Genomic DNA, 70,753 nt, shown 5'->3' on the forward strand with positions numbered 1-70,753 from the left:
TCAAGCTCTTTATTCATGTACTCCATAAAGCTTTTTTGTTCCTTAAGCTCGTTTCTAAAGAAATTATTATGCTCAAATTGTAAAGCCATAAAGCTTCTAACGTTGATTTTGATCTCTTCCAACTTTCTAAGGTGAAGATCGGCGCTTTTAGGCAAGGCCATAAGGGAAAATAGGCGCACAAGAGGTAAGAGAAAAAAAGAGAGGCGAACGGAAAAGAGAAGGCGAATAAAACGACAAGGGTGAAGTGGGGGAGAGGAAAGCGAGAGGAAAATGGCAAATAATATAATGCGAGGGAGATGAGTTTGTGATGGGTACTTGGTATGTCTTGACTTGTGATAATACCTCCCCGGCAACGGCGCCAGAAATGGCTCGTTGTCGGGAGATCAAATCTTGACTTGACTTGGTGCACACCTCCCCGGCAACGGCGCCAGAAATCCTTCTTGCTACCTCTTGAGCACTGCGTTGGTTTTCTCTTGAAGAGGAAAGGGTGATGCAGCAAATTAGCGTAAGTATTTCCCTCGGTTTTATAAGAACCAAGGTATCAATCCAGTAGGAGGCTCCACACAAGTCCCTCGTACCTACACAAACAATCAAGAACCTCGCAACCAACGCGATAAAGGGGTTGCCAATCCCTTCACGGTAACTTGCAAAAGTGAGATCTGATAGAGATAATAAGATAAGATAAATATTGCGGGTATTTTTATGATATAGATTGAAAAGTAAAGATTGCAAATGAAGATAGATCGGAAACTTATATGATAAAAGATAGACCAGGGGGGCATAGGTTTCACTAGTGGCTTCTCTCAAGATAGCATAAGTATTACGGTGGGTGAACAAATTACTGTCGAGCAATTGATAGAAAAGTGCATAGTTATGAGAATATCTAGGCATGATCATTTATATAGGCATCACGCCCGCAACAAGTAGACCGACTCCTGACTGCATCTACTACTATTACTCCACACATTGACCGCTATCCAGCATGCATCTAGAGTATTAAGTTCATAAGAATAGAGTAACGCATTAAGAAAGATGACATGATGTAGAGGGATAAACTCAAGCAATATGATATAAACCCCATCTTTTTATCCTCGATGGCAACAATACAATACGTGCCTTGCTGCCCCTGCTGTCACTGGGAAAGGATACCGCAAGATTGAACCCAAAGCTAAGCACTTCTCCCATTGCAAGAAAGATCAATCTAGTAGGCCAAACCAAACTAATAATTCGAAGAGACTTGCAAAGATAACCAATCATACATAAAAGAATTCAGAGGAGATTCAAATATTTCTCATAGATAAACTTGATCATAAACCCACAATTCATCGGATCTCGACAAACACACCGCAAAAAGAGCTACATCGAATAGATCTCCAAGAAGGTCGAGGAGAACATTTTATTGAGATTCAAAGAGAGAGAAGAAGCCATCTAGCTAATAACTATGGACCCGAAGGTCTGTGGTAAACTAATCACAACTCATCAGAGGGGCTATGGTGTTGATGTAGAAGCCCTCCGTGGTTGATTCCCCCTCCGGCGGAGCACCGACAAAGCTCCAAGATGGGATCTCGCGGATACAGAAGGTTGCGACGGTGGAAATAGGGTTTCGTGGTGCTCATGGATGTTTTCGGGGTACGTAGATATATATAGGCGAAGGAGGTCGGTTAGGGGAGCCACAAGGGGCCCACAAGGGTGGGGGCGCACCTACCCGCCTCGGCTGCTTCTTGACGTCCACTCCAAGTCTCCGGGATTGCTTTTGTACCAAAAAGATCACTCCTGAAGGTTTCATTCCGGTTGGACTCCGTTTGATATTCCTTTTTTTCGAAACACTGAAATAGGCAAAAAAATAACAATTTGGGCTGGGCCTCCGGTTAGTAGGTTAGTCCCAAAAATGATATAAAAGTGTAAAGTAAAGCCCATAAACATCCAAAACAGGTAATATAATAGCATGGAACAATCAAAAATTATAGATACATTGGAGAAGTATCAGCCCTCCCCACGTATATAAAGGAGGGAGTGGGAGGGAGGCAGCCTAGGGTGCGCCCAAGTAGGAGGAATCCTACTTGGGCCCCTAGTCCAATTCGGGACCCCTTACCATATTTGGACAAGGGGGAAAGGAAGGACGGGGGAGGGGAAGGAAGTAGGAGTCCTACTTCATACTTTCCTTTTCCTCCTCTCCTTTCCCTTTCTCCCCACGTGGTTGGCCCTATAGGGGGCGCACTAGCCCCTTGTGGGCTGCTGTGTTCCCTTACTTGGCCCATTAAGCCCATATCTTTGACGGGGGTTGCCCAGAATCCCTTCCGGTGACCCGGTATCACCCAGAATACTTCCGGTATCCAAATACCATTGTCCTATATATGAATCTTTACCTCTCGACCATTTCGAGACTCCACGTCATGTCCATGATCTCATCCGGGACTATGAACAAACTTTGATCATCAAATCATGTAACTCATAATACAAATTGTCATCGAACGTTAAGCGTGCGGACCCTACGGGTTCGAGAACTATGTAGACATGACCGGGACACATCTTCGGTCAATAACCAATAGCGGAACCTGGATGCTCATATTGGCTCCTACATATTCTACGAAGATCTTTATCGATCAAACCGCATAACAACATACGTCATTCCCTTTGTCATCGGTATGTTACTTTCCTGAGATTCGATCATCGGTATCACCATACCTAGTTTAATCTCGTTACCGACAAGTCTCTTTACTCGTTCCGTAATGCATCATCCCGCAACTAACACATTAGTCACATTGCTTGCAAGGCTTATAGTGATGAGCATTACTGAGAGAGCCCAGAGATACCTCTCCGATATATGGAGTGACAAATCCTAATCTTGATCTATGCCAACTCAACAAACACCATCGGAGACACCTGTAGAGCATATTTATAATCACCCAGTTATGTTGTGACATTTGATAGCACACAAAGTGTTCCTCTGGTATTAGGGAGTTGCATAATCTCATAGTCACAGGAATATGTATAAGTCATGAAGAAAGCAATAGCAATAAAACTATACGATCATTATGCTAAGCTAACGGGTGGGTCTTGTCCATCACATCATTCTCTAATGATGTGATCGCGTTTATCAAATGACAGCACATGTCTATGGTTAGGAAACTTAACCATCTTTGATTAACGAGCTAGTCAAGTAGAGTCATACTAGGGACACTCTGTTTGTCTATGTATTCACACATATACTAAGTTTCCGGTTAATACAATTCTAGCATGAATAATAAACATTTATCATGATATAAGGAAATATAAATAACAACTTTATTATTGCCTCTAGGGCATATTTCCTTCAGTGGCAGCGCGGTGTGCTTAGAGGTCGCATCTTCTAGGGTTTGGAGAGAAACAGTTTGGGAGTAGAGGCATCATTGACGTTAATTTGATGTTACAAAGCTTATCTCAAGCACTACGCTAGAAAACTCAACTATTCCTCATTGAAGCAACTCTACCATATTCCCTCAAAATTCCAGCCTTTAAAATGAGTGCCTTTTTAATTTTTAGAAGTTTCACCTTTATGGATAGGATTCAAATCTATTATAAAAGTTCACCAGAATTACAAAGCACCCCAAACATAATAGAAATTACATGGGGGGGTCCCTGGACAACCAAACAACCACTACCGCCGACAGAACAAGACAACAATGCACTATTGTCCCCCCTCCCCCATACCGAAGTCGGTCTAACCTTGTCGATGACAGCCGAGAAGTTTTTGTGTGTTGTCCCTAAAGACTAGTGCCACAGAACCACAATTGTTGCCATTGAACTCTTGAATCAATCTGAAGAACCTAACACTAAATCTCGTCGTCGCGTACGCACAATGAGAAATCCTAACCTCGGTGCCCCAAGGAACTGTCATTAATATATGTCGGGCTTCGTCTAATTCATATAATTCGTCCCTCTACCGCCGAACTTGAGGAGGATCGCAGCCCGAAAGACTGGTACAAAGAATAAGCGTTGCCCTAGTGAGGACTTAAACCCCAACCTATCTACTAGTCGAAGATGAGGCACCATGATTCCCCTCTCTGCCACTAGGCACTAGTGCGGGGCGGGGCGCATCCACTAGCTTGCCGATGGTGATCATGGGGAGTGACAATTTGGAAAAATGCCAGTACCCTCGATAGGGTGGCGAACGCAGCCAAAAGTACTAGAGAGGAGTTCGCACAAGGTGGCTACCCAGGTTCGAACCCCCGTGATGAGGTAATACCCTACATCATGCTTTGTGATTTGTATTCATGGTGCTTAAGAGTACTTTCTGTTCAGTAAATCATCGTTAGAAAAGCACTTAACTCTCAATATAGTGGCACATAGAGAGTCTGGATTCTCGAGGAGACACCAAGCCTGTTTGCTAGCATTGCCACATTGAAATAGTGAAAGCCCATCCCTCCTTGATTCGTTGGACATTCATTTTCCACCAAGCCACCCAATCTATCCTCCTCTGGTTGTCCTCGCCCCCCACCAAAAATGTGACATCACATCAATAATTCCTTTGCAAATCATTTTTATAAATTTTAAAGACGACACAACATAGGTAGAGATAGCTTGAACAACATACTTAAGAAGAATTTCCTTCCCTCCAACAAATAATAATTTTTCCGTCCTACCATTGATTTTCGTAATAATATGATCAATAAAATACTAGAAAACAATTAGTTTTATCCAACCCAATATTAAGTATCTGTCACCAAGGACCAGGGTCAAGATATTCGGAGTGGTACAAATTTGTTCTCTAACCTCAGCGCTTGTATTGGACTAAAAGAGATACTAAGGCTCTGTTTGGAAGCAATGTCTTATTCAAACCTCAGTATTTTGATACTACTATCTTTTATACCAATGATAATGAATGTGGTAGTTTATGAAACCAACAATCTTTTTAAGTATTACAGAAACAGTGGTATGTTTGGCAATCAAAAGTATACAGTGTCGCAATAGGCCAACACTACACAAGGCCTTTGTTGCATTTCTCAGTTTTTAGAAAAGAGGTCCCAACCTCTTTATTTAGTACTGCAAAAGAACTACAGTTCCGTGGGTACTATAGTTTATAATACTACAATTTTTATTAGAGCCAAACATCTGAAAGTATTTAAAACCATATTTTTTAATAAAATATAGTATTCTTGAAATACTTTGAGAATACTTTGCAACCAAACACACCCTGAGCCATTTGCCCCAAAGCGACATAATATAAATCCAAAGTTGACATCAAAGTGTTAGCATTGTGCTTATTAGCCCTCATGAATCATTAGCGAAGAGAAGATTGGTGATTGTGGGGCATTTGCACACACGAAAAAAAAAATCATTCTCCTCTGCGTGCATCAATAGAGTAGTCAGATGCTTTGTACATAATAGAAACAAAAAAAATAGATAGGGATCTCCCTGTCATAAACCTCGTAGGCTTGAAACTCTCGCTTTCTTTCATATTAAACCAAGTCCAATATTCAATAGTGGATACACATTGCATAATTTACCCATTTATCAGGAAACTCAGTTTAGCATAATATCCTTCAGAAAAAGGTCACTCAACCCTATCATAAGCTTTATGCATATCGAGGTTGATAGCGCACAAACCCTCCCTTTCCTCTTTTTTTAACATAGTACAATACACTCACCTTTATAAACGAACACATGCATATCCTATCCCTATAAGCACCTCCGAGACTGAGCCGGCACATCATCTTGAGATTGACGAAGTCGATACGTTGTAAACACTCATAAGACACTAAATCATTGTCGGACTTTAAACAATTATTGTCGCTAATCATTCTTCCAGAGACACATTTTTTAAAATGAGAGACACACAGTCCTAATACTCCCTTTGTAAAATAATATAAAAGCGTTTAGATCACTTTTAACGAAGACGCGCTGATAGTGACCTAATCCTACGGTTCGGGAGGGGACCGTTCCAGCGCTCTGGCCGGTCGACCGGCGCAGAGTAGCGCTCCTGCGCCCACCGAAATATGAACCGTCTCGGTCCAGACTCCAGAAGCAGACCAGACAGATCAGCGGTGAGCCCTAGCTCCCCCCTCCACCCCTACCCGCCGCCGACTTGCCGAAGGGCGAGCGTGACACGTGATAAGCGACGCCCAGCCCTGCCCGGCTCCGGGGCTGACAGCGGACGCGTCCCGGCACCTAGGTGCGTCTCTCTCTCTCTCCCTCTCTCTCTAGCAAAATGGGCTATGATTGCGGCGGAAAGGATTAGCCCTATGCGTAGCCGCTGTTTTGATCCACCAAGACGACGCAAACCCTAATTTGGTCACGGTTTAGCCGTCAGGGGGATTTGATGTTATCATCAATTATTCCCTTTCTCTGTCCCAAAATTCTTGTCTTAGATTTATCTAAATACGGATGTATCTAGTTACTCCCTTCGTCCGGAAATACTTGTCATCAAAATGAATAAAAGGGGATGTATCTAGATGTATTTTAGTTCTAGATACATCCTTTTTTGTCCATTTTGATGACAAGTATTTTCGGACGGAGGGAGTACATTTTAGTGTTAGATACATCCTTATCTAGACAAACGTAAGACACAAATTTTGGGACGGAGGGAGGGAGTAGTACGTTTGTTCCGAATTGGTAGAGTGTTTCACCTGCTGTTTGCTCACACGGCTGAGCTGAACTCGCAGGTATGTCTACTTCCCGATCTGCAGAAGAAACCTCCCAGGTGGCAATTGCTTTTTTGGACAGTGATGATGATGAGGGCAAGGCCCCATTATCCTTCAAGAGGGCAAATACGACTGTCAGTACTATGAAAGACATACCTTCCATTGCGAATCCTGATATTTTCGGCAACATTGGTGACGATGCCCCATTATCCTTTAGGAGGGCTGGTGAAGAACATGGGCCCCAGTTATCCTTCAAGAGGGCAAGTATCTCCGTACTGAAGAACAGGCGCTCATTTGTGAATCCTGATACTTTCAGCAACATTGGTGACAATGCCCCATTATCCGTCAGGAGGGCTGGCGAAGAACATGGGCCCTGGTTATCCTTCAAGAGGGCAAGTACCTCTGTACTGAAGAACAAGCGCTCATTTGTGAATCCTGATATTTTCGGCAACATTGGTGACAATGCCCCATTATCCTTTAGGAGGGATGGTGAAGAACACGGGCCCCGGTTATCCTTCAAGAGGGCAATTACCTCTGTCAAGAACAGGCACTCATTTGTGAATCCTGATATTTGTGCCCCTTTATCCTTCAGGAGTGCTGGTGAAGAACATGGGCCCTTGTTATCCTTCGAGAGGGCAAGTATCTCTGTGCAGGACCGGCCCTCGGTTGCGAATCCTACTTTGTTTGACAATGATGATGTCAAGGCCCCATTATCGTTCAGGAGGGCAACTACCTCTGTGAAGAACACGCCCTCGGTTACAAATCCTGTTATTGACAATGATGATGACGAGGCCCCAGTACTTTCCTTCGAGCAAAAAAGTGAAGATCATGCCAAATCAGGGAGTGGAAATGGTGGATCACAATGTGGAAGACCCAATAAGAAATATAAGGGAACCACATCGATACCAAGCACTGAAGAAACCATGGAACAGAAAGCGTCAAATAAAGGACAACAATACTCAATCTCAAGGTGCATGGAGGTGTTGCATGGCATGGATGATGTATCCGACGAGATCAAGGTCCTTGCCTCCGATGTTTTGAAGGATGCATCAAGTCGAGAGTTTTTTCTATGCTATGAATCAAGACTCCGTGGTTTGTGGTTGAAGAAGGAAGTGGCTAAACTTGGCACTCAATTGCCTCCATGTATGTGATGCTGTCTTTGCCTTCAACTCTATTTCTTCTTGCTAGCCAATGGCTATGTGTGTATGCTTGACTGAATCTGGATATTAATTTGTACCAATATATCAAATACCATCTTATATATATGCACAACTTGGTGAAAATAGAGGTTTTATGAATATGTAGTATATACATGCTTGTTTTATGTGGATGTGCTACGATTAATGTTGTTGTGTTTCCTTTAACAATTGGAAGCTTCCATCATACGTGCTAGTCCTATTAATTAATTTATCTGTCAGAGTTCTGCTAGGGTATCTGATCAGATCATTGTGTATGATAACGTTGTACAGTTTCTAAGTTCAGTTACCGATGAGACATCCAGATTTTCTGTTGTTGGTATTCGTCGAAATATAGTTCCATTTTCTGTAACACATAGGCGAGCAAATATCATGACATCTTCATTTTCAATTGATTTGTGCCACGGTCCATTTTAAATATTTTTATAGATGTGCATCAGGGCAATCCTTCCATTATTATGTGATATGACTGTTGAGGTGTTGATGCTGCTCATAACTGTATGGTTTTCCATTGGAAAGTTCCACACACTGGATTCACAATCTTATTTTTTTCACACATGTAGTAGCCAAGGTGTGAATCTGACATGCTCCTGTGGATGCCAGCGCATGTAGTACACAGTGTAATTTTTCCTTTTTCTCGTATTCCTAAGATAAAAGCAACACTATTCACTCTTCCCCGAGTTTCATTTTTCCTGATGTGGTGCCAAGGTTTGGTAAAGGGGATGCAATCTGCCAACCTATATATGTTGATGGCGAATGGCAGCTTCCTTCAAATTTGAAGGCCTACAATCGTACAAAACTAGATTTATTAACTTGAGAACTGACACTTGTGCAAAGAAGTTGCATTTATGATGTTTTTTTTTTTGCTTAACTGAGCTTAATGAGTGTATCATATGTTCATACTGCAGGATAGAGTGCAGGAGCATGCTGTCAATCTCAAGCGCTTTGTGGCTCATGAGTTAAAGTCTTCGTGTGAATGTGGAACTGATTAGAAGATATGTTCTGTAGATTTATCAGCATGGTTATTTTCAACAAAAAAGTGGATTATGTTACTTCCGTTCGTGGATATGATTGCCTTTGCTTGCTGGCTATGGTTTGGTATGCGCTGTTGTTATTTGCATGGAGTATGTGTTCTAATTGTTGCGTCATACAAGCCTTATCTCGTAAGTACGGAGTAAGTACTTTATTGTGTGCTCGGTTCACTAGCTCGCTTCAAAGTTAAGTACTCTGCTCGTATCAGAGATGAACTAGCACCCTTCTCTCTATCATCCCAAATTTTAACCAAGGGAAGAACTAGGACCGTTCTAGAAAACTATATTCAGTTCAGACCATTCAGTACTCGGTTGGTACCAAAGATGCTAAGCTAGACCAATGGTATGTTTGGTTCAATTGAGCTATACACTCCAACGGAAAACGTCTAATTCACACGCATACACTTTTTTATTTTTTGCGGGAACACACCCATAAACTCTCACTTGCCTCCACCTCTTAATTTACTTTTTTTTTGGCCCCACACACTCTTAATTTGCATGGAACGAAAACAAATTCATGTGCCGAAAACCTATAAGTGGGTGAAAACTGGGTTCAATTGTCCTTCACTATCTGTTCGTTTTTAGAAACCTCTTGGATAAGATCAATGGAGAGTGTCACCCTATTTTTTGAACAATGTCGGCCTCTTAACCAGCTCGATTTATAAATATGTATATTTCAGCTGTTGTTTACTACAAACTAAGAGAGCAAGCAATGGGATCCACTGCAAATTCTGTTCATATGATATATACTAGTGGCCCGAGTTAATTTCGTTGGATTTGTGAAATGGTCGTGGAGGTTGCCCATCTTTAGTGTAGAGGAAGAAGCTAGCCATATTGGTTGGCAATCACACGTTGTGGTGATATCTCAAGAAAAAGAAAGCGAGCCTTTGTGGTGTTGGTGTGCCTTCGTGATAACACTTGAACTCCACGTAGAGCGAAGAGTAGTTACTAGAAGAGACGGACATCGCTCCCGTGCGGCTCCTGCGGCCGCACCAGGGCGCCCAGATCCAATCGCCGGCAGACCTTCCCTACCTCCCCACCTCCCTTCGCCGCCGCCGGAGGGCATCCCCGGGCAAAGCCCGGGCGGCGCGGCGGCGGTGCGGCTGTTTCAGCGGCATGGTCGCGTCGGATTCCGTGAGCTCGGCTGTGATTCTTCCCCGAGGCGGATGTGGGTTGGCGTCGGCGGCTGCTGCCGGCGGTGGGTATGGGCAAGGCATGGGCGTGCGGTGTGAAGGCTCTGGGCGGCGCGCGGCGTGGAGGCCCAGGGGTGGTGCGCCGCGGGCGAGGTGCGAGGCGGCCCGGGGCGGCTCGGATCTGGCCGTTGGGCGACGCGACGAGGCGTCCGCCATGTGGAGCTGCACGGCAGCAGAGGGGTGGCTGGGCGCGGACGCGAGGGCCGCGTTTTCACGTCTGGCGCTTGGAGGTGCATCGCTGGGCGCGCATTGGCGCAGGTGTGGGCTACGGCGCGGCTGGATCTTCGGGCGGCGCTCCACTATAGCCTACATCCGCATGGTGCTGGCAGGCCGCGGTGGCTCAGTCTGCGATGGGAGGCCTTGGATCTGGCCAGCTGTGGTCGGATCAGGCTTGGCGGCTGGATTTGATGGCTGGACGCTTGCTGCGGCGGCTCCTAGCCGTTCTTCATCGACAAGCTGATCTGTGGGTGGTGATGCATTGCTGGAGGTTCAGCTGGTTTGGTCAGGGCATTGTGCTACTACACCGAGCGAAAGCTTTGACTCTGGTTTTGGCCGGAGCCGGCAGACGGCGGCGCTCGTGGGCGTCGTGACCTTCTTGAAGACGTTGTCGTGATGCAGTGCTCATCTCTGATGTGACCTCATGTGTTATCGCCAAAAGTATGGTCAATAACACCAACCAGAGAAGGACAAAAAAGTATGTAATTCCTGCCAAGCGCAATGAAAAAAAGAAACCGAAAGAAGCTACTGTTGGGCATGAAGGCAATCAAGAAATTGAATTGAGAGACAACTTTGTACGTTGTGGCAAGATGGCAACACGTATTTCTATTGGGCATGTTGAGCTTGTTGCAGCAGAGGACGTCGATCCACAATTTAGAACTCCATGCATGCAAACCCATCTACGTGTGCGTGTAAGGGAGTAGTACTAGTTGTTTTGGCCTTTTGTGATCAGTGTGCCATATTTTTAAATTATTTAATTAGTGATTATTTAGGAGAGTTGGATTAGTACTACTAGCAGACCGTGGCCATGGTTAGGTTGGAGTCCAATTAGTATTCGGCCCGTATAAAAGGAGTCCAGGTCGGTTGTACCTTGTGCATGCGTGCACTATTAAAAGGGCCAGCCGGCCGTGTATCAGGAGGAGGTTTTTGGAGTTAATTAAACCAGAAAATCGCCGAGATGTGGCGGCGGCCAATTCTGTGGTATTGCTTCTGTTGAGAACCCATCGTGGTTTGTTCTTGTGCGTGTGGATTGGAGAGCTGCTCCAATTGCTACACGTGATCTGCTAAAGATCGTCCAGGTGATTCCGGCCTTCGTGGGGTTCGCTTGTTGTTTGGTTGGGTTTGCATCTTAGTAAACCTAATTCTAGATCGTTGTCTGGCTGCTATATATAAACTGATTTGTACTGTGAAAGATTGAGAAATTGTTCGCACCGTCGTTTTTCTGTCGACGTTCGCATCAAGTGGTATCAGAGCAAGGTTGATCACAGTACAATTTTTTTTCTTGGCTATTTGATTCAATTGTTTGAAAGATGGTGAACTCGCAGCATGAGAAATCTGATCATGAGGAGGGCGATGAACTTCCGGAGGATCTGAATATAAGTGATGATTTACGTATCCATCTGATGTCGATCAAGGGAGCGAACAAGAAGCTTGGGACAAGGGTTGAGGAATTGTCTGCAAATATTGTTGGCGTCGAGGACAGGTTGAACGAGCGTTTGACTGCCAGCGACCGACAACGCACTGATAGTCTACAGGTGGTGACTGCGAGTCTTAATCGGCTCACCGCAGCAGTTCAGCGCCTTCGGGCGAGAGATGTGGCACCCCGACAGTCCCGCTCACGACGACGACGTCGTGACCGCAACAATGACGATGATGGTGATTTTTCTGAGGATTCCGATGCCCGTGGAGGCTTACCTCACCGACCACGGCATGATGCTGGGGCTCATCGCCATGCTGGGCGGGGCCGTGACTATGGCCGCAATGGTGCCCACGAGGATGATGGTTTGGGTCGAATCAAGATAACCATACCTGAATTCTCGGGACGTTGTGCTGACCCGGAGAAATATTTGGAGTGGGAGATGCGCGTAAATCAGATTTTTGACGGTCACAACTACTCCGAAGAGAAGAAGGTTCGTGTTGCATCTATGGAATTTACAGAGTATGCTCTTGTATGGTGGGATAATAAGAATCGTACTAATGAGCGACCAGCGACATGGGTTGACATGAAGCGAATCATGAGGGAACGTTTTGTGCCTGCTTACTACACTCGCCAGCTTCATAGTAGACTGCATCATCTAGTGCAAGGTACGAAAACAGTTGATGAGTACTATAAGGAGATGCAAGTTTTGATGATCCGTACAGCTGTGCGTGAGTCTGCGGAGGCGACCATGGTACGTTTCTTTGAGGGGTTAGAAGAAAAGATTCACGACCGTGTTGATTTAATGCAATATAATGATATTCATGAGTTGCTTCATCAAGCGGAGCGTGCTGAACGTTGGGTATTGGAGAAGCAAGCTTCAGAGACTCGTCCAACTTACAGTGGGCGACGTGGTTCTTCTCCTATTGATGGTGGGTTTAGTGCTAAACTGACTCCTTCTTATAAGTCGGGAGGCATTGAACAGAGCAAAGTGGCGGCTGCGCCAAAGGAGGTTTCTCAGGTTTCATCTAATGCGTCATCATCTCATCATCGTAATATTATTTGCCACAAGTGTGGAGGACGTGGACACATGAAGCATGAATGTTCCAATCAATGAAGGGTTCTACTTGTTGATGCGGAATATATTTCAGAATCTGAAGATGAGACGCCTAAGTTAGAGGATGGAATTGAAAGAGGTCATGGTGATACCATACTATGTTATCCTCAAGATGATCCTGATATGGAGAGTTTGCTAGCACATAAGGTCCAGCGAGATGACAAGACCATTGTTGAACAAGGACAACGGCGGAGTATTTTTCAAACTGCATGTATCATCAAGGGTGAGGTTTGCAAACTGATAATTGATGGCGGCAGTGCTAGCCACATGATTAGCAAGGGTGTGGTGGAGTCTCTTTCTTTGTCAACATGGGAGCACCCAAAACCATACTATATGAAGTGGATAAATGATGTGGGCAAAGTGAAGGTAACACATAGGGTGAAGGTGCATTTTTCTGTTGATGGCTATGTTGATAAGGTGGAATGCGACGTTATACCACTACATGTTTGTCACCTTATTTTGGGGCGTCCATGGCAGCATGATGTTAACGCTCTTCATCATGGGCGAACAAACAAGTATACTTTTATGCATAAGGGTGAGTTCTATGCTATTCTTCCCAAGGATGCAAACAATATAAAGTGTACTGTTGAAGTGTTCAAGAAAAAATCAGCAAAGTATAGGTCCAAACCGAGGATAGTTTTCTTTCAAGGAAGGGAGGATGATGTGACCTCATGTGTTATCGCCAAAAGTATGGTCAATAACACCAACCAGAGAAGGACAGAAAAGTATGTAATTCCTGCCAAGCGCAATGAGAAAAAGAAACCGAAAGAAGCTACTGTTGGGCATGAAGGCAATCAACAAATTGAATCGAGAGACAACTTTGTACGTTGTGGCAAGATGGCAACACGTATTTCTAATGGGCATGTTGAGCTTGTTGCAGCAGAGGACGTCGATCCACAATTTAGAACTCCATGCATGCAAACCCATCTACGTGAGCGTGTAAGGGAGTAGTACTAGTTGTTTTGGCCTTTTGTGATCAGTGTGCCGTATTTTTAAATTATTTAATTAGTGATTATTTAGGAGAGTTGGATTAGTACTACTAGCAGACCGTGGCCATGGTTAGGTTGGAGTCCAATTAGTATTCGGCCCGTATAACAGGAGTTCAGGTCGGTTGTACCTTGTGCCTGCGTGCACTATTAAAAGGGCCAGCTGGCCGTGTATCAGGAGGAGGTTTTTGGAGTTAATTAAACCATAAAATCGCCGAGATGTGGCGGCGGCCAATTCTGTGGTATTGCTTCTGTTGAGAACCCATCGTGGTTTGTTCTTGTGCGTGTGGATTGGAGAGTTGCTCCAATTGCTACACGTGATCTACTAAAGATCGTCCAGATGATTCCGGCCTTCGTGGGGTTCGCTTGTTGTTTGGTTGGGTTTGCATCTTGGTAAAACCTAATTCTAGATTGTTGTCTGGCTGCTATATATAAACTGATTTGTACTGTGAAAGATTGAGAAATTGTTCTCACCGTCGTTTTTCTGTCGACGTTCGCATCAATCTCCCTACCGACCCTTACTCCGAGGGAAACCTCAGATCCGTGCATTCATGGATCGGACGATGGCGGCGTCATGCGTCGTGCCCCTCTTGAGGGCTTCGTCTTTGGAGGTGGGGATCAGTTGGAGGGACTAGTGGCGGGTGTGCCAGAGTGGTGAGTTTGTGGCGAGGCTTCTGTGGCAACGATGGCGGTGGTGAGCGAGGTCGGAGGCACGGCAGTGGTTGTGTTAGTCGGCTCTTCTTCGGCGTGTTCGTGGGATTGCCTTAGCCCGTTTGTTACTGTGAAGTCAGAACTGAGGAGGCGGGGCCCCTGTGGCAATGATGACGAGTAGCAGGTGGTCTGTTCGGCGGTCTTTCATGGCGCCAACCTTGCATATTTCTTCTTCGTAGCTCTCTGTCAGAGTCGGAGTTGCGCTGTCCTCGACGCGGGTGGCTGAGTTTTGGTGCGGAGCTTCATTTGTCTTCACATGACCTCTATGGTGTGGGTTGTGTTGATGCTCGTCTACGGTGAAGTCGGAGTCGTTTGCTCGGGGATTAGGGATGGCGATGACGCCGCTAGAGGAGAAGTGATGACGATGACACGTGTGTGCTAGCTCGACGAGGCCCTCTTCAGAGAGGGGTGTATGGGGTATTCTATGTGTGCCGCTCAGCGGATTGTGACGATTTTCGACCGGTTTTCCGTTAATGGATGAGGCAAATCTTTTGCCTCCGTTTCAAAAAAAAAAAGATAACATGCGTTCGTTACGGAGCGTCCTCGGTCTCCAGTGTGGTTTTCTTTTCTTTCAGGTTTTTCTTGCTTGCACATATATAAAAAAACATGGCCATTTTTAGGAAAAAAAATCTTGAATTATATTTGAAAATGGCAAACATTTTTCTAAAACTTTCATGAACATTTTTAAAACTTAGTGGACATTTTTTGAGTTAAGAACATACAATTTTTCAAAATAAAAGAAAAAATATGAAAAAACCAGAAAAATGATAATGAGCAAAATATAAATGATAAAACACAAAAAGCACAATATAAGAAGTAAAGCAGTAGATAAGCAACATGAAAGAAAGGAAAACAAATGACCTATTTAGGACCTTCAAGAACCTATCGAAACCAGGAAAACATTTGTCGGTTTGACTGGCTGACCAACGCTCCCCTTGTTGCGATTGCCACATTTAGCGGGAATGAGTGACCAATTTTACTCTGGATTGGAGGATTTTTGTGGAATTTCGGATTTGTATCCTAAGGAAGACCTTTGAATCCTATATTGGAGTTCCTAAATTCCTATGGAATCCATTCCTATGCCTCTCATTCCATAGGTATATCAACATGAGCTCAAACCTCTTTTAATTTTTCTTTGGAGAAGCCTAATGCATCTTCACGCACTACCTCTTTATTCTCTCTTCTCAATCCTCTAAAGCTCCTGTGTTTTTTTCTCGTGCACTATCCATTGACACTCATTGTGTGTTTCGGCATCCCACAGGATTTCACGATATGTGACATCTCAATCATCCGGTTTTTTTCACCTAAAAAAATTACAATTTTTTTTTGGAGGGGTATGGCGGTAGGTCCAGTTGGCCCATCTACAACGGCCGAGGTCAGGGTCCAGGGGCGTGCGCACTCCGGACTCCCGAGCCGGATCGGAGACAGAGAACGTAGCGGAATTCAAAGACATGCGATCCCGGCCGACTCCGTACCAGGATGAGAGGCTATAAATAACCCCGCACCCGCTCTATGTTCACCACAATCCAACAGCCGCGGCCACACATCCATCTCAAGGAGGCGATGGACTTCAGCAAGTCGGATCTCGCGAAATCGAAGGCTGCGGTGACGGGAGCCGAGAAGGCGCCGGAGGCTGGAGCGAGCGACAAGGGGAGAGTGTTCGTCTTCAAGAACGGGAGGAAGATGGAGCTGGTCAGCCAGGAGTGCATCGACTCGCTCCTGACGCTCCCGCCCCGCAAGCCCATCCGCCCGGTTGACCACGAGCTTAACGACAGCTTGACCACACTCGACCCTGAGTTCCGCGAGGCTTATCGCCGTTCTGCTGTCTCCCTCTTCAAGTCCCTGCAGGCGGCGCGGGACTGCGAGGAGGACATCCTTCGGCAGTATGAAGCCACGGGACAGGCCTTTGTTGAGTATGACGATGACGACGACGACGATATAGCCGCGGGACAGGCCTTTGTCGAGTATGACGACGATGGCGATGACGAGGAGCTCTAGATCTAGTTACTGATGTTATCGTTACCTGCTGTAGTTGTTGATGGGACTCTGTTGTAGTTGTTTAAAAAAGATTATGAAATATATTTTGAACTGCTTAAACGTCATATATTTGGTGTCCACAGGCTCGTGCAAGACTGAACTGGGCCCAACAGCGCTTAAGCTTGAAATGTGCATGAACTAGCTTGCATACAGATCGAACATAAAATACACCATGATCGCCTCAAAGACTTGTTGCGAGTATACCACAGGTTAAAAGAGAACACATATAGCAACATTGCCGATAGTTTGTTTTTTAGAAAAGGAGGACCTACCCCGCATCTGGGCGATGCATGTGCTCACCTTATTAATTATTTATAAAGACTTTACAAAGTAGTAACATTGCCGATAGTTGAACATTGATTGCTGTTGTCAATTCAACACCGGTTCGCTGACATCAGGTGCCCACAAGAACCAACGAAAAGAGAACTAGAAATGTGCCCACGGATGGAGCTTTGATAGCATTATTTGTGCAACTAAAAAAGACGTCATGGGCTCATACAACCTTGGAACAACAAAATCCTTCAAAGAACCGCTCATGTCAAAGTACGGAGCCAACAACAAAGCCACTGACGGTCGCTGCTTTTTCCCGATTCCGTGAGACATGTTGTAGACACCATGACCATGTTCACACAACAAGATACAGGTCACTGGCTAAACGAAGACAAGAACAGGAAAAACAGTTACAATCATGATTTTTTTTGCGGGGGAGTTACAATCATGATCATGAACAGACAAAGCTCCAAACTTACAATCATGAATAGGCTCGATGCAGCGAGTGCAAGGGGGATGCCGACGGAGGTGATCGCATCGTAGTGCCCTTTCAGGTGAGTGTGCTTGCTCAAGCTCTGGAAATACTACTGCTGCTTAAAAAGCCTCTCACGTGGCAAAAACGGCTATTCTGTGATCTACATTAGTGCATCACAAGAAAAGAAACTAAGACTACATGTGGCAAGGTGGAAAAAAAAGAGTAGCAAATCTTCAGAAAGAACTGAGAAGTGTAACGGGTTATATATAATCATTGATATGAAGGGCGGGCTGTAAGGTGTAAACATAAGAAATGTAATCAGGAATTAGCACTGTTGGCCTCTGGCCATAAATTGCTCTACAAACTTAACTTTGAAGTTTTAAAAAACCTTCTATTAGTTCCTAACCGCTCTACTTGGCACACAATAGAAACACTACCCTACCTCACCACCTCCCCACAACCACACCCCAACATTTTTTGAATGTTGCTAATCTTGTTCAAATGTCCACTTTTGGCACATAAGCGCATCATCTCCAGGTGGATCAAATTTGATAATTTGTATGGCATCAACAGTGTGCCCTTGAATGAAGTAACTTATTGCAAAAGTATCACCGAGACAGTAAACATGCGACCTACATAAAGTAGAGCAAGCAAAACAAGGTAATGGGTCTATATTAACAGAGAGATGGTAGTCTTACAAGCTGAATCACAGAGCACAACCATAGATTGAAATCAAAGTCTAACATTCTCAAAAAGGCGTGTGATCTCCAAAAGAGAGGCAGAGTCCGTCGGATCATGATGGATCATATGTATAGGCGGTAGCTGCGACTAGCGGTGTCGCGTCTACAGACGATGGACAATGAAAGAGAGGCGGCGCCTTGCCTTAAAATGGAAGGCGTGGATGGCACCTTCGTGGATGTTCATTTGGTTGCGAAACCATGAATAGTTCATCGTGATGGAGGCCCTCTTGTCGGTTCCAAGCATGAAGCGACTGCCGCAGCCCACGGTGCCGTCTCCAAGCTTGACTGAGAAGGTATCATCATCTTGGTGGATGCATGTATTTCTTGCTTTGTATTTGTTGAATTGGTTTTAGCTCATCGTGTCAATTTGTTCGAGTGTGAGCTCGTGAGCTTGTTACTCTTGGAGCCACCGCTCCTAGACAATTTGGTGGATTGTTGTCGGTGACCCATTTGTGGAGATTGTGAAGAGGCCCGAGTTAATTTCGTTGGGTTTGTGAAGTGGTTTTGGAGCTTGCCATCTTTAGAGTGGAGGAAGAAGCTAGCCATATCACACGTTGTGGTGATATCTCAAGGAGATGAAAGTGAGACTGTGTGGTGTTGGTGTGCCTTCGTGGTAGCAACCACCCGACCAACGGAGACTATTGTATCGGTGGATACTTGAACTTCGCGAACATATCCATTGTGTCTTGTCCCTTTACTTTTCTTAATTCATACTTTCTACTATTGATATAGATTGCTAGCTTGTATCATTCATTATCATATCTTTTGATATAACTTGTGTAAGCTTGTATTGCTTACTTGTGCTTGCTTTTATCATTAATTTCCATATCACTATAAACTTGTATTGCCTACTTTTGATTCCTAGTTTCCGTAACTGCATATATCTTTTTTAGAATAAGTTGTTGATGTACTTAGTTGAGCTAGTCTATTTAGGATTTGTGCTTGAAAAGTATCCGCCTAGTTTAATTTTCGGATTAGGATAAAGCCAAATCCGTAAAATTTTATAAAACGCCTATTCACCCCCTTTAGGTGACATCAGAGTACTTTCAGCATTTCAGCGCATGCGTTCCTTAGGGAGCGTCCTCGGTCTCCGGTGTGGTTTTCTTTTCTTTCAGGTTTTTCTTGCTTGCACATATATAGAAAACCATAGCCATTTTTTAGGAAAAAAATCTTGAATTATATTTGAAATGGCGAAACTTAGTGGACATTTTTTAGTGAAGAACATAAACTTTTTTAAAATAAAAGAAAACCCCGAAAGAAAAAATATGAAAAAGAAAATCAGAAAAATAATAATGAGCAAAATGTAAATAGTAAAACAAAAAAACCCATAATATAAGAAGTAAACCAGTAGATAAGAAACATTAAAGAAAGGAAAACAAATGACCTGTTTAGGACCTTCTAGAACCTATATAAACCAGGAAAACATTTTGTCGGGTTGACTGGCTGACCAACATTCCGTTGGTCCGATGGCAACATTTAGTGGGAATGAGTGACAAATTTTACTGATGTACACTACCACTTAAAGTATAACCGGTTAAGGTCCCTTTGGATTGAAGAATTTTTGTGGAATTTTGGATTTGAATCCTAAGGAAGACCTTTGAATCATAGGATTGTAGTTCTTAAATTCCTATGGAATCCATTTGCATGCCCCTCATTCCATAGGTATATCAACATGAGCTCAAACCCCTTTTTAATTTTTCTTTGGAGAAGCCCAATGCATCTTCACACACTATCTCCCTATTCTCTCTTCTCGATCCTCTAAAGCTCCTGTGTTTTTTCCCGTGCACCATCCATTGATAATCATTGTACGATTCTGCGTTTTGGCATCCCACGGAATTTTATGTGGAAGGAGACCTTCCTGTCGACTACGACAACGTCTGTGGCGACTTCGTCGATCTCAAGATGATGTCATGGCTTAGTCTTTCAGGTGTGCTCATAGAGGTAGGGTGTGCATGCGCGCATTCATGGGGTGCTTATATGTACGTATGTATGAGCGCCTGCGTCTATACCATGTTCAAAAAAATCCTGCGTTTTTTAGCGAAAATCCTGCGTTTTTCTATCTGTATATCTTCATATTACTTTTTTTTCCGAAGGGGTATGGGGGTAGGCCCAGTTGGCCCATCTACAAGGCCGAGGTCAGGGCCCAGGGCTGGTTATCACCGGGCATGCGCACTCCCGACTTGAAAAACATAAAGTACACCATGATCGCCTGAAAGACTTGTACGAGTATACCACAGGTTAAAAGAGAACACATAGCAACATTGCCGATAATTGGACCTTGTTGCTGTCAATTCAGTATCGGTTCGCTGACACCAGGTGCCCACAAGAACCAACGAAAGGAGAACTAGAAATGTGCCCACAGATGGAGCTTTGATGGCATTATTTGTGCAACTAAAAAAGACGTCACGGGCTCATAACCTTCGAACAGCAAAATCCTTTCAAATTAAGAACCGCTCCCATGTCAAAGTACTGACCCAGCAGCGAAGCCACAGACGGTCACTCCTTTTTCCCAATTCCGTGAGACATGTTGTAGACACCACGGCCCTGTTTGCACAAGATACAGATCACTGGCCAGACGGAAACAAGAACAGAGATTGCAATCATGAACAGACAAAACTCTTACAATCATGAATAGGCTCGATGCAGCAAGCGCAAGGGGGATGCCGACGGAGGTGATCGCATCGTAACGCCCTTTCAGGTGAGTGTGCTTGCTCAAGCTCTGGAAATACTGCTGCTGCTTAAAAAGCCTCTCACGTGGCAAAAATGGTGGTTCCGTCATCTGCATCAGTGCATCACACGAAACGGAGCTATGACATCTTGTAGCAAAATGTTTCAAACGATAATGTCTTATGCAAATATTGAGATAGAACTAATAAGTAATAAGCATATAACAGGAAATTGGAGTATAATCCATGATATCAAGGGCTGGTGTCATGACTGAACCTTATATCGTCAGATCGGAAAGAAAAAGGAGTGCTAAGTATGAAATGAACCAGTCACACATTACAAAATGAAATTCAGTCCAGCAAAATGCCAACATATATTCAAAGATTACGCTTCTGCGACTTGGACACAAACAATTGCACACCCCGCATCCACCATTTGCTCTGTCAGCGTGTCGTCATGTAACCAATAACAGACTGACAACGCCATTCCAAATCAAAATGTGTCGGCCCGTTCTAATCTCCAAGGAGCTGAGATCGCACCACGGATGCATGGCACCTCTAATCCCATGCGTGTCCAGACGGTCAGAAATCACGCACGGACGAAACGTACCAGCGGCCCAGCGGCTAAGCTCCTACAGGCCGGCGCCGGGGGTCGTCGAACCAATGTCGATTAGATCCCAGACGCAGGCGGCGATCCACGTATCACGCGATAGGTTAGGTCACGCGTCGCCTATGAACCAACAAGGTACAAACCGCGCGCGCGGACGGCATGCATGCGCATCGCATCACGTCGCCGCGGTTTCGAGTCACACGAGCAGATCGTCAAACATCCGATCGAGAACGTGGCGAGGCGGGTGGAGGGGGAGGAGGAGAGCGCGCACCTTGGCGAGGAGGAGAAGGACGACGACGATCCTGGCCACGGTTTGGGGAATGGAATGGTGGAGGAACTGGGGGTAGGGAGCGAGACGGGACAAAAGGACGAGAGCAGCACGGCTTATATGGGCCTAAATAGTAGTGCATGTGAGATGCGACCCATTCAACGGGCGAGGTGGGCCCATTAGATTGCTCCTCCTCCGGGAGAATCCTGTTCATGGGCCAGCCCAGATAGCGGCCACTCAAGTAAAACAGTAGTAATGGACATCCACAACGGCACCATGGGCCCCTATTGCATCGATTGTGAAGGAGATAGACGAAACTGGCATTTCCTATTCGGCGCTTCAGGCGCCCGTTAACGTGCATTCCGCAAACGGGCTCCTGAAGCGCTCCTGCGCTGGGCCGGCCCATCTATGCTGTTTCAAACAGCAAAAATGGCGCCCGATTTAGTGGGACAATTAAGATCGCAAGCTGAATTCTTGGAAGTATGAGGATTTGACTTAGCCAGGGGATATTGATAGGAGATGGTTGACATTATGATAATGACTTTGGGAAGCATGTAGGAATTCTCGTTGGACATGAGATTTGGATTTAAATAGGTAATTCTAGTTGAGTATAGATGATGAGTGAGTCTACATGGTTCGGAGTAAATTGGATTTAGATTGATGATCTCGATCATGATACCATGTTTCTTGGAGGACAATAAACTAGGAGATTGGGTTAATTGTTGGAGTTGATTTAGGGATCTTTATGAGCTTGACCTTGGAGTATTACTAGATCACAATAACGGAAATTGGTGGACTGACTATAGTAAGGCAGCCCTTTCAAGTATTGGGGATTATAGGGACTTTAGGAGATCATGTGGAACACTAGCATAGGCGTTGGATTTGTAGAATTAATGGATTATGTAGTGATTAATGGAAGTTAACAGGTTGTTGGAGTTGATTCATAGAAAAGGAAACAAGACTTTGGAGTGGCATACGACGTGTTTCCTTAGGATAGAGATGCTTTATCTTAGACCTTGGAAGAACAGGCTGAGCACTTGGATTGTCACGTTCTAGCTTAGCAGCTTATTTGTTCTACCTATGGATTTTTAGGGGTAGACATACATATGAGTTTGGGGATTGTAGACATATATGATTTTGTTAGACATCCTCTCGGGAGCCATGAGGATATGAATCACATGAGTGATGATTGGAGTTGACCTATGCAAAATGATGCTATCGGTGATATGATGTGATTTGTTTAAAGGACTAGATAGACTATTGGCATCTCGGAAACCGTGCTTAAAGATAAGATGATAAATGTTCACTCGCACACTGGACAACCACTTTCTCTCTCTGGACAACCCCTTTCCCTCTCTCCCTCAACCTCTCTCCTCTCCTACTGGCTTTCCAGGGCATCCAAGGCCCTCTTCCCTTTGTTTACTCCTCCCTGAACAACCCAGACACAAGTGGTCGCGCCCTACAAGCCAAAGGCATGCCCTGGCATGCAATTGGCGTGCTCCAGAGCGCGCTACAGTGCACACCCGTACTGTAGCCGCCCCCTTCCAACCGCCTCCGGCCACCTCAGGCCTCCCCAGCGCGCCCGACGATGCGCCTCGACGTCTGCGACACGCTACACCCCTGTCCCCCTCCTCCTTCTCCCTCCTCCTGCCTACTCTCGCACGCGCACCGGCCGCCCGAGCGCTCCAATGGGCAGCCTCACACGCGCGATGCTCTGGCCCTTCCCCGCTATCTCTATTCTCTCCCCTCGCCCTAGACCAACCCCACGAGCGCCCCAGACACTCCCACGCGCGCCCCCGTGGCCTCCAGCAACGGCTAGAAGCTCGCCGACGCACGAGCCACGGTGCACCTCGCCCCCTTCTATTTAAGGCCACCCCCGAGCCTCCTCTCTACTCCTTTGCCTCTCTCTCCCTCCCGTGCACCCCCTGGACCAACCCACTTCCCTCCTCGTGCCCTCCTTGCATCTCCATGGCTGGAGCAATGCCGCCGGCCTCCGCCTAAATTCGCGCTCCGTGGCCTCTCCCCTTCCCTTTAGACTCCACTAGAGCACCTCCAGCATCACCTCCGCATCGGGCAAAGCTGCAGTAAGCACTACGCCTACTTCACTGATCTGTCATATTACATACTTTTTCGGTTTTGTTTATGACTTCTTTCCTTTTCCTTTTTTCCTTTTCTCTTTTCCCTTTTTCCTTTTTTCCTTTTTCGTTTCTGTTTTTTTGATTTTTTCCTTCTTCTTCCTGGTTTGATGTTTTTGTTTCAAATTCATGAACTTTTTTCTTGAAAATCGATGAACTTTTTTTCAAATTCAATGAACCTTTTCTTAATTTGATGAACTTTTTTCAAACCCAATGAACTTTGTTTTAATATTCATTAACTTTTTTTCAAATTCGATGAACTTTTTTTTCAAGTTCGATGAACGTTTTTGAAAATCTATTAACTTTTTTTAATTTGTATTAACATTTTTTTCCAAATTGATGAACGTTTTTCTTCAAATTGATGAACTGTTTTCATTTTTGATGAACTGGTTTTGAAAATCGTGAACTTTTTTCTAATTTGATGAACTTTTTTTCAAAATTGATGATTTTGTTTTCAATTTGGATGAGCTTTTCCCAAATTTGATGAACTTTTTAAATCGTTGCACTTGTTTCCAATTCGACGAACTTTTTCAAATTTCATGAACTTTTTTCATATTCGATGAACTTTTTTTCAAAGTTGATGAAATTTTTTTCAAGCTCACAATCTTTTACCTATGTTGTCTTTTTTTGAAATTCATAAACTCTTTTCGAGTTTGCAAATTTTGTCAAAATATATTGAACGTTTTTGTGAGTAATGGACTTCTTTTGAATTCATGAACTTTTTTTTATCACATGAACATTTTTTAATTTTGGTGAACTTTTTTTCCCATGTTCGTGAACGTCATTTTTGAAATATGTGAACATGTTTTCAAATAATTGGAAACTCTAAACATTACAGTGTACCATGCAATAAATAGTGCGTCTACCTTTCTGTTCTTAAAGGTTTCGCACTGCAATTATTCACTTGCATTTCAGTAGGTAGATTGGTTAGCCTGCTGTACGAAAGGGGCGATGGCGCGAGTTCGAATCCTGTTGCGTACGCATTTTTTGCGGGGTTTTTTTTGGCGCTGCGCGCTCGTGGGCCGGCCCACCGAGACGCTGCTGCGAGCGCCAGTTGCAGCAACCGGCGCCTGCAGCGCTCTATAGGAGGACCCGACGAAACTTCTAGGGATTTTATTTCTTGTAATTTCATTTTTGAAGGTAGGCTTCCGAATATGGAAGCACGTAGGCTAGCTAAATATGCTCTACACCTAGATGAGGGATGGCATTTGTGGCTGCTCCACACTCATGACATTTCTGTTAATCCTGTACTTCGAGTTATTGATCAATAAAGCAGAGGATGTTATCCCTAAAAAAAAGGCTGTTGGCTCGGATATATCCGTAAAAAAGGTGTTGGCTAGATTTTTCTGGAAGATTCATAGATGTGTTGTTGCAAAACCATTTTTTTAAATATATATTCATATTTAAAAAATCCATGTAATATAAAAAATGTTCGTGTATATGAAAAAAAGAAAAGAGGAAACCAGAAAATTAATACTAAAAGAAAAGAAAGAAAATAAAAACCTACGAAGAAGAAAATCGGTATAGAAACAAAAAAGAAAAACATCAGAGGAAAATCGCCGAGAGCCAATTACCGCTCAACGCCGGAGTCGGGTCGGCCCATCAAATTCGCTCTTTGTTACTTGGCAACTACATTACAGATTCTCAAAAATAAAAAACTTAGCAACTACGTACATTGCAAATAGAAACCCATGCTCCCTTGCGCCTTGCGTGTCACACGTGTATCAGAAGATGCATTGAGAGTTTGAACATCTAAGCAATCTATACTGGCCTTTTTCAGACTGATGGAACCTTTCTTTTGTGTTCCTCTAGAAGAGGGGAATTCAATTATTTCAGTTCAAACAAATTTCAAATTTATGTGGACTTTTATTATCCCTGAACCCTACCTTATATATGCATTGGACTCTAAGAGAGCCCCGATGTTGACGCGTCACCAACAACCTCTAGACCCCCCTTCCCCTGCATCGTTGCCGGTGGAGTGAACACCAGCAAAATCTATAAGCGCCCAGTGAAGGTTGTGGCCCGACGTTGTGTCCTCCTTATGGCTTCGGAATTAATGTATCATATCTTGACTCTTGTGGCGTCCTCCTTGTTCTCCGGAGAGTTAAGATTTTCCCGACTACGGTGAGGGATGGGTGATGGCAGCAGCACGCCTTCGGCTTGCTCCAATGCTTGCAGTCCCCGCTAGGTGGTCTACGAACCTGGATGTAATTTTTGTTACTTTTGGTGTTCTTTGTACTGCCTTGATAGTTGATGAATAGATCGAAAGTTTTTCCCGCGAAAAAAATATCTGGCGATGGTGTAGCTTGAAATCCACCTGGAGATATGCAATGCCATTCTGAGGGGTGGAAATGGGAATAACATAATTTTGTCCGTTGAGGGAGCAATTTAGGTGGTGTTTTAGAGTTTAGGAATGGAAGTTATGCTTAGACGGTACTAATTGAGAGATGGATGTGGCATTTTTGTTTCCTTCTTTTAAAAAAAATACAGGGCAGATAACTAGGGGGAAATGAAGATGGTTTGACCCGGAGTGTGGCTTGGCTAGGTAGCCTCACAAAAACCAAATCACGACAGTCCTCATTCTTATTTCAAAACAGGTCTTTTTGCAACCAAAAACAAAAACAGGTCCTTTGCCACATGAAAAAGGAAGCATCGCATGGAGCGCATGGTCTCCATCGGAATCTTATCGTGATTCGTCAGCCTTCACTTTACCCTTCTCTCGAGATCCATATCAAAAATTTCCCCAAAAACGGATTCTGAACATTTGAAAGTGATAAGTGATAACGAGAAGATCTCCAACAGCTTAGCCTCAACTCCCATGAGGATCTTTGTTTTTGACCGGATAGAAGAACTCCAAGACCGCAACAGCTCCTCGCCGATCACATGACGATCATGCCACGATCTCAACAGCTCCCAGACCGCAACGGTGTCGATTGGGGTAGGTGCGAGGCATGACCAGATCCTGTCCGATCTGGGCCAACCAATGCACATAGACATATGTTTCTGCGCCGATCCCCCGATCCAACAGGCAACAGCTTATCCACACGACATGTCTGCAACACTCCCGAAAAAGAGTTTATCAGATAAGAAAAGGAAGTGCTTAGCTGTGCCCATTTCTGTCCTTATAGAAACAGTTAAATTGTTCAGCTTGCACCGATGAGTTCGTAGCTCATTGCGGCATTTTATATGCGTCATAATTGAGGGTTTGTGTGCCGCAAAAACTCGGGAAAATACGGTGGCTCTTCGTCACTAGGTTCAATCCATAATGACAGGTGGTGGTGGACACCTGGTATTTCTACATTTTTTTCTCTTTTAGGCTAAAAGGACACCTGGTATTTCTGCATTGATGAAATGTCTTCCGTGGAGTTAAGAAAATGGTGAGAGTTATGAAATATTGTAAGTGGACATTGACATCAGGTTCTGGTTTGCAGAGTAGTAGTGATGTCTTTTTCCGGCTGAGCCTGCAAATGATGGTATTATTTGTTGCAGAACTGGTAAGACAAGCAACCTCTGGAGATTGGTTTCTGATGCTGCATGGTTAGAAATTGTCATGGCACACTCACATAAGCAAAGAAGATAATATAAGTTTTATTGGCATAAAAGTAAGCTATCAAGAACAAATATTTGTAGAAAATCATCTTCAGACACATATCTCGGATCGATGGAATGGGACACATCACCACGCGCAAAAGAAACGGGTCAGATGTTTGCTTCGCAAGAAAGGAGGTCACTTCATAGCCGAAGGTCCACTATCCTCTTTCTCTTAGAACCTCTAGTTCAGCAATATGAAATACCAAGAACAAAACGAGCTGTGGGTGCCATTTCAGATGGTCCAAAGTTGCGGTTGTGCTCTTAACTGCATACCTCAATGCTACCTAATACCAGCAAGACTACATAATGTCCTTTCAAGGCACTAGGATTAAGGACCATGAGCCACATGCCTGATCTTAATCTGACAGACATGGGCAACCATTAATTGGGCCTGAAGCTTTGATGAATTTAACAGTGGACAGTTGAAGTTGTGTGTACTAAAACAGCTAGCCTATTTCCAGAACAAGCTCTGCAAAGCATTCAGTTTACTAAGAAAATAATGTAGGAAAATAAAATTCAACTTCTTGTTAAGAATATTTTGATACTAACAGTTTGAGTTTCCTATTTTTTATCATAGAACATCGAAGTTGTGTGTAGTAAACAGCCAGCCTTTTTCCAGAACAAGCTCTGCGAAACTAATGCAGGAAAATAAAATTCAACTTCTTGTTAAGAATATTCTGATACTAACAGTTTGAGCTTCCTATTTTTTTATAGTAGAACATCAAAGTACAAGGAAATGATTAGCAGAGGAACACAATCCAAGTACAGCTAAAACAGCAATAAGTTGGTGTTTGTCAGCAGGCATGAATTGGCCCCTAGAGAATAAAAAAGGAAAAAAAGAAGAAGTGCATCCAACTAACTTGCCACCATATTTAAGCAGTCGTCATGCTACCCTCTCAGAAGATTTAGCTCCCTCTTCCTCCCTTCTCCCTCCAAACCAAACTCCTTGTTCTTCATCACCATCATCAGGCTCTAGTTTGCTTTCTTGATTCCTCTACAGAGTGAGACTAGTTCTGAAGATTCAGAAATAAAGTCGGCTTTTCGGAGTTTTCGGGCAGCTTAAGAGATACTTTGATCTTGAGGTAAGCTGCCTTCTGCTCTTCTGTACACGTCGTGTGGATATGTATATGGTTCCGGGCCTCTGAGAAGCTTTTGTTTAACACGACATGAGAGCTGAATTTCCCGAGAAGGCGAGAACAGCTTAAATCCTAGCATACATTTGTTCTGATGCATCTGTGATCTTATTGGACATTTCCATTCTCGTAGGAGCTTTTCTTTGTGTAGGCCCTCACAAATGGCGGTAAAGATGAAAGGAATCTTCAAAGGGCTGAGGATATTCTCGCACATGTTTGGTAATAATAATCCCATCTTTCTTTCTTGTTCCTCGGTCCTCCCATTTCAAGAACAACTTCAAAAGAAATAGAAAAATACAATTAGGGCCCAACCGGGTTCGAACCGGTGACCTATTGATCTGCAGTCAATTGCTCTACCACTGAGCTATGGACCCATTTGTGTATTATTTGATACATAATTCTACTCAAAGTATTGTGTTTATGGCTATGATTCATCACATAAATTAATGAATGTAATTTCTACTTACACATGTAACTGTTGTTCTACTGCAGCTCAAAAGGAGCATGAGATGGAAATTGGGTTCCCTACAGATGTAAAACATGTGGCTCACATAGGGTTGGGCACCAGTGACACATCTCCAAGCTGGGTAAACATACAAATAACTTGAAGGCCTTTTCAAATTATCTTCTTGTAGATCACCAGACTTTATTATGCCACCATATTTTGAGTCTATTGTCTTCTAGTATTGTCACTGATGGGTAGTGTGCAATGTTCATTTTAGATGAATGAGTTCAAGTCATCAGAAGATTTATCTGCAGGCTCTCTGAGCACAGCTGAGCAGTCAAGACAGACTTCTTGGACCTCTACAGGTAATTAGCATCCTCTCATTTATCTCTGTCAAGAGTTAAATATATTCAACATCCAAAAAAGACATAAATATATTCAAAAAAGGATAAAGTTTCATTCAGGGGTGATCCCTGATTTTCCACCATAAAAGTTTCACATCCTTTGTATGTGACTCACATGTGGGCCTGGACCGGATCCACCTTGTCAGTGTCACGATGACGGATTTGTATATAAATTAAAACATATACCTATATAAGACCATGCCTCTGTTATTGCAAATCTGCATGACTAATCATTAATGTGCATAAGCATGAGAATCTTCCTGAGCTGTTTTCTAATGATCAGTAGTAGTGGCGTAGCACTACACAGTTTTCCCCATTGGTTGCCTCCATGTTTACTAGGTGCTGACCAGTAGTATTTTATGTCTGCAGACTTTGAGCCAGCAAGATCTATGCTGCCAACTGAGATTAATTTCCCAGACAGACCTGCACAGGAGTCCTCCTCCTGCCCCCCAAGAGGCCCCAGGAAGGCAAGGAGGAAGAAGACCAGGACATCGTCACCCACCTCCTCTGCAAGATCATCTTCCTCGAGGTCGAGGGCCTCCTTCGCGACGGCGTTCGACGATTTCAACGAGTCGCAAAGAGGGCTTCGGGTCGTGTAAAAAACCATGTGTGACCACCTTGCATATAATACATGTTTCGGGTTTAGGGAGGGGAGGTGATTTGTGAATTGCTTTATTCTTTGTCCAGTTTAACAGTTGGAGCCATAGTTGGAAATGCAAAAGTAAGTTGGAAGTTGATCCATGTTTTGTCCATAAAGCTTTGGTATCACACAATCACAGATCTTGTTTCACATTGTTTTTCAAAGACGCGTAACTGTAAAGAAATGCTAATCAAAGGCATGCCTGCCAGAGTAATGTCAATGATCATGACATGTTGTGGACTAAGAAGCATGAGACCAGGCACTGTGAACTGTTTGTTTTCCACGCCACCAGGACAACGTGCTACTGACCGGCATGATGAGATGCAGAGATGGTTCATCATGCCCATCACTTTGTTCAAGAGCCATGTATGTTCTTCAGAGAACATCATGGCTGATATTATGGGCTGCCACATTGGTCAGCTAACTTTGATCAGCATTTTGCAATTAGGTCAGTAACAATCTACCTGATGTGATTATGCAGCTGCAGCATGTCTTCCTTGAACAGTGTGAAGCATATTTTTTGGATGTATTACTGAAAGGTTTATAAGGTCAAGCAGATAGACGAAGATCCTCGCCAAAACATTGCGAGAATCTTATTGTGACCATAAGGTAAAGTGAGGCAAGGAATATATTATATTTTTTTGAGGGCTAGGAATATATTATATGAATAATAGCATCAGCATCAACTATCAAGTAGGAGTAGACAACAAGAATCGTGTGCTATGCGGCACTTACCGAAAAGAAGAGCCTTACAAGGAGATCAAAAGAAGACTTTCTGAAGGATTCTTTTTTCAGTCATATTTGGGAGAAGCATGGGGTTTCAGGCTGAAGCTGGCTTCACGCTCCATTTTACCGTTGTAGCTCGCATCGCGGTTTGAGCCATCTACTAGTCTTTATAACCATGTTCTGGCACGTTTAGCTAGGGGCTGAAATTTTTGGAAAGTTTCAGCCAGTTTTTGTCCTCACCATCACATACAAAACTAAAAAAACATACTATAAAATAGTACTAGAAATAACAGAATAAGTGGAAACTCCATACAAGTAACTGAAACGCCATTTGGAGAAAAAGTGGCTGGAACCTAAAATAATAGCCAGACACCTGCATTTTATCAAGTCAGGTAAGGAAAAATCAGATCGAATGTTTCAAAGTTCAAAGAGGGGCCTCAGCTAATTAATCAGCATCAGGCATCTCGTCGACCAACTTAACGGGACCCCAACGGCAATGCAAAGCGCATGCATCCTATTCCTCCTCGTCGTCGTTGCACGGTTCGGTGATTGACCGACCACCATAACGTGTCGCGACCCTCGTGCCAAAGCACAAACCCCCCATGGAGAACGACGTCACAAGCCATGAATATATGCCTGTGGCACTCCGCAAAGGCTCCGTCAGCTCAGCTGCAGCAGAGCAGTGCAGAGCACAGCAGAGAGGACGCCATTACAGCCAGGGCAAGCACAAAGACAGCTCGAAAACTTGGCGGAGAGATAGTTCGGCTAGCTCAAGGTGTCCATGGAAAGCAAGGCACCCCGTGGGCACTACAGCTCATGAGGGCCGGGCGTCGATCGAGGACTACAAATAGCCGGCGGCCTCAAGCTCTTGCATCTCATCGAGCGGAGGAAGAAGCACCTGCGCAATCTTGATCGGTCGTGTGACTGTCTAGCTAGGGAGTTAATTTAGTTTTGCAGTGATGGCGAAGGGTGCTGGTTACGGGCTTGGGTTCGTCTGCTTCGCTCTTGTGGCGGCGATGGCCGGCGCGGTGCAGTTCAAGGTCGGCGGCGACAGCGGGTGGAGCGTGGCCGGCGCCAGCAAGGAGTCGTACAACACTTGGGCGATGAAGAACAGGTTCCAGGTCGGAGACACTCTAGGTAATCCAGACACGATCGATCACCTTCGGGCTTCGGCAAGGATCAAGATTTCGTCTGCCATGGCCATGATCAGACCTTCGACCTCTTCTTCTTCTTGATGTGTTGTTAATGGTGGTATTGTGCTTGTGCAGTGTTCGTGTACCCCAAGGACAAGGACTCGGTGCTGGTGGTGCAGCCGTCCGACTACAACGCCTGCAACACGTCGTCGTACGACAAGAAGTTCGCCGACGGCAACACCGTCTTCACCCTGGACCACGCCGGCGCCTTCTTCTTCGTCAGCGGCGTCGAGGCCAACTGCCGCGCCAACGAGAAGCTCATCGTCATGGTCCTCGCCGGCCGCAACGGCACAGGCACGGCCGCCGCGCCGCCGCCTTCGACGCCCGCCGCTCCGGCACCAGCAACGTCATCTCCACCTCCGGCCGCTTCCAGCCCGCCGCCTGCGACGCCCACCTCACCAACCCCCGCGGCGCCCAGTCCCACCTCGGCTCCTCCTCCCGCCTCCGCTTCCGCCCCGCCACCGGCCTCTTCCCCTGCATCTGCTCCTCCGACCTCGTCGCCCACTGCTCCGGCGTCCCCGCCTCTGCCCACTCCGTCGGCCCCGACCGGCGCCCCGCCGATGGCGCCCTCGGCGAACGCTCCGGCCGGCGCAGACGGAGGAAGCACGAACTCAACGGGCACGTCATCGTCCCCGCCTCCAGCCGGCTCCAACGAGCGGAACGGCGCCACGCTCACGGTTACCGGCGCCACAGGTCTCGCCGGATCGGCCGCGGCCTGCATCGTCGGCTACGCCATGCTCGCTCTGTGAAGCGTGACCGGAGAAGGGTGACTACTACAACTACAGTAACTACTGTACTAACTAAGACGAGTGATCTGTGTGTGCATCGACTATCGATTGACCTCTTTGTGTTGTATACGTATTCGTTTTCCATCGGATGAATGAAATAAGAAAGAGACGACGAGATTCTTGAGAAAAACGGTCGAAACTCGCATGGCGATGCCTTGTCGGCCAGCCCCCGCGGCAGCGCCGGCGATGCAGGGGGAGCCAGGAAAGAGAGGGCAGCGGTAGTCGCGGCGTGCGCGATGGAGGGTAGAAAGAGATAGAGTGCCCGGTTTTTGCCGTTTTTTCCATTAGGCCTCGTTTGGCACAAAGGGATTTGGGAGGATTTCAGAGGCGGGGATTTGGGAGGATTTGATGAATCCCTCCCTTCCACCCAATCCCCTCAAAACCCCTTGAATTCCCAAAACCCCTTCATCCCCAATTCTCTTCGTTTAAAGTTTCTGTTTGGTAGGCAGTGTTTGTCAAATTGACATAACATGGTGTAGAACATCTAAAAATTCAATTTTTACAATGTAACTAACTCCCTTATATCCTTGCTACGGAATTGTAAAGGCCACCTAATAAAAATGAGAAAAACTGCTAGAGGGGAATAATTTAGCAGTAGTTTTTTCCAGCAGCAACATAATTTTGCATGACTCAAAATCAATATATCATCACAACAACATCATAATTTATCATAACAACATGACTTCGAATCCCAAATCCCAGGAATCATAATTTATCATGACAATATGATCTTTCGTAGCAACAACAATTCATCATAGCCCCAACATAATTTTGCAGCAAAGATATATCAATCTTTTGGTGTGATGATCATCTATCTTTGAGAATCTGAGAGAAAGTTATCCCTCCAGCTTGTTTATTGTTGCTTCTTTTGGTGCTTGAGAACCTGATGAAACAAAAGGAGAAGAATATTAGAGTGCCTTCAAAATAACTTATAACTATAAGTTTTGCTAGATGAACATTAGAGTGCCTTCTGGAACATAAGTAGGCATGTAGTACAGCAAGTTTCAGGAATAGAACAAGCAAGGAGTATTGTACTTGTAGTAGGAGCATTGTACTACTAGCAAGAAACAAGCTGTATATATTAAAGCAAAGTTTCCGGCAAGCAACATTAATTTGATTTTTTCTTCATTTTCTTTTTGTAGGTGCGCAGCAAGCAAACGGGAGTACTCCAAACAATACAGATGGTACTACTGATACAAGCAATACAAATAACACTGCACAGCCAAATACAAGCTACAGCAATACTGAATTTATATTGGAGCTACAGAAAATCCTACTCCTGATTTAATGGCATTTGTACACAAGATCAACAATTTTATTGAAGTTCAATACTACTCCTGATTTGTTCTAACAGCAAGCAAGCAAGGAGCAAGATCAAGGGATCCTTGAATCAAACGGTCAAGGGTAGTTTTCTCGGATCCACATCAATTGTATCCTCTTTTTTTGGGTAGAACTAGTCTAAAACTGAAGTGACCAGAATATACTGATGCTAATAGGAACAAGGTAGCTTACCTTAGATACGTTGAGTCAACTCTGCCATTTCGCTCCGAAGAAACACTGCAGCACTTTCTTCATCTTCAGCGGCAGAATTAAGAAAGATCTCACGGTTCTCAACACTTTTGAACACTTTGTAGGCAGTGGCTCTTTCATCGCGGTGGATACTTTCCATCTTGTGCAAAACAGCAATGCACTTGCTGATGGAGAATTCTTGGGCATTTTTTGCCCCGGCCAATAGAGCAGACTCCTCCTCCGCTTGCTTCCGTTTGATCTCCACATATTGTGACATCACTTCCACCATAGGATCATCACGCTTCTTACCCTTCTTTGATTCCTTCACATGCTTGTTATTTGAAGTAGCAACACCACCTCTTTGTGTGGCATCTCTTGAACCATCACTTGGGGCAGCACCTCTTGGACCATCACTTGGGACAGCATCTCTGGGACCATCACTTGGGGCAGCATCACTTGGACCATCACTTGGGGCGGCATCTCTTGGATCATCATACATGTGTAAATCATCACCGTATTGATTCAGGTCAAAAGAGAAAGCAGTCTTCTCTCTTTCAACTTCGAGATCACCATCACTCACTTCTGTAACCTCAGTTGATGTGAAATTGAAGTTACCTTCTGCTATATGCCCTGCACAAACACCCAAGTTATCATTAAAGGCCACACAACAATGAGATGAAAATTCATTATAAAGGTCAACAAAAAGAGAGGAAATGAAAATCCATTCAACTCAGTAACTCACCATCATACAGATCACCAAGCTTATCGTAGAGGGGAAAGGGCTTATTCTGGAACTTAGCTATTTCTGGCCACGACTGTATATATAAAAGAAATGATTTATCAAACTTAGACTGCTCAAAAATAAGATTGATTACAAAAGCATGGAATACAAGTCATCAAGTTTTGCAAAGACAAAATGCACTACACTAGAACTTACAGTCATCAAGTTTTGCCAAAGATGTGCGTCAGCATCTATCATGTGTGTATGATAGTTCCAGCTGACACCTCTCTGTTTGCGGGCATCCTTAAGAAGTCTGTATTGAGCTTTCAAGTCTTTCTGTTTTTCTTGAATCTGTAGCTTTGTAAAATTAGTGTGTCCATATCTTTCATGAAATAAATCTTCCATCCTATTCCATGCTTCAGTTGACCAACCATTCTGTCCCCTATGGTACGGAGTGTTGTGCTCCTGAAGTATCTCTACTAAACCCTTTTCCAAAGCTGGGTTCCATTGAGCTCTTGGCTTTTTAACTACACCAACACAAATTTACATTGTTCAAACTTAATGCTCAACATGATAAGAGGAGTTACTACCATTCAATTTGAAAACAAATAGTGATAAACTTTAGGAGGACTAGTGAAAACTTCCAACAACATGATAAGAGTGAGTTATTCATTATCTATGGTAGAGTGAGTTGTGTGACCTACATCTGCTACTTTATTCTCTAATTTATACTCTACTAGTGATTATGTCATACCATTGACGAAACATAATAAGTGAGCAGTACTTCTTTTGGAAAAACTGTCAGCTAAATAATACTCTACTAGTCTATATACTCCTGTTATAGACTTGTTTCTGCTATAATGCACCACTACATGTAGTATTGAAAGATATCATTCACCAAACATAACAGCAAGCACAGAACTTAATTGGCAAGATCTGAGAAATGGAGATTAAGTAGACCAAATACCTCTTGGAGGTGTCTTTTTAATTTTGGGTGATGGCTTCTTGGCACCGTGTGAAGCTTTTTTCCCACTTGCTTTCATGAGATTGTACTTTGGGGACCCCTTTGGATACATACCTGCATTTCAATACACACTACATTATTAGATGATGAAGACAAGAGAAGTTAATTAATTACTATATGTATATATATATCATAAAAACACACACCACCATGTTGGCTATTCAGGATGGTATGCTTCCCACATTTGCATTGCGATTTCATCCCTTAGAGTGTTCCCTAAGTCGTTGTTCCCATAGTTATTCTCGTCGCCATTCGGGAGATCAACAAAAGCATTTGGCACTATGTTATCGGGCTGATTGTCAAGCCAAGTCTCATCACCATTCTCCATTTTGATGATATTGTGAAGAACTGCGGCAGCTGCGGGAAGTTTCACTTGGTTCTCGATTGAATGCGGTGTGCCGACATGAAGAATAGGGAAGCGCTTTTTAAGAACTCCTAGGGACCTTTCCACATGGTTCCGTAGAACAGCATGCCGATGATTGAACAATTCCTTGTGGTTTTGTGGCCGAGGATGTCCATGACCAAATTCCTTCAAATGATACCGACACCCCGATAAGCTGCGAGAAATGACTGAGTGTTTGCATAACCCCCGTCAACTAGGTAAAACTTTCCCTCAGGTACTTTAAATCCCTTGCTCATTGCAGAATGAAGAACCCTCGCATCCGTAGCTGAACCCTCCCAGCCACATGATATGAAAGTGAATTTTAAATCGAAGTCGCATGCAACCATAATATTATGATTCAAGGTACCCTTCCTATTCCGAAATGGAGCAGCAATCCCAGGTGTTGCGGTTATAGGAACATGTGACCCATCAATGGCTCCTAAACAGTTCTGGAAGCAAAGATTGCAGGTCAATAAAGAACTATTAAGTTAGATAAGAAAAGGAATTGTGGAAGCGCTAAAAATGGAAACCTGGAAGTAAGGATAAAATCTTGTGTCGGTGGAGATTTTTGGATGTGGCTCATCAATGTTCGGAGGATTTAGAAATCGACTAGCTAAGATGGGGATGATGTTGAAGAACTCATTGATGTACTCATGAAATGTTTGTCCACTATGCTGAAATTCTAGCTGGAGATCTTCATAAGATGCATTGTGAGACACCATGTACAGGAAAAATGCCAACTTCTCCTCCACCTTAATTCTTGTATCGGATATCAGATTTTCTCTTCTAAGATAAGATGCCAAAGCCCGAAAGATACGTGGCTCCATCCTATAAGCTACGAGGCAATTCTTAACATGGCCTCTAAGTATATCGTCAACACGCTTCTTGCCATATAGGATGGAGCTATGTCGCTGCTTTCTCTCGACTGGTCCTCTATTACGCATTCGATGCAATACTGGTAGAATAAAGGACATCATATCTTCATCATCCTCGCATCGATAATCTCGGAGTTCATGTTGACACTAAAACTAAAATCAAGAAGCAACAAATAAGAACTATATTCACTAAGACATACATAATGATCTAGAATATTATATCATCAGTGTGCCAAGATGTGCAATGACCAAGAGCTATCAAGTATGATATACTACTTCGGCAAAGAAACAAGCTCAAGAGGGCTTATGTAGCTTACCAAAGTTTGGCGTGGCAACAGGTTCCCAAGAAGGAGGTAACTCGTCCACCCCAACAAGGATCCAAGCGGCAGGCTGTGAAAATAAGAGTCAAACACATTTCATCATAAGTATTATAAGTAGCGGAATTTCATCATTATTTCTAATCTGACGACACACACATTTGAATAGAAACATCATAGGATGGTTTGTTCCAATACATGCAGAAGATGGACAATTAGAATCAAGACCAAAATCAAAGAGTTTTCCCTTGAATAAACAACAGCAATCAGGTATAAACTACATTCATTTCATCAGGTCAATTCACTGGCAAGGGAAGTAACAGGTTTACGCTTGTTGAATCCTAATTATTCTACATAGATTCATAAGAACAAATACTGTAAACCATCTTTTGTCTATCCGCATCCTATTTTGTACTAGTGTAGTTGTTATCATGGTACATCTGAGAGTAAGAATCATTTACTAACAAGCAAATGCTGGCCAAGCAGACGGGCCTAACAAGGAATCAGGTAAGCAGCAAAGCAGACGGGCCTAACAAGGAATCAGGTAAGCGGCAAAGCAGACGGGCCTAACAAGGAGATCCACAACCTGGAGATGAGGCAGGTCCACAAGCACCCGCCACACGACAAGGGCCAGCAGCACGGCGTCCACGGCCAATCTCACCAGCACTCGTCGCAGCAGCAGCAGCAGCAACAGCAGCACAACGGCAATCGCTCCAAGCCCTGCGACTCGCACCCCGGCAGATTGAGACAAATCTCGACCTCTAGGGTTAGGGTAGAAGAGGAGCTAGAAGAGGACGGCGTTCTTGGCAAGCTAGCTGGGTAGGAGACACCGTTCTTGGCGCGCTTGCCGGTGAGGACGAGGCGGACGGAGGGCGTGCGGGAGGTGGCAGCCATGGAGAGGATGGGGAGGGGAGGGGAGGGACTGCGGTTATTAACCACCTGGGAGAAGTCCAGTATGCCGGAGGAGATCACCGGCGTCGAGGCGGCGCGGCGTCTTGGGGAGGAGTCGGCGGCGGCGTCTTGGAGGAGTCGGCGACGGCGTCTCAGGTCGGGTGGCGGCGCGAGTCGGGGCTAGCAAATCCTCGAGGGGGGCCTTGAGGGTTCTGAAGCGCGTGAAAACTGATGGATCAACGGGGAATCGAGAGGGTTGGGCCGTCGAAACCCCGGGTACCAAATGGGCCAACGAGTATCTGCAAGGATTATGGGCCACGCGAGGAATACCTGCTCGAAACCCCCCCCCCATTCCACGCGAAACAAACGAGGCCTTACGAGTAAGTATGCACATGATCATAGAAAGGGATTTCCTCCATCATCCTAGTTAGGACACAGTTATTTCAAATAATAATTTGTCTACATATAGGTTTTGCAAATATAGTTTTTTCATGCGCACCATGTCTCAATGGACTTCTCAACCATACAGACTTAACAAAAACACATTACATACCTTAGTTAATTTGGCCCCACAGATTGGCACCTAACTGACACACACATACATAGGAAAAAATCTATGAAACAGCTCACACAACTTTGCAGGATAAAATCTATGCGATAGTCTGGAAGGTCTACTAATGTACCCAAAAAATAATCGGTGTGACTTGCACCCAAAATGTAGATGAACACATTTATCATCTTGAGCGCTCGTGTAGGTATCATTTTCTAGCTAGAAATAAAAATCAAAACTCGTCAATGGAGGAGTATCCATGTCATGTTCTAATTAGATATAATCCAAACTTGCCGAGTACGCTCAATGCACACCTGAAGTAATGAGCAAAGATTTACAATCAAATCATGTTGGACAGAATGCGCGCACCATAATACAATTCACACAAGCATCAACACCAGCACAAACTCTTCTTTTGTTCTTCAATCCCATTTTTATGTACCTCGATATCACGACATCTTCACCTCCGCCGACAGTAACCAACATGAGTTTATTTAGTGACCATGAGCCAATATATTTTTATAACAAAAAAACATTGAAGCAATGGAAATTGTAGGAAAAAACTTGCTGCCAACTACAGTTCAGACACAAGAGTAGGACATCTAGTCTTCACCTTTGATGGCAACACACTTTTCAGAATCTGATTACCTAGAACAGAGTAATACACAATAGGAAAATGATCGCAATTATCTCCTGGAATGTAACAACAGTGCGTACACATCTATTCCTCCCAAATCACACTGTCTTAATTTTAGAAACAAATGACCAGTTCAAAAAGACATACAAATTACCAGAAAGTCATCACCAAACTGGCAATCAGATAGAAGGGAGAAATGAATTGGTCATGCATCAGACCCTCCTTTTTTAGGACAACGGAAATACTTAAACCATGGTAAATACAAAATCGTTCCTCATTACACATCTGGTATCAGATGGGACATCAGTTATCACTACAAAAATGCCTTCTCTTCTTGCCAGGGCTGCGAGCTCATGGGCCAGCTTGTTTTTGTCCCTAGTAACAACACTGATCTCCGCAGAAGAGAAGGCTGAGAGGAGCTTCTTTGTGTCAGTCAGCACCGCATGATAGGCTGATCTGCACATCTCCTTGGACTGCAGACCACGTCCCAAGCCCGAGTAGTCTGTCTCCAGAATCAACTGGCCATTGAAAACCTTGGCAAATTCAGTCACTCCCATCATCACAGCAGTCGCACCCTCTGCTTCTTCTGTCGAACTACAGCGGCCAAGTTGACAAACGACAGACACGCGGACATGCCCCTTGTAGTCACGAGCTACAGCGCCTCCTGATACGTCTCTGTCGTATCTACTTTTTCAAACATTTTTGCCCTTGTTTTGGACTCTAACTTGTATGATTTGAATGGAACTAACCCGGGCTGACGCTGTTTTCAGCAGAACTGTCATGGTGTTGTTTTTTGTGCAGAAAATAAAGATTCTCGGAATGTCCTGAAACTTCACGAAACACCTTAGAAAAAAGAAAGAAAAATCCTCGCAAAAGATGAAGACCAGGGGGCCCACACCCTGGTCACGAGGGTGGCCCCCCCTGGGCGCGCCCCCTACCTCATGGCCCCCCTGGTGGCCCTCCGACGCGAACTCCACCTCCATATATTGGCTTTCGGGGAGAAAAAATCAGGGAGAAGAAATCATCGTGTTTTACGATACGGAGCCGCCGCCAAGTCCTAATCTCTCTCGGGAGGGCTGATCTGGAGTCCGTTCGGGGCTCCGGAGAGGGGGATTCGTCGCCGTCGTCAACATCAACCATCCTCCATCACCAATTTCATGATGCTCACCGCCGTGCGTGAGTAATTGCATCGTAGGCTTGCTGGACGGTGATGGGTTGGATGAGATTTATCATGTAATCGAGTTAGTTTTGTTAGGGTTTGATCCCTAGTATCCATTATGTTCTGAGATTGATGTTGCTATAACTTTGCTATGCTTAATGCTTGTCACTAGGGCCCGAGTGCCATGATTTCAGATCTGAATCTATTATGTTTTCATGAATATATGTGTGTTCTAGATCCTATCTTGCAAGTCTATAGTCACCTACTATGTGTTATGATCCGGCAACCCCGAAGTGACAATAATCGGGACCACTCCCGGTGATGACCATAGTTTGAGGAGTTCATGTATTCACTATGTGCTAATGCTTTGTCCCGGTTCTCTATTAAAAGTAGGCCTTAATATCCCTTAGTTTCCAATAGGACCCTGCTGCCACGGGAGGGTACGACAAAAGATGTCATGCAAGTTCTTTTCCATAAGCACGTATGACTATATACGGAATACATGCCTACATTACATTGATGAACTGGAGCTAGTTCTGTGTCACCCTATGTTATGACTGCTACATGATGAACCACATCCGGCATAATTATCCATCGCTAATCTGGTGCCTAGGAGTTTTCCATATACTGGTTTACACTTATTTACTTTTCCGTTGCTACTGTTACAATTACTACAAAATACCAAAAACATTACTTTTACTGTCTTTACTTTTGTTACCGTTACCACCACCATCATATTACTTTGCTACTAAATACTTTGCTGCAGATACTAAGTTTCCAGGTGTGTGAATTAACAACTCAGCTGCTAATACTTGAGAATATTCTTTGGCTCCCCTTGTGTCGAATCAATAAATTTGGGTTGAATACTCTATCCTCGAAAACTGTTGCGATCCCCTATACTTGTGGGTTATCACCTCCCCATGTATCTCCCGATTCCTCCAAGTATGAGGCATCGGTATTTAATTTTGCCTTGCCTGGAGGTGGAGCAGTCCAATGGTTGGGCACTGGGGTCGCCGGTATGCATGCCTTGGCTGAAAACAAGAGATTGTTTATTCTTACACCCTTCTTGCAAAGGGTCTCGTGCAGCCAGCAGAAGCTCATCATGGAGTCTGAGCAGAAACTGCACTAATCTAGTGATAGTGTCTTTTCCATCACCGTGGACAGTATTGTTCCTCAAGCTCCACGCCTGCCATAGACTGAACAACATATTGTTTCTGAAATTTTCAGACTGAGAGAGCAGCAGCATTTGTAGCCAGTCCGTGCCCGCGTATCTGAATTCAGAATCCTTGGGGATTTCCCAAAAGGTCCTCATTGAAGAAAAGAAAATACAAAAAATCAGAAGAAATGTAATTGAGCTCAGTCACAAAGTGTAAGCTTAAGCTAACAGAATACTAAAAAAGAGGAGGGACGGTTACTTTAGTATTTACACTTCATAGTGCCGCTAGTATCACCTGATACTCAAATTGGTACATCAGCAACATCAAACTAACTATTGCCATATGTACTGTTTTTAAGCAGAGGAGAATCAAAATATCCTAGATCTGATGCTTATACAAGTTTCAGGTAAAAAAATGCTTGTACAAGTATGCAGACTGAAAATATTTTGACTACATACATAACAAAAATTGTGGGATTTCACATCAACTCATAATATATAGTAGCAAATACATCTGCCTAGATAACAAGATTGGAGGATTTCACATCAACCTACCGCAGTACTACCACAAGTAACTCATGAAACAAAACACTACCGAATCAAACAACAATGTTTAGTTTGCAAAGCAGAGTCCGTTGAATAGTCATGAAGTGTAGATTGCATCAACAACGCATAACTTGTAATGCAGAACTACTAAAATAATCAGATTCAGCAAACAAGGCTAGGGTACAAGTTATAACCTACTGTATGGGCATAGATCATATTGACTTCAGCAAGGTCTTATGCACATTACCCTGACTAACATGGTCAATACAATAGTCATCTACCAAATATTTTGGGGATGGAAGTTAAATAGTACAAAAGCATAACAACTCATCTGCTAAAAAATGGATTAAACAAAGAAAACGGTTACACAAATGATGGCTTGTGCCTAATTTCTACACGACAATATATAGCAGCCATCGATCACCTCAGGTCACGTGGGCTGCAGCCATCAATCACAAGGTCGTGTGAAAATTTTCCTGCAAAGGGTCGTGTGCATAGTAATTTCGTAAAACAAATTCTAAAAAAATTAACACTCTGAATTCACAATGGTCAATAGTTAACCAATAAAAGCACCATGGGTGAGGATCCTCTGCTGTTCTGTAATTCTGCACGGAATGCAAAATTGCTACTTAGCCTCCTCACCCATGCTTGAGTATCCTTTTCTCCATTCTACACATGTTGCATAACAAAAGTTGGGGTATTTACTAACAAAGATTATACAACAGTGAATGGTAGAAAAAAACAGTACATGGACTGTACGTAGTAGACATACAAAAAAAGGAAGGACAGAGATAAGATGTGCAACTGAACATGAAAAAATGAGAGGAGTTGCTGCAGGTGGGTGTACATGCAGATATAAGATATGCAACTGAACATTGAGAAAGAAAGTTTCAATAGTGGTGGAACTCACCCGCGACACAGTTCTCTTCGCCTTCGCCGTCACGTCGCCTCCTGGTTGTCCACTCCTTGCTGTTTAGTTTATGGATCATCCTGGGCTTCCTGGGCGACCCTCGATCGTGGCACTGGGCCTCGATGACATGCAGCAGGCTGCTGGTGGCGGAGCGGGCGACGTGGGGTGCGATGGCAATGCACTGGGACCTGATGACGCCCGATTTCATGCTGCTCTGCCGCTCGAGCGACTCGAATTCTCGCTGGCCTCGCTGTGGGGCCACCCGCTACTCTCCTCGGCCTCATGAATCACAGGGGCGCCCACCTCCTCCTCCTCCAACCACCTCCCGCTCCACCGGGAAGAGATCACCGAGCGCAACGCCTTCTTTTTGGTGCGCCTCGTCGCCTACTTTCCCGATGTGTCCGACCTCGCCGCCTATTTCCCCGTCGTGTCCGACCTCGCCATCTACTGGCGCGACCCCTCCACGCTCGCCAGCCTCGCGCCCTGCTGGCGTGCCAACCTCCGAAGTGTCAATCTCCCCAGCGGAGCGGATCTCGAGGCACTGCTCCAGGCCTGCCTCGCACTCACCGCGCTCGACCTCTCCAAGTGTACTGCTCGTCGGAAGATGCCATGTTGGTGCTCGACGCGCACCCGACCGCCGCCGCCAGGCTCATCGACTTCAACCTCGGCCTCGCCGGCGCCTCCAATGGCTTCTACGCAACCGAGCTAGGGGCCATCGCGGCCGTGTGCCCCGGCCTCCGATGGCCATGGTGTCCTGCAGTGTGGGAACAGAGAGAGGGAGAGAGATGTTGGAAATATGCCCTAGAGGCAATAATAAAAGTATTATTATTATGTTTCCTTGTTCATGATAATTGTCTTTTATTCATGCTATAACTGTATTATCCGGAAATCGTAATACACGTGTGAATACATAGACCACAATATGTCCCTAGTGAGCCTCTAGTTGACTAGCTCGTTGTGATCAACAGATAGTCATGGTTTCCTGGCTATGGACATTGGATGTCGTTGATAACAGGATCACATCATTAGGAGAATGATGTGATGGACAAGACCCAATCCTAAGCATAGCACAAAGATCGTGTAGTTCGTTTGCTAGAGCTTTGCCAATGTCAAGTATCTCTTCCTTTGACCATGAGAGCGTGTAACTCCTGGATACCGTAGGAGTGCTTTGGGTGTATCAAACGTCACAACGTAACTGGGTGACTATAAAGGTGCACTACAGGTATCTCCGAAAGTATCTATTGTTTTATGCGGATCGAGACTGGGATTTGTCACTCCGTGTAAACGGAGAGGTATCTCTGGGCCCACTCGGTAGGACATCATCATATGCGCAATGTGACCAAGGAGTTGATCACGGGATGATGTGTTACGGAACGAGTAAAGTGACTTGCCGGTAACGAGATTGAACAAGGTATCGGTATACCGACGATCGAATCTCGGGCAAGTAAAATACCGCTAGACAAAGGGAATTGTATACGGGATCGATTGAGTCCTTGACATCGTGGTTCATCCGATGAGATCATCGTGGAACATGTGGGAGCCAACATGGGTATCCAGATCCCGCTGTTGGTTATTGACCGGAGAACGTCTCGGTCATGTCTGCATGTCTCCCGAACCCGTAGGGTCTACACACTTAAGGTTCGATGACGCTAGGGTTATAAAGGAAGCTTGTATGTGGTTACCGAATGTTGTTCGGAGTCCCGGATGAGATCCCGGACGTCACGGGGAGTTCCGGAATGGTCCAGAGGTAAAGATTTATATATAGGAAGTCCTGTTTCGGCCATCGGGACAAGTTTCGGGGTCATCGGTATTGTACCGGGACCATCGGAAGGGTCCCGGGGGCCCACCGGGTGGGGCCACCTGCCCCGGGGGGCCACATGGGCTGTAGGGGGTGCGCCTTGGCCTACATGGGCCAAGGGCACCAGCCCCAAGAGGCCCATGCGCCTAGGGAACCCTAGAGGGAAGAGTCCTCAAGGGGGAAGGCACCTCCGAGGTGCCTTGGGGAGGATGGACTCCTCCCCCCCTCTTGGCCGCACCCCTTTCTTGGAGTAAGGGGCAAGGCTGCGCCTCCCCCCTCTCCCTTGCCCCTATATATAGTGGAGGGGAGGGAGGGCATCCATACCTGAGCCCTTGGCGCCTCCCTCCCTCCCGTGACACCTCCTCCTCTCCCGTAGGTGCTTGGCGAAGCCCTGCAGGATTGCCACGCTCCTCCATCACCACCACGCCGTTGTGCTGCTGCTGGATGGAGTCTTCCTCAACCTCTCCCTCTCTCCTTGCTGGATCAAGGCGTGGGAGACGTCACCGGGCTGTACGTGTGTTGAACGCGGAGGTGCCGTCCGTTCGGCACTAAGATCATCGGTGATCTGAATCACGACGAGTACGACTCCATCAACCCCGTTCACTTGAACGCTTCCGCTTAGCGATCTACAAGGGTATGTAGATGCACTCTCCTTCTACTCGTAGCTAGTTTCTCCATAGATAGATCTTGGTGACGCGTAGGAAAATTTTGAATTTCTGCTACGTTCCCCAACAGTGGTATCAGAGCTAGGTCTATTGCGTAGATTCTTTGCACGAGTAGAACACAAAGTAGTTGTGGGCGTTGATGTTGTTCAATATGCTTACCGTTACTAGTCCAATCTTGTTTCGACGGTATTGTGGGATGAAGCGGCCCGGACCGACCTTACACGTACTCTTACGTGAGACATGTTCCACCGATTGACATGCACTTGGTGCATAAGGTGGCTAGCGGGTGCCAGTCTCTCCCACTTTAGTCGGAACGGATTCGATGAAAAGGGTCCTTATGAAGGGTAAATAGCAATTGGCATATCACGTTGTGGTCTTGCGTAGGTAAGAAACGTTCTTGCTAGAAACCCATAGCAGCCACGTAAAACATGCAACAACAATTAGAGGACGTCTAACTTGTTTTTGCAGGGTATGCTATGTGATGTGATATGGCCAGAAGAATGTGATGAATGATATGTGATGTATGAGATTGATCATGTTCTTGTAATAGGAATCACGACTTGCATGTCGATGAGTATGACAACCGGCAGGAGCCATAGGAGTTGTCTTTATTTTTTGTATGACCTGCGTGTCATTGAAGAACGCCATGTAACTTACTTTACTTTATTGCTAAACGCGTTAGCCATAGAAGTAGAAGTAGTCGTTGGCGTGACAACTTCATGAAGACACGATGATGGAGATCATGATGATGAAGATCATGGTGTCAAGCCGGTGACAAGATGATCATGGAGCCCCGAAGATGGAGATCAATGGAGCTATATGATATTGGCCATATCATGTCACAACTATATAATTGCATGTGATGTTTATTATGTTTATGCATCTTGTTTACTTAGGATGACGGTAGTAAATAAGATGATCCCTTACAAAATTTCAAGAAGTGTTCTCCCCTAACTATGCACCGTTGCTACAGTTCGTCGCTTCTAAGCACCACGTGATGATCGGGTGTGATGGATTCTTACGTTCACATACAACGGGTGTAAGACAGTTTTACACAGCGAAAACACTTAGGGTTAACTTGACGAGCCTAGCATGTGCAGACATGGCCTCGGAACACGGAGACCGAAAGGTCGAGCATGAGTCGTATAGTAGATACGATCAACATGAAGATGTTCACCGATGATGACTAGTCCGTCTCACGTGATGATCGGACACGGCCTAGTTGACTTGGATCATGTGATCACTTAGATGACCAGAGGGATGTCTATCTGAGTGGGAGTTCATAAGATGAACTTAATTATCTTGAACATAGTCAAAAAGATTTTGCAAATTATGTCGTAGCTCGCGCTTTAGTTCTACTGTTTTAGATATGTTCCTAGAGAAAATATAGTTGAAAGTTGTAAGTAGCGTTTATGCGGACAGTAGAAAGCTTATGTCCTTAATGCACTGCTCAGTGTGCTGAACCCCAAACGTCGTTTGTGGATGTTGCGAACATCGGACATACACGTTTTGATAACTACGTGATAGTTCAGTTAAACGGTTTAGAGTTGAGGCACTAAAGACGTTTTCGAAACATCGCGAAACATATGAGATGCTTCGAGGGCTGAAATTGGGATTTCAGGCTCGTGCCCATGTCAAGAGGTATAAGACCTCCGACGATTTTCTTAGCCTGCAAACTAAGGGAGAAAAGCTCAATTGTTGAGCTTGTGCTCAGATTGTCTGAGTACAACAATCATTTGAATCGAGTGGGAGTTGATCTTCCAGATGAGATAGTGATGTTTCTCCAAAGTCATTGCCACCAAGCTGCTAGAGCTTCGTGATGAACTATAACTCATCAGGGATAGATATGATGATCCTTGAGGTATTCACGATGTTTGACACCGCGAAAGTAGAAATCAAGAAGGAGCATCAATTGTTGATGGTTGGTGAAACCACTAGTTTCAAGAAGGGCAAGGGCAAGAAGGGATGCTTCATGAAACGGCAAATCAGCTGCTGCTCTAGTGAAGAAACCCAAGGTTGAACCCAAACCCGAGACTAAGTGCTTCTGTAATAAGGGGAACAACCACTGGAGCACAATTACCCTAGATACTTGGTAGATGAGAAGGCTGGCAAAGTCGATAGAAGTATATTGGATATACATTATGTTAATGTGTACTTTACTAGTACTCCTAGTAGCACCAGGGTATTAGATACCGGTTCGGTTGCTAAGTGTTAGTAACTCGAAATAAAAGGCTACGGAATAAACGGAGACTAGCTAAAGGAGAGCTGACGATATGTGTTGGAAGTGTTTCCAAGTTTGATGTGATCAAACATCGCACGCTCCCTCTACCATCAAGATTAGTATTAAACCTGAATGGTTTATTGAATCTCGATCGTAGTGATACACATTTTCATGCCAAAAGATATAAGATAGTAATGATAGTACCACTTACTTGTGGCACTGCCATGTAAGTCATAATGGTATAAAACGCATGAAGAAGCTCCATGTTGATGGATCTTTGGACTCACTCGTTTTTGAAAAGTTTGAGACATGCGAACCATGTCTATTGGTGTATATGCATGAAGAAACTCCATGCAAATGGACCATTTGGACTCACTTGATTTTGAATCACTTGAGATATGCAAATCATACCACATGGGCAAGATGACTGAAAAGCCTCGTTTTCAGTAAGATGGAACAAGATAGCAACTTGTTGGAAGTAACACATTTTGATGTGTCCAATCCAATGAGTGCTGAGGCATGCAGTGAATATCGTTATGATCTTACTTCACAGATGATTCGAGTAGATGTTGAGAATATTTACTTGATGAAACACAAGTCTGAATTATTGAATGGTTCAAGTAATTTCAGAGTGAAGTAGAAGATCATTGTGACAAGAGGATAAAATGTCTATGATATGATCATAGAGATGAATATCTGAGTTACGAGTTTTGGCACACAATTAAGACATTGTGGAAATTGTTTCGCAATTAATACCGCCTGGAACACCATAGTGTGATGGTGTGTCCGAACATCATAATTGCACCCTATTGGATATGGTGCGTACCATGATGTCTCTTATCGAATTACCACTATTGTCCATGGGTTAGGCATTAGAGACAACCACATTCACTTTAAATAGGGCACCACGTAATTCCGTTGAGATGACACCGTGTGAATTATGGTTTAGAGAAACCTAAGTTGTCGTTTCTTAAAGGTTTGGGGCTGCGACGCTTATGTGAAAAAGTTTCAGGATTGATAAGCTCGAACCCAAAGCGGATAAAATGCATCTTCATAGGACACCCAAAACAGTTGGGTATACCTCCTGTCTCAGATCCGAAAGCAATAAGGGATTGTTTCTAGAATCAGGTCCTTTCTCGAGGAAAAGTTTCTCTCGAAAGAATTGAGTGGGAGGATGGTGGAGACTTGATATGGTTATTGAACCATCACTTCAACCAGTGTGTTTCAGGGCACAGGAAATTGTTCATGTGTCACCTACACCAATTGAAGTGGAAGCTTATGATATTGATCATGAGACTTCGGATCAAGTCACTCCCAAACCTCGTGGGATGACAAGGATGCGTACTACTTCAGAGTGGTACGTAATCCTGTCTTGGAAGTCATGTTGCTAGACAACAATGAACCTACGAGCTATGGAGAAGCGATGGTGGGCCTGGATTCCGATAAATGGCTCAAGGCTATAAAATCCGAGAGAGGATCCATGTACGAAAACGAAGTGTAGACTTTGGAAGAACTACTTGATGGTCGTAAGGCTGTTAGGTACATATGGATTTTAAAAGGAAGGCGGACGATAATGGTAAATGTCACCATTAAGAAAGCTCAACTTGTCGTTAAGATGTTTTCTGACAAGTTCAAGGAGTTGACTATGGTGAGACTTTCTCACTCGTAGCGAGGCTAAGAGTCTGTTGGAATTATATTAGCGATTACTGCATTATTTATGAAATCTTGCAGATAGGATGTCAAAACATTGTTTCCTCGACGATTTTCTTGAGGAAAGGTTGTATGTGATACAACCGGAAGGTTTTGTCAATCCCGAAAGATGCTAATAAGTATGCAAAACTCCAGCAAACCTTCTAAGGACTGGAGTGAGCATCTTGGAGTTGGAATGTATGCTTTGATGATGATCAAAGATTTTGGTATATACAAAGTTTATGAGAAACTTGTATTTCCAAAGAAGTGAGTGGGAGCACTATAGAATTTCTGATGAGTATATGTTGTTGACATATTGATGATCAGAAATGATGTAGAATTTCTAGAAAGCATATAGGGTTATTTGAAAGGAGTTTTTCAATAGAAAACCTGGATTAAGCTACTTGAACATTGAGCATCAAGATCTATGAGGATGGATCAAAACACTTAATGGTACTTTCAAATGAGCACATACCTTGACATGATCTTGAAGGTGTTCAAGATGGACCAGTCAAAGAAGGAGTTCTTACCTGAGTTGTAAGGTACGAAGTTAAGACTTAAAGCTCGACCACGGCAGAATAGAGAGAAAGGACGAAGGTCGTCCCCTATGCTTAAGACGTAGGCTCTTCAGTATGCTATGCTGTGTACCGCACCTGAAGTGTGCCTTGCCATGAGTCAGTCAAGGGGTACAAGAGTGATCCAAGAATGGCTCACAGGACAGCGGTCAAAGTTATCCTTAGTAACTAGTGGACTAAGGAATTTTCTCGATTATGGAGGTGGTAAAAGAGTTCGTCGTAAAGGGTTATGTCGATGCAAGCTTGACACCTATCCGGATAGCTCGGAGTAGAGAGACCGGATACATATAATGGAGCAATAATTTAGAATAGCTCCAAGTAGAACAGTTGTTTGGAATAGCTCCAAATAGAGCGTGGTAGCTGCATCTAGGAGATGACATAGAGATTTGTAAAGCACACACGGATCTGAAAGGTTCAGACCCGTTGACTAAAACCTCTCTCACAAGCAACATGATCAAACATAAAACTCATTGAGTGTTAATCACATAGTGATGTGAACTAGACTACTGACTCTAGTAAACTCTTGGGTATTAGTCACATGGCGATGTGACCTGTGAGTGTTAATCACATGGCGATGTGAACTAGATTATTGACTCTAGTGCAAGTGGGAGACTGTTGGAAATATGCCCTAGAGGCAATAATAAAAGTATTATTATTATATTTCCTTGTTCATGATAATTGTCTTTTATTCATGCTATAACTGTATTATCCGGAAATCGTAATACACGTGTGAATACATAGACCACAATATGTCCCTAGTGAGCCTCTAGTTGACTAGCTCGTTGTGATCAACAGATAGTCATGGTTTCCTGGCTATGGACATTGGATGTCGTTGATAACGGGATCACATCATTAGGAGAATGATGTGATGGACAAGACCCAATCCTAAGCATAGCACAAAGATCGTGTAGTTCGTTTGCTAGAGCTTTGCCAATGTCAAGTATCTCTTCCTTTGACCATGAGAGCGTGTAACTCCTGGATACCGTAGGAGTGCTTTGGGTGTATCAAACGTCACAACGTAACTGGGTGACTATAAAGGTGCACTACAGGTATCTCCGAAAGTATCTATTGTTTTATGCGGATCGAGACTGGGATTTGTCACTCCGTGTAAACGGAGAGGTATCTCTGGGCCCACTCGGTAGGACATCATCATATGCGCAATGTGACCAAGGAGTTGATCACGGGATGATGTGTTACGGAACGAGTAAAGTGACTTGCCGGTAACGAGATTGAACAAGGTATCGGTATACCGACGATCGAATCTCGGGCAAGTAAAATACCGCTAGACAAAGGGAATTGTATACGGGATCGATTGAGTCCTTGACATCATGGTTCATCCGATGAGATCATCGTGGAACATGTGGGAGCCAACATGGGTATCCAGATCCCGCTGTTGGTTATTGACCGGAGAACGTCTCGGTCATGTCTGCATGTCTCCCGAACCCGTAGGGTCTACACACTTAAGGTTCGATGACGCTAGGGTTATAAAGGAAGCTTGTATGTGGTTACCGAATGTTGTTCGGAGTCCCGGATGAGATCCCGGACGTCACGAGGAGTTCCGGAATGGTCCGGAGGTAAAGATTTATATATAGGAAGTCCTGTTTCGGCCATCGGGACAAGTTTCGGGGTCATCGGTATTGTACCGGGACCACCGGAAGGGTCCCGGGGGCCCACCGGGTGGGGCCACCTGCCCCGGGGGGCCACATGGGCTGTAGGGGGTGCGCCTTGGCCTACATGGGCCAAGGGCACCAGCCCCAAGAGGCCCATGCGCCTAGGGAACCCTAGAGGGAAGAGTCCTCAAGGGGGAAGGCACCTCCGAGGTGCCTTGGGGAGGATGGACTCCTCCCCCCCTCTTGGCCGCACCCCTTTCTTGGAGTAAGGGGCAAGGCTGCGCCTCCCCCCTCTCCCTTGCCCCTATATATAGTGGAGGGGAGGGAGGGCATCCATACCTGAGCCCTTGGCGCCTCCCTCCCTCCCGTGACACCTCCTCCTCTCCCGTAGGTGCTTGGCGAAGCCCTGCAGGATTGCCACGCTCCTCCATCACCACCACGCCGTTGTGCTGCTGCTGGATGGAGTCTTCCTCAACCTCTCCCTCTCTCCTTGCTGGATCAAGGCGTGGGAGACGTCACCGGGCTGTACGTGTGTTGAACACGGAGGTGCCGTCCGTTTGGCACTAAGATCATCGGTGATCTGAATCACGACGAGTACGACTCCATCAACCCCGTTCACTTGAACGCTTCCGCTTAGCGATCTACAAGGGTATGTAGATGCACTCTCCTTCTACTCGTAGCTGGTTTCTCCATAGATAGATCTTGGTGACGCGTAGGAAAATTTTGAATTTCTGCTACGTTCCCCAACAAGAGATTAGTGAGGAGAGGGAGAGAAAAGGAAGAAGGGCGTTGGGTCGACTGACCGGCAGAGGAGGTCGGCGGCGGCTTGCAGGAGCGCCGGCGGCGACCAGAGGCTGGATCGACTCGGGGTGGATTGAGAAGCGCGGGAACTGGGGAAGGGAGGAGCGGTGGCGGGATATGTATTTCTCGATCCACGGAGAGGCACGATTGATGGAATCGATCCGAAAAACAAGGAGCTGTGGGCGGGGCCGCCAGGATCGGGGACGCGGAGCGCTAGGAAATCAGCATACCGCGCGTCTGCTCGGCAGAACATTGCATCCCAGACGTTGATTTAGATTCTAGGCCATTGAGCTAATATAGGCAGTAGGATGTGTTTATGTTGATTTGATCTAATGGTCCTGGTTATTCTGGGTATAGTTTGTTGTGTGTCTTATGGGTAATTCATGTTTGCTCTTTTTATAGTATAAGTATAGGTTACAGAAAACGGAGGGGATCAGTGGGCCAACGTTGTTGGTTTTTAATTCGGGGGAAACGGTGGTTAGGCTGGGACGAGGCTTGCCTGCTCCCGAGCCATACTCCCATCCGTGCTCCCGTCAAATCCAACGACGCACAGCCTAGCCACCGTTTCCCCCGAATTAAAAACCAACAACGTTGGCCCACTGACCCCTTCCGTTGTGCCCTGATCGATGAGTTTGTGCATGGGACTGCCACATGGGTCGGGCCCAATAATGCTTTTTCTTTTCCTTTTCCTTTTTTGTTTCCTTTCGTTTTTCCTCTTTCCCCCATGTTTTACTTTTGTTTTTCCTTTGTTTTTTTTTGCGTAAAATACAGGAGTATTTTTATGACATGCATGAACACTCATTTTCTTCCCCCACTAGAGTAAGCTTGTTTTACTCTAGTTCCTCAAAAGAAAAAAAGAACACTCATTTTCAAAGTGTGGAAGTTCCTTTTCAAGAATACGAGCATCCATTACACACACATATATACATTTATTTCATATTAGCGCAATTTTTTTGAGGGGTTCATACTAGCACAACACGAGCATACTATCACAAATGCTCGTGCGTTGCAACGGAAGAAAAGTTGACGTGTCCATCAAAAAGTCCACCGGAGCGACATGACGGATGGGCAGAAGCACTAATCACTTTATTAGTAGGTATAGATAGACAAGGAATTTTTAAAAATACAAAAAAATATATTTTCTGACGTCTGGACATTCTTTCTTGTAGCAAATCAACACATTCTTTTCACATATAGAACATTAGAGAAAACCATGACAATTTTATATATGTGTGAATGTTTGTTTTTCACTTACTTCGTTCACCGGATATGTAATTGCAGTGAGATAAATATATTTTCCAAGTATTATATATAAGAAATACCACTGCTTTATTTTTCTTTGCTTATTTTCCTATCTTTCCCCCATTTTCCTTTTGTATTTCACTTCCTTTTTCTTTGTTATTTTGGATCAAATACATGAATATTTTGTGACATGCATGAACACTATTTTTTCGTACGCGATCAAAACATGTACAAATTTGACATACATACATTTACTAGAAGTAATAACATAACCCAGAAGGATCGAAAAGGATTTAATGCCTAGTTACACATGTCCATGTCGTGCAGCAAAAAAAGAGGAAGTTTTTTATTTAGTTTTCTAATTTTTTCAATATTATTATTAGTGGATTTTTAAAATTACTTGTTACCTCTAATTTTTATATTGTGATACCTTTTTCTTATTATTTTTTCCAATCATGAATATTTTTCAAAATACATGAACATTTATATGAAGGTTGCAACTTGTGTATGCCTAAGGTGTCCCTGGGGTACATCAGGACACATGTACATAAAGTCTGGATGAAGAAAAAGGAGAAGATGGATTTGTTTTCATAGACAACACTATCGACGGTGTCACACCAGTGTTCCTGGGACGCCCATGGGAGCTGTATGTCAGAGTCCTATTCTACACGACGGTGATGTCAAATGTTGTAGTCAGCGCAGGATGGGACCCATGGAAGAATAAAATCACATGAGTAACCCATCAAATGTTTCATTCAGACATAACAAAGCAAGTGATCTTACATAATATACATGCATCTGATTGATATTACAGGAGCAATGAGGCATTCATCAAGAAGGACGCATGGGGCCAGGATCTAACCTATTTGATGTCGCGACTGAAAATATGTAGGTTTGGGGAATCTGAGACTCCAAAATATTATTTCATTAGATATACCACAGGTGGGGGAGGGGGCAAGGCACGCCCCTCCCTCCCTCTTGAGCTAGCATAGCTCCACCATTGCGTGCATGTTATTGCATCATTTAAAGGATCGCCGAGACTTTCATCGAGAAGGACTGCACCGAGAAAGAGGATAAGTATTAGAACTATAGCTGGCCAGGAGAGGAGAAAACTGCAGATGCAACATATTAGTGAGCGGTTTTGATCTAGTTGTTCTTTGCTTTCTAGGTTGAGAGCTGATACGTCTCCAACGTATCTATAATTTTTAATTGCTCCATGCTATTTTATCTACTGTTTTGGACTATATTGAGCTTTATTTTCCACTTTTATATTACTTTTGGGACTAAACTATTAACCGGAGGCCCAACCCAGAATTGCTGTTTTTTGCCTTTTTCAGTATTTGGAAAAAACAGAATATCAAACGGAGTCCAAACGGAATGAAACCTTCGGGATCGTGATTTTCCAACCGAACGTGAACCAGGAGACTTGGACCCTACTCCAAGCAGTGCCCGAGGAGGTCACGAGGATGGAGGGCCCCCCCCCCCCTTGACGCGCCCCCTTACCTTGTTGTCGGAGTAATTGGACACGGATATCCCGAAGACGACAAGACAATATTTCAAGACATCGGGGCTAGCAAAGCCCCTCAGTTCAACTGCCCCGCCGCTCCTGCCAGCTACCCGTCCGACTGCTCCACCCGGCCGGCTGCCAGCTGACCGACTGCATCGACCCGACACCGACAAGACATCGATGAGACAGCCATACTGCGACGCCATCATCTACAGTGTACCTGTCCCCTTGGCACTATTCTATAAAGTGCCTAGGGGACAAGCATGATATGCACCATGCCCCATACATGGCTTGGCTTGTAAGCTACCCAAGATAGCTTACAACCAACGCCATGTCCCATGCCCACTCACCTAGCTTAGGAAATAAGCTAGCCATGCCTATAAAGGCACACATCCATCCATCCAGGGGATGGATCCCCATGGACTCGCACTCACACACACTCACGTATGAGCAGCCACATGCCATTCGGCCACTAGAGCTTGCATGCTCATCCGGCCACCCGCATATATACGAGATCAGATGCACTTGGCACTGATCTCAGATACAGCTCCAGGAGCACTTTGTACTGTCCGATGTACACCCCAGATAGATACACTCAGACATGCAGGAGTAGGAGTATTATCTCTCCGGAGAGCTATGAAGCTGGGTAAACCACCGCGTGCTACTCGCATACCCGCTCTCGGTCCTATCAGCAGCAGTCTTACCCTCACACTAAGCCCTTGTGGCATCTGTCGACTCGCAAGCCCCCCGTGAGAACACCACGACAGTTGGCGCCCACCGTGGAGTGGTACTTTGCTACCACGCTGCCGCTGGTTTCGCAGTCCGGGCGGGACCATTTTCGCCTTCACCGCCGCGTCGTCGCGCCGTCTTTCAAGTAGCGGTCGGGGGCTTGACATCGACACGCCCCCGGAGTGGCCGCGAGGGGCGGCGCGTCCTCGCCATCGGCCTTGCCATTTTCGTCATCGTCACCGCGGCGTCGCCATCGTCTCTCTGGCTGCGCTCTGGGGCTCGACATAGGCACGCCCTCGGCGTGGCCGCATGGGGTGGCACACCCCCGTCGTCGGCCTCGCCATCTTCGTCATCTCCGCCGTGACGCCGTTGTCGTTTCCCCGGTCGCGCTCGGGGGCTCTACATCGACTCGTCTCTGGAGCGGCCGCGCGGGACGGCGCGTCCGCGCCGTCGGCCTCGTCGCCGTCCGCCTCTCTCTCTCTCTCTAAACTCCATGGCTCGGTCTGCTTCGTGTTCTTGGTGCGCCCTTTGCCAAGCCCAAAGCTCCAAACCATAGCCATGGACATATCCCAGATACATGACGAATATTGCTTGCACCCATGCCATATATCCTCGTACACAACCCATGCGATGCCCATACGCTGCCTGTGCACTAGCCAGATACTGAACCCGGGGAAACGAGGCCGACGGCGCGGACGGGCAGTGGCATTTTACGGACCGGGCCGACTCAGATCCCTAGGAGCATGGACGCTCAGGATAAGAGTATCGGGGTGCATAAGCTCTCTTGAATGATTTCGTTGGCTATAGCCAGACACTGCTCGTACAAAACAATACTCCGGCGCCCGGCCGTGCCCGACCACCTGCGGCCTGCTCCGCCGCGCCCCGACGTCCTGCTTTGCCTCACTCCGGCCTCGCCTCGGCTGCACCTCCGGCCCCCGTGTGTGCACACACCCATGCTTGGCGAGCTAGCTAGCTAGCAAACCCAATGGGTTTGAGTGCGTGAATGCTAGCTAGCTTGGCTCAGGTGCACGCAGGGCCGTCCAGTGGACGCGCGCGCCGGCCGACTCCCCCGGCAACAGCGTCCTCGGGCCGGCACGACTTCGTCCGGCCGCTGTCTGGCCGGCTGCGCCCTGCCTGCTGTCTGATCTACCGCCCGGCTCCGCCTCTTCGTCATGCACGCGGGAACGACCGGCTCCGCTGTCTCCTCCCGCACGCGCTGGCCCTGTGCCTACTTCGTCGTGGCCGTGCCCGCTCGCCGCTCCAACTGGCCCTGCGCCCGCGACGCTCGCACCAGCCGCTGCCGCGTCCCTCGCGCCTCGCCTCTGCTCCCGCATGGGCCGGCTTCGATCGCGCACCGCCGGCTTTGGCTCCCTCGGCGTCGGATCCTCCGCTCCGACTCGCCACCAACCGGGTCGCCACTGCGGCCTCCCGCGCGCCGCCTCCACCTGCAGCGTCGGGTTCGGACCCGTCCACTGGAGTCCTCCGACCCGGCCGCGGCTCCTGCCGCTTACCGGCCTCCGGCTCCTCCCCGCCACCCAGCTACCCGGCCGCTTGCCGGCTCTGCCCGCGACCCGGCGACCCGGTCGCGCCGTCTTCCTTGCAACCCGGCCTTCCCCCCGGGCCGGCTTCCCCGCCACTCGGCACGCCGGCTCCGCCAGCAACCCGGACAGCCGGCTCGCCGCCTTGCGCCCAGGCCCGCCGCCCTGCTCCCGCCGTCTCCGCCCCGCTCCCGGCCACGTCCAACGCTGCACCCTGCCGCCTGCTGTCTCCGCCCGGCGACCCGGCCGCTTGCCGGCCCCGCCCGCATCCCGGCTGGTCGGCTCGCCGCCCCCGTGCCGGCTCCGCGCACACCCCGGCATCCCGCATCTCGGCTGGCCACGCCCGTGCCGGCTGCGCCCCACAAGCTCCTCTGTCGGCCGGAGCAAAAGAAAGAAACAAAGAAGAGAAAAGTCAAGGGCCGCCAAAAAAAAGGTAACCGAGCCGACTGAGAAATAAAAAATGCTGCTCGATAGAGAAATAAAAAAGATGCGTCCGGCTGCTGCAGCCGCGACCTACTCGCGTCACCGTCTGGCCGCCCAGTCCGTCTGCCGGCTTCGACGCCTGGCCGGCTGGGGGCCCGACCCGTTCGCTCGTCTGCCTCGACGCCGGCTGCGTCAAGCCGGCCAAGCCGTCAGTCTGCCTAGACGCCCGTTCGGTCGGACCCGACCGGCTGGGACCCCCCTTCGAGCACCCGGAGGCTCGAAGGCTACTCCCAGCGGATGCGCCGGCGCGCTCCGCGAGCGCCGGGCCGCGCCGGCTGTCTTCGGCAAACTCCGCCTCAGCTACACGAAAATCAATGTGAGCTCCTCGCCCGCCTATTTTTGCATCACACAGCACGGATAACCCCAAGCGATGCTCGGGGGCTATCTCCACATTTCATTACAGTTGCATCATTGTTCGCCCCGGCGCCAGCCAGAGTTGGCCCGGGGGCGGGCCGCTTGGCCTGAGACGTTAGTTCTCGCGGGCGGCTTGGTACCGTGCGCAGTACCAAAGGCCCACTCTTAGTCACAGACCGCAGAGCGGCTGTCCGACTAGCAAGAGTGGACGCTGGAGGCCACCCACGTGAAAAACGTCCGGGAAGAAAAATGGTTCGGGCGACCCGGTCGTTTCTTTTATGAGTATCTACTCGGTTAAATTCGCTCCCAGAGTCTGAGTATTGTACACTCCACTCCGCGACCCACTCTCAGCCACAGACCGCAGAGCGGCTGTCCGGCCAGCAAGAGCACAAGCCAAAGAGTGGAGGAAACATGAAAAAGATTGAAGGGGGCTCAGACGAAACCGAGTCGGCACCATCCGCATAAAACTTGCAATGCGGAAAGAAAATATTTGATATATCTGCGTGGACTAACTTTGTCTTTTTCATGATCATTTCCATTAACATTCGCCAAAAAAAACCTCCGCCCAACTTTGCCAAGTTGCCCGGAGGCTTGGGGGCTACTATCGGAGTAATTGGACACGGATACCCCGACGACGACAAGACAATATTTCAAGACATCGGGGCTAGCAAAGACCCTCAGTCCGACTGCCCCGCCGCTCCTGCCTGTGACGCCCCCGATTCAATCGTACACTAATCATGCACGCAAACGTGTACGATCAAGATCAGGGACTCACGGGAAGATATCACAACACAACTCTAAAAACATAAATAAGTCATACAAGCATCATAATACAAGCCAGGGGCCTCGAGGGCTCGAATAAAAGTGCTCGATCATAGACGAGTCAGCGGAAGCAACAATATCTGAGTACAGACATAAGTTAAACAAGTTTGCCTTAAGAAGGCTACCACAAACTGGGATACAGATCGAAAGAGGCGCAGGCCTCCTGCCTGGGATCCTCCTAACTACTCTTGGTCGTAGTCAGCAGCCTGCACGTAGTAGTGGGCACCTCCAGTGTAGTAGTCGTCATCGACGGTGGCGTCTGGCTCCTGGGCTCCAATGTCTGGTTGCGGCAACCAGGTAGAAGGGAAAAGGGGGAAAAGGGGAAGAAAGCAACCGTGAGTACTCATCCAAAGTACTCGCAAGCAAAGAGCTACACTACATATGCATGGGTATATGTGTAAAGGGCCATATCGGTGGACTAAACTGCAGAATGCCAGAATAAGAGGGGGATAGCTAATCATGTCGAAGACTACGCTTCTGGCAGCCTCCGTCTTGCAGCATATAGAAGAGAGTAGATTGAAGTCCTCCAAGTAGCATCGCATAGCATAATCCTACCCGGCGATCCTTTCCTCGTCGCCCTGTTAGAGAGCGATCACCGGGTTGTATCTGGCACTTGGAAGGGTGTGTTTTATTAAGTATCCGGTTCTAGTTATCATAAGGTCGAGGTACAACTCCAAGTCGTCCTGTTACCGAAGATCACAGCTATTCGAATAGATTAACTTCCCTGGAGGGGTGCACCACATAACCCAACACGCTCGATCCCATTCGGCCGGACACACTTTTCGGGGTCATGCCCGGCCTCGGAAGATCAACACGTCGCAGCCCCACCTAGGCACAACAGAGAGGTCAGCACGCCGGTCTAAACCTAAGCGCACAGGGGTCTGGGCCCATCGCCCTTAGCACACATGCATGTTGCGTACGCGGCCGGAAGCAGAACTAGCCCCCTTAATACAAGAGCAGGCTTACGTTCCAATCCGGCGCGCGCCGCTTAGTTGCTGACGTCACGAAGGCTTCGGCTGATACCACGACGCCGAGTGCCCATAACTGTTCCCGCGTAGTTGGTTAGTGCGTATAGGCCAGTAGCCAGACTCAGATCAAATACCAAGATCTTGTTAAGCGTGTTAAGTATCCGCGAACGCCGACTAGGGCCAGGCCCACCTGTCTCCTAGGTGGTCTCAACCTGCCCTGTCGCTCCGCCACAAAGTAACAGTCGGGGGCCGTCGGGAACCCAGGCCCACCTCTACCGGGATGGAGCCACCTGTCCTTCCAGCCCCCACATCGGAACCACTTGCGGGTACTCAACAAGCTGACCCGACTTTAGTCACCATCTGTATAGTATGTATGTATATATTGTATATACCCGTGATCACCTCCCGAGTGATCACGGCCCAATAGTATAGCAAGGCAGACTGACAAGAATGTAGGGCCAATGATGATAAACTAGCATCCTATACTCGGCATTTAGGATTGCGGGTAAGGTATCAATGACTGTAGCAACAATGACAGGCTATGCAACAGAATAGGAGTAACCGAACAGTAACATGCTACACTACTCTAATGCAAGCAGTATAGAGAAGAATAGGCGATATCTGGTGATCAAAGGGGTGGCTTGCCTGGTTGCTCTAGCAAGAAGAAGGGGTCGTCAACATCGTAGTCGAACTGGGGGTCGCCGGCAGTCTCGGGGTCTATCGGAAAGAAGTAACGGAGAGGGAACACAGTAAATAACAGAGCAATCAAAGTAACACAAAGCGTAACAAGATAATACGCGGTGTTCGGTGTGCCCTAACGCGGTAGTAGGTGATACCGATGAAGGGGGGAAACACCCGAGAAAGTATCCCCGGTGTTTCGCGTTTTCGGACAAGTGAACCGGAGGGGGAAAGTTGCGTGTTTGCTATGCTAGGGAGGTGTAGCGGACGAACAGGCTGCTTATCCGGATTCGTCTCGTCGTTCTAAGCAACTTTCATGTAGAAAGTATTTTCATCTGAGCTACTGTTTATTTTATATGATTTTCTAAAGTTTAAATCATTTTTAGAACTTATTTAATTATTTTAAAACAACATTATCCAAAACAGTGTTTGCTGACGTCATCATGACGCCAGCATGACGTCAGCAGTCAACAGAGTGTTGATTTATTCAAACTGACGTGTGGGTCCAGTGGGACCCGCCTGTCATACTCTGTTTAGGTTAATTAGTGTTTAGTTAAACTAATTACTGTTTAATTAAACCAACAAGTTAATCAAATTAATTAAATAGGATTAATTAACTTAATTAATTCACTAATTATTTAATTGTTAATTTAATTAATTAATTAATTAATTTTATTATTGTTATTTTTATATTTTTATATTATTTTTAAACGTTCTCAGGGGCATGGGCCCCGACTGTCATAGGCCCTAGGGGCCATAGTGGGTTCGGGTGCTGCGGGCGCCGCAGGTGCGGGTGCTAGGCGCTGCGGGGCGCCCGACCCAGGAGAGGGCCGAGCGGGCGCAGAGGGGGCGCCGGCGCCGGGCGCGTGGTCGACGGCGCAGCACGGGCGGTCGCCGGAATGGGACGCCGGCAGAAGGGCAGCAGCGGGCACGGGCCGACGAGAGGAAGGACAGGGTCGTGAGCGGGAACGGCCGTGGCCGTGGTAGCCGCGAGCAAAGGCGGGGCGCGGGCGCGCAGACGGGCGCGGTTGCCGCACAGTGAGCGCGAACGCGCATGCGGGGACGTGCAGGGGAGGGCGCGGAGCGGGGCTGGCGAGGGCACGGTGCGGCCGGCGTGATGCGGCGCCGTGAGGCCAGGCGGGGATGCGGTCGGGCGACGGAGAGAGAGGAGGGGCGCGGGGGTGCTCACAGGGCCGGTAGGGTAATGGCAGCGTGCTCGGGGAGGCTCGAGGTGGTCGACGGCGACGACCGGGCGACGAGGAGGCAGGCCGTTGAGGCGGAGGAAGCAGGCCAGCGGAGGAGCTCCGACGTGGCAATGTCCAACGGCGAGGCGGCGTGGTCTCCTGGCGGTGACGGGCGACGGCGTCGGTGGCCTCGGGTCTTCGCCCCGATCTCGATCCAGATCGGGAGGCTTGCGAGAGAGTGGGGGAGGAGCGAGTGGGGATGTGGGGGGGAGAAGTGGGGTGGCAACGGGGTTAGGGTTTCGGGTGGGAGGCCTAGTAGGCCAGGGGCGTGGGTGGCCGGTTGGGCCGGCCAGGCAGCCTGGTGGCCGGCTGGGCCCAAGCCCAACGAGGGAGGGGGGTTCCTTTTACTTCCTTTTGTTTTCTTCTTTGTTTTTCTTTTCTTTTTCCTATTTTATTTTATTCTATTTTATTTTACTTTTAGTTTCTTTAGTTTTATAAATATGAAAATAGCTCCTAAATTAATGTCTCCGAATAACCCACTGCCTTAAAAAGTTTGGTGACTAATAAACTAATTTAATATTTGTTTATTAATTTAAAAAGCATTCAAATAATTGTCTTTGCTACTGTTTTATTTAGTTTAGTGAATTTAAACTTTTTATAAAGACTTGGTTTATCCACCAACATTACTTATGAATTATTTGGCTCACTCCGAATATTTTAGTTTTAATTTGAAATCTTTTATTGTTTGCTCGATTTTGAATTTGAATTCGAATCGGTTTCGAACTAACGCGAGATTAGCAACAGTAATTGAGGTGATGTGGCATCATTAGCGGAGGGTTACTATGGCTTAATTATCCGAGCGTCACACTGCCGGCTACCCGTCCGACTACTCCACCCGGCCGGCTGCCCGGTCGGCTGCCAGCTGACCGACTACACCGACCCGACACCGACAAGACATCGACGAGACGGCCATACCGCGACGCCATCATTACAGTGTACCTGTCCCCTTGGCACTATTCTATAAAGTGCCTAGGGGACAAGCATGACATGCACCATGCCCCATACATGGCTTGGCTTGTAAGCTACCCAAGGTAGCTTACAACCAACGCCATGTCCCATGCCCACTCACCTAGCTTAGGAAATAAGCTAGCCATGCCTATAAAGGCACACATCCATCCATCCAGGGGATGGATCCCCATGGACACACACTCACACACACTCGCGTATGAGCAGCCACATGCCATTCGGCCACTAGAGCTTGCATGCTCATCCAGCCACCTGCATATATACGAGATCGGATGCACTTGGCACTGATCTTAGATACAGCTCTAGGAGCACTTTGTACTGCCTGATGTACACCCCAGATAGATACACTCAGACATGCAGCAGTAGGAGTATTATCTCTCCGGAGAGCTCCGAAGCTGGGTAAACCACCGCGTGCTACTCGCATACCCGCTCCCGGTCCTATCAGCAGCAGTCTTACCCTCACACTAAGCCCTTGTGGCATCTGTCGACTCGCAAGCCCCCCGTGAGAACACCACGACACTCGCAAGCCCCCCGCAGGAGGGGGCATCCACCACGGAGGGCTTCTACATCATCACCATAGCCCCTCCGATGAAGTGTGAGTAGTTTACTTCAGACCTTCGGGTCCATAGCTAGTAGCTAGATGGCTTCTTCTCTCTTTTTGGATCTCAATACAATGTTCTCCCCCTCTCTCGTGGAGATCTATTCGATGTAATCTTCTTTTTGCGGTGTGTTTGTTGAGACCAATGAATTGTGGGTTTATGATTCAGTATTATCTATGGAAAATATTTGATTCTTCTCTGAATTCTTTTATGTATGATTGAGTTATCTTTGCAAGTCTCTTCGAATTATCCTTTTTGGTTTGGCCAACTAGATTGGTAGTTCTTGCAATGGGAGAAGTGCTTAGCTTTGGGTTCAATCTTGCGGTGTCCTTACTCAGTGACAGAAAGAGTTACAAGCCACGTATTGTATTGTTGCCATCGAGGATAACAAGATGGATTTTTTTATCATATTGCATGAATTTATCCCTCTACATCATGTCATCTTTCTTACGGCGTTACTCTATTTTTACTTAATACTCTAGATGCATGCTGGATAGCGGTCGATGAGTGGAGTAATAGTAGTAGATGCAGAATCGTTTCGATCTACTTGTTTTGGACCTGATGCCTATATACATGATCATTGCCTAGATATACTCATAATTATGCTCAATTCTGTCAACTGCTCAACAGTAATTTGTTCACCCACCATAGAATACTTATACTCTTGAGAGAAGCCACTAGTGAAACCTATGGCCCCCGGGTCTATTCTCATCATATCAATCTATATCACTTTATTTACTTGCTTTGTTTTTTGCCTTTACTTTTTACTTTGCATCTATCTATCAAAAATACCAAAAATATTATCTCTATTAGATCTCACTCTCGTAAGTGACCATGAAGGGATTGACAACCCCTAAGCGTTGGTTGCTAGTTGCTATCGTTTTGTGTAGGTACGAGGGACTTGTGCGTGGTCTCCTACTAGATTGATACCTTGGTTCTCAAAAACTGAGGGAAATACTTACGCTACTTTGCTGCATCATCCTCTCCTCTTCGGGGAAATCCAACGCAGTGCTCAAGAGCTAGCAAGAAGAATTTTTGGCGCCGTTGCCGGGGAGGCTCACGCAAGCAAGTCAACCATACCAAGTACCCATCGCAATCCCTATCTCTCGCATTACATTATTTGCCATTTGCCTCTCGTTTTCCTCTCCCCCACTTCACCCTTGCCGTTTTATTTGCCCTCTCTTTCCCGTTTGCCTTTTTCCCGTTGCCTTTCTGTTTGCTTGTGTGTTGGATTACTTGTTGCCATGGCACAAGATAATACCAAGTTGTGTGATTTCTCGAATACCAATAATAATGATTTCCTTAGTACTCTGATTGCTCCTCTTAATAATGATGAGTCTTGTGAAATCAATACCGCTTTGCTGAATCTTGTTATGAAAGATCAATTCTCCGGCCTTCCTAGTGAAGATGCCGCTACTCATCTAAACAATTTTGTTGATTTGTGTGATATGCAAAAGAAGAAAGATACGGATAACAATATTGTCAAATTGAAGTTATTTCCGTTTTCACTTAGAGATCATGCTAAAGTTTGGTTTTCATATTTGCCTAAAAATAGTATTGATTCTTGGAACAAGTGCAAAGATGCTTTTATCTCTAACTATTTTCCTCCCGCTAAGATTATCACTCTTAGGAACGATATCATGAATTTTAAACAACTTGATCATGAGCATGTTGCCCAATCTTGGGAAAGAATGAAATTAATGCTTCGCAATTGCCCTACTCATGGTTTGAATTTATGGATGATCATACAAATTTTTGATGCCGGATTGAATTTTGCTTCTAGAAATCTTTTAGATTCGGCCGCGGGAATCACTTTTATGGAAATTACGTTAGGGGATGCTACCAAATTGCTTGATAATATTATGGCTAATTATTCTCAATGGCACAACAAAAGATCTTCTAGTAAAAAGGTGCATGTTATAGAAGAAATCAATGTTTTGAGTGAAAAGATGGATGAACTTATGAAGATGTTTGCGCCTACAAATACTCCTCTTGATCCCAATGATATGCCTTTATCTACCTTGCTTGAGAATAATAATGAATCTATTGATGTGAATTTTGTTGGTAGGAATAGTTTTGGAAACAACACTTATAGAGGGAATTTTAATCCTAGGCCTTATCCTAGTAATCCTTCTAATAATTATGGAAATTCCTAAGCATGATTCTTTAAAGCTTAGATCTATTACTCCTAAGCATGATATCAATGAGTCTCTCAAAGCCATGAGAATTTCCATTGATGAGTGCAAGGAAAGAACCGCTAGGATGCGTGCTTCCAAAGATGCCTTTATTAAAGCGTGTTCTTCCAATCCCTATGAAAATCAAGATGAAGATCTAAAAGTTATTGATGTGTCTCCCATTAAATCTTTGTTTTGCAATATGAATCTTGATGAATCTGGAGATTATCTTCCTTTACCTGGAAGGCGTTCTAAGAATTCGGAGTTTCTAGATCTTGATGATGAAATTGATGAAAGTGGGATTGAAATAAATAAAAACCGTGATGTTGCTAAACCCACTATTTTGGATCTCAAGGAATTTAATTATGAAAATTGCTCTTTGATTGGTTGTATTTCCTTGTTGCAATCCGTGCTAGATTCTCCTCATGCTTATAGTCAAAATAAGGCCTTTACCGAACATATTGTTGATGCTTTGATGCAATCTTATGAAGAAAAACTTGAGTTGAAAGTTTCTATCCCTAGAAAACTCTATGATGAGTGGGAACCTACTATTAAAATTAAAATTAAAGATTTTGAGTTTCATGCTTTGTGTGATTTGGGTGCTAGTGTCTCTACTATCCCCAAAACTTTATGTGATTTGCTAGATTTCCGTGATTTTGATGATTGCTCTCTAAACTTGCATCTTGCGGATTCCACTATTAAAAAGCCTATGGGAAGAATTAATTATGTTCTTATTGTTGCAAATAGGAATTATGTGCCCGTAGATTTTTATAGTTCTTGATATAGATTGCAATCCTTCATGTCCTATTATTCTTGGTAGACCTTTCCTTAGAACGATTGGTGCAATTATTGATATGAAGGAAGGGAATATTAGATTCCAATTTCCCTTAAAGAAGGATATGGAACACTTCCCTAGAAAGAAAATAAAATTACCATATGAATCTATCATGAGAGACACTTATGGATTGCCTACCAAAGATGGCAATACCTAGATCTATCCTTGCTTTTATGCCTAGCTAGGGGCGTTAAACGATAGCGCTTGTTGGGAAGCAACCCAATTTTATTTTGTGTTTTTTGTTTTTGCTTCTGTTTAGGAATAAATAATCCATCTACCTTCTGTTTGGATGTGGTTTTATGTTTTAATTAGTGTTTGTGCCAAGTAGGACCTATAGGATAACCTACGATGATAGTTGATTTAATTCTGCTGAAAAACAGAAACTTTGCGCGCACGAATTTAGTTATGATAAATCACAGGAATGTGCTTTTGCGTTGATTCTTTTTGCTGCTGATCAATAAAAAAATTGTACAGGACATACTATTTTGGTAGAAGTTTTAGAGTTCCATAAGTTTGCGTTAGTTACAGATTGCTACAGACTGTTCTGTTTTTGACAGATTCTGTTTTTCGTGTGTTGTTTGCTTATTTTGATAAATCTATGGCTAGTAAATTAGTTTATAAACCATAGAGAAGTTATAATACAGTAGGTTTAACACCAATATAAATAAATAATGAGTTCATTACAGTACCTTGAAGTAGTCTTTTGTTTTCTTTCTCTAATGGAGCTCACGAGATTTCTGTTGAGTTTTGTGTTGTGAAGTTTTCAAGTTTTGGGTGAATTCTTTTGATGGATTACGGAACAAGGAGTGGCAAAAGCCTAAGCTTGGGGATGCCCATGCCACCCCCAATATAATCCAAGGACACCAAAAAGTCAAAGCTTGGGGATGCCCCGGAAGGCATCCCCTCTTTCGTCCACTTCCATCGGTAATTTACTTGGAGCTATATTTTTATTCACCAACATGATATGTGTTTTGCTTGGAGCGTCTTGTATTATTTGTGTCTTTGCTTGTTAGTCTACCACAATCATCCTTGCTGTACACATATTTTGAGAGAGCCATACATGAATTAGAATTTGTTAGAATACTCTATGTGCTTCACTTATATCTTTTGAGCTTGATAGTTTTGCTCATAGTGCTTCACTTATATCTTTTGAGCTTGATAGTTTTGCTCATAGTGCTTCACTTATATCTTTTGAGCGTGATAATTTTTGCTCTAGTACTTCACTTAGATCTTTTAGAGCACGGTGGTGGATTTGTTTTAAAGAAACTATTTGATCTCTCATGCTTCACTTAGATTATTTTGAGAGTCTTTAATAGCATGGTAATTTGCTTAATGTTAATATACTTGGTGTTCAAGATATGTGAAACTTTCTTTTGAGTGAATTGAATACTAGGATAAGTTTGATGCTTGATAATTATTTTGAGATGTGGAGGTGATAATATCAAAGTCGTGCTAGTTGGGTGATTATGAATTTGAGAAATACTTGTGTTGAAGTTTGCAAGTCCCGTAGCATGCACGTATGGTTAAAGTTGTGTAACAAATTTGAAACATGAAGTGTACCTGGCTTGTGCATCCTTATGAGTGGCGGTCGGGGACGAGCGATAGTCTTTTCCTACCAATCTATCCCCCTAGGAGCATGCGCGTAGTACTTGAATTTTTGATGACTTCTAAATTTTTGCAATAAGTATATGAGTTCTTTCGACTAATGTTGAGTCCATGGATTATACGCACTCTCACCTTTTCACCTTTGCTAGCCTCTTCGGTACCGTGCATTGCCCTTTCTCACCTTGAGAGTTGGCGCAAACTTCGCCGGTGCATCCAAACCCCATGATACGATATACTCTATCACACATAAACCTCCTTATATCTTCCTCAAAACAGCCACCATACCTACCTATCATGGCATTTCCATAGCCATTCCGAGATATATTGCCATGCAACTTCCACCATCATCATCATGACATACATTACTTTTGTCATATTGCCATTGCATGATCTTGTAGTTGACATCGTATTTGTGGCAAAGCCACCATGCATTATTTTCCATACATGTCACTCTTGATTCATTGCACCATCCCGGTACACCGCCGCAGGCATTCATATAGAGTCATATCTTGTTCTAAGTTTCAAGTTGTAATCCTTGTGTTGTAATCAATAGAAGTGTGTTGATCATCATTATTAGAGAATTGCCCAAATAAAAAAAAGAAAGGCCAAAAAAAGGCCCAAAAAAAGAAAATAAAAAGGGCAATGCTACTATCTCTTTTTCCACACTTGTGCTTCAAAGTAGCACCTTGTTCTTCATGTAGTGAGTCTCATATATTGTGCTTCAAAGTAGCACCTTGTTCTTCATGTAGTGAGTCTCATAAGTTGTCTTTTTTATACTAGTGAGAATTTTTCATTATAGAACTTGGCTTGTATATTCCTATGATGGGCTTCCTCAAATGCCCTAGGTCTTCGTGAGCAAGCAAGTTGGATGCACACCCACTAGTTTTCTTTTGTTGAGCATTCATAGGTCTAGTGCATCCGTTGCATGGCAATCCCTACTCCTCATGTTGACATCAATTGCTGGGCATCTCCATAGCCCGTTGATTAGCCTCGTCAACGTGAGACTTTCTCCTTTTTTGTCTTCTCCACATAATCCCCATCATCATATTTTATTCCACCCATAGTGCTATATCCATGGCTCACGCTCATGTATTGCGTGAAGGTTGAAAAAGTTTGAGATTATTTAAGTATGAAACAATTGTTTGGCTTGTCATCGGGGGTATAGAAGTTGGGAACATCTTTGTGTGTCGAAAATGAAGCATAGCCTAACTATATGATTTTGTAGGGATGAACTTTCTTTTGCCATGTTATTTTGAGAAGACATGATTGCTTTGATTAGTATGCTTGAAGTATTATTATTTTTGTGTCAATATAAACTTTTGTATTGAATCTTTCGGACCTGAATATTCATATCACAATTAAGAAGATTTACATTGAAATTATGCCAAAGTATCACTCCGCATCAAAAATTCTTTTTTATCATTTACCTACTCGAGGACGAGTAGGAATTAAGCTTGGGGATGCCTAATACGTCTCCAACGTATCTATAATTTTTGATTGCTCCATGCTACTTTATCTACTGTTTTGGACTATATTGGGCTTTATTTTCCACTTTTATATTACTTTTGGGACTAACCTATTAACCAGAGGCCCAGCCCAGAATTGTTGTTTTTTTGCCTTTTTCAGTATTTGAAGAAACAGAATATCAAACAGAGTCCAAACGGAATGAAACCTTCGGGATCGTGATTTTCCAACCGAACATGACCCAGGAGACTTGGACCCTACTCCAAGCAGTGCCCGAGGAGGTCACGAGGGTGGAGGGCGCCCCCCTGGGCGTGCCCCCCTACCTCGTGGGCCCCTCAGAGGTCCACCGACGTACTCCTTCCTCCTATATATACCTACGTATCCCCGAACGATCAGAACAGGAGCCAAAAACCTAATTCCACCACCGCAACCTTTTGTATCCACGAGATCCCATCTTGGGGCCTGTTTCGGAGCTCCGCCGGAGGGGGCATCCACCATGGAGGGCTTCTACATCATCACCATAGCCCCTCCGATGAAGTGTGAGTAGTTTACTTCAGACCTTCGGGTCCATAGCTAGTAGCTAGATGGCTTCTTCTCTCTTTTTGGATCTCAATACAATGTTCTCCCCCTCTCTCGTGGAGATCTATTCGATGTAATCTTCTTTTTGCGGTGTGTTTGTTGAGGCCGATGAATTGTGGGTATACGATCCAGTATTATCTATGGAAAATATTTGATTCTTCTCTGAATTCTTTTATGTATGATTGAGTTATCTTTGCATGTCTCTTCGAATTATCCTTTTTGGTTTGGCCAACTAGATTGGTAGTTCTTGCAATGGGAGAAGTGCTTAGCTTTGGGTTTAATCTTGCGATGTCCTTACTCAGTGATAGAAAGAGTTGCAAGG

At 45.3% G+C, this 70,753-nt stretch overlaps 5 protein-coding genes, 1 non-coding gene and 1 pseudogene across 8 annotated transcripts; 3 read left to right on the forward strand and 4 right to left on the reverse strand.

Annotated features, from left to right (window-relative positions):
* Positions 1-6,011: 6,011 nt before the first annotated feature.
* LOC123133894 (uncharacterized) lies at positions 6,012-8,936 on the forward strand. Of its 3 annotated transcripts, none has more exons than XM_044553284.1 (3): positions 6,018-6,151; positions 6,642-7,763; positions 8,725-8,936. In XM_044553284.1, coding segments are annotated over exons 2-3 (1,122 nt in total). In that variant the 5' UTR covers positions 6,018-6,151; positions 6,642-6,643; the 3' UTR covers positions 8,727-8,936. The 3 variants fall into 3 exon arrangements, with proteins under 3 accessions (XP_044409218.1, XP_044409219.1, XP_044409220.1); XM_044553285.1 differs by lacking the exon at positions 8,725-8,936 and having other exon boundaries at positions 6,642-6,754; positions 6,838-7,927; XM_044553283.1 differs by lacking the exon at positions 8,725-8,936 and having other exon boundaries at positions 6,012-6,151; positions 6,642-7,927.
* Positions 8,937-16,950: 8,014 nt separating this feature from the next.
* LOC123139061 (uncharacterized) lies at positions 16,951-17,435 on the reverse strand (annotated as a pseudogene).
* Positions 17,436-20,219: 2,784 nt separating this feature from the next.
* LOC123133895 (uncharacterized) lies at positions 20,220-21,654 on the reverse strand. Its single transcript, XM_044553286.1, has 3 exons — positions 21,557-21,654; positions 20,633-20,788; positions 20,220-20,553 (listed from the first exon to the last, which is right to left on the reverse strand). The coding sequence occupies exons 2-3, from the start codon at positions 20,786-20,788 to the stop codon at positions 20,506-20,508; spliced, it is 204 nt and encodes a 67-aa protein (XP_044409221.1). The 5' UTR covers positions 21,557-21,654; the 3' UTR covers positions 20,220-20,505.
* Positions 21,655-28,169: 6,515 nt separating this feature from the next.
* Positions 28,170-30,013, forward strand: LOC123133896 (CRIB domain-containing protein RIC10-like). The gene is made up of 5 exons (XM_044553287.1): positions 28,170-28,361; positions 28,546-28,631; positions 28,905-28,999; positions 29,135-29,222; positions 29,631-30,013. The coding sequence occupies exons 2-5, from the start codon at positions 28,574-28,576 to the stop codon at positions 29,858-29,860; spliced, it is 471 nt and encodes a 156-aa protein (XP_044409222.1). The 5' UTR covers positions 28,170-28,361; positions 28,546-28,573; the 3' UTR covers positions 29,861-30,013.
* On the reverse strand, positions 28,715-28,786 carry TRNAC-GCA (transfer RNA cysteine (anticodon GCA)). Its single transcript has one exon. It is a non-coding gene; the product is annotated as a tRNA-Cys (tRNA).
* A 1,250-nt stretch (positions 30,014-31,263) lies between the features above and the next one.
* LOC123136439 (early nodulin-like protein 2) lies at positions 31,264-32,738 on the forward strand. Its single transcript, XM_044555800.1, has 2 exons — positions 31,264-31,764; positions 31,896-32,738. Exons 1-2 carry the CDS (start codon positions 31,587-31,589, stop codon positions 32,567-32,569), a joined length of 852 nt encoding a protein of 283 aa, XP_044411735.1. The 5' UTR covers positions 31,264-31,586; the 3' UTR covers positions 32,570-32,738.
* Positions 32,739-33,195: 457 nt separating this feature from the next.
* Positions 33,196-35,195, reverse strand: LOC123133898 (uncharacterized). The gene is made up of 4 exons (XM_044553288.1): positions 35,055-35,195; positions 34,860-34,932; positions 34,121-34,747; positions 33,196-33,491 (listed from the first exon to the last, which is right to left on the reverse strand). The coding sequence occupies exons 1-3, from the start codon at positions 35,094-35,096 to the stop codon at positions 34,122-34,124; spliced, it is 741 nt and encodes a 246-aa protein (XP_044409223.1). The 5' UTR covers positions 35,097-35,195; the 3' UTR covers positions 33,196-33,491; position 34,121.
* Positions 35,196-70,753: the final 35,558 nt, after the last annotated feature.

Source organism: Triticum aestivum, chromosome 6B (genome assembly GCF_018294505.1).
Source record: "Triticum aestivum cultivar Chinese Spring chromosome 6B, IWGSC CS RefSeq v2.1, whole genome shotgun sequence".
Lineage (NCBI taxonomy): Eukaryota > Viridiplantae > Streptophyta > Magnoliopsida > Poales > Poaceae > Triticum > Triticum aestivum.

What these genes read in the sequence shown, in the direction of transcription:
- LOC123136439 (XM_044555800.1), top strand. Translation starts at nt 31,587, where the DNA reads ATGGCGAAGGGTGCTGGTTACGGGCTTGGGTTCGTCTGCTTCGCTCTT. An exon ending in CCAGGTCGGAGACACTCTAG is followed by an intron (nt 31,765 to 31,895) that starts GTAATCCAGACA and finishes GTGCTTGTGCAG; the next exon opens with TGTTCGTGTACCCCAAGGAC.
- LOC123133898 (XM_044553288.1), bottom strand. Translation starts at nt 35,096, where the DNA reads ATGATAGATGCTGACGCACATCTTTGGCAAAACTTGATGACT. An exon ending in TTTGGCAAAACTTGATGACT is followed by an intron (nt 34,933 to 35,054) that starts GTAAGTTCTAGT and finishes TTATATATACAG; the next exon opens with TCGTGGCCAGAAATAGCTAA. An exon ending in GCTTGGTGATCTGTATGATG is followed by an intron (nt 34,748 to 34,859) that starts GTGAGTTACTGA and finishes GTGTTTGTGCAG; the next exon opens with GGCATATAGCAGAAGGTAAC.
- LOC123133894 (XM_044553283.1), top strand. Translation starts at nt 6,644, where the DNA reads ATGTCTACTTCCCGATCTGCAGAAGAAACCTCCCAGGTGGCAATTGCT.
- LOC123133896 (XM_044553287.1), top strand. Translation starts at nt 28,574, where the DNA reads ATGGCGGTAAAGATGAAAGGAATCTTCAAAGGGCTGAGGATATTCTCG. An exon ending in GATATTCTCGCACATGTTTG is followed by an intron (nt 28,632 to 28,904) that starts GTAATAATAATC and finishes GTTCTACTGCAG; the next exon opens with CTCAAAAGGAGCATGAGATG. An exon ending in GACTTCTTGGACCTCTACAG is followed by an intron (nt 29,223 to 29,630) that starts GTAATTAGCATC and finishes TTATGTCTGCAG; the next exon opens with ACTTTGAGCCAGCAAGATCT.
- LOC123133895 (XM_044553286.1), bottom strand. Translation starts at nt 20,788, where the DNA reads ATGACGGAACCACCATTTTTGCCACGTGAGAGGCTTTTTAAGCAGCAG. An exon ending in CATCGAGCCTATTCATGATT is followed by an intron (nt 20,554 to 20,632) that starts GTAAGAGTTTTG and finishes TTGTGCAAACAG; the next exon opens with GGCCGTGGTGTCTACAACAT.